Here is a 72,089-nt window from a genome sequence, read left to right on the forward strand (position 1 = left end):
CCTGTGCTCTTTTCTAGTATCTCAAAGTGGACATGGCATCACACGCCTATAATCCACCCTCCTGTAGGGAAGTGAAGGCAAAATAAGAAGAAATTTAAAAAATCTGGAAGTTGTCATCTTCAGAGACAAAAAAAATTTGGGGTTAGCCTGAGCTAGAGGATTCCAAAAGAAACCAAAAAAAAAGGGGGGGAGGAAAAAAAAGAGAGACACTGATAAGGCATCTACAAGATGGCAGTGCTGTAGAAATGTAGCTGGCAGAGAATATATATATACATATATATATACATATATATATATATATATATATATATATATATATATATATATATATATACAAGTCAAACAAGGGAAAGTCGACAGAATTATATACGTGCTCATTACCCTAAAATTGTAAAACTGGATGTGAAGGATTAATCTTCCCAGCCTTTTTCTAATACCCAATGTAGTAAGTACAACTGTGTCTCTCACCCCTCCACAGAATTCCTCTGTGTTTCAATCTCCAGAAACTATGGTTGAAACTTTATTTGAAAGAAAGGTTCTTTAAACACATAATTAAATTTAAAAACTTGAGGTAAGATCATTATAGATTCTCTGGATGGGTCTCAAATCCATTGACAACTGTCCTTGTAAGAAATGGGCAGGACAGGGACAGTAAAATGGTTCATTAGATCAAGATGCTTTCTGCCTTGAGATACAAGCCCTGAGTTCTATCCCTGGAGAACACACACACACACACACACACACACACACACACACACACACAGAAAAAAGAGAACAGGGGAGAATTCATACGAAGAGCAAGGTGGAGGTTAAAAATAGCTTAACCACAAGCCTAAAGCTACCAGAAACCAGGAAAGGCAAGACAAGCTTCTTTCTCCTTAAAGGCTTTAGGGTCATCTGGGTCTGCTAACACTTTAAATGTTCATGTCTAAGTTCTACAGCTTTAAGAAGATAAACCTCTGTTGTTTGAGGCCACCAAACATGTGAAGATTTTTTTTTTTGGTAGCCACTATAGAAAATTTGTTCCTCCATATGCTGGAAGAGAACCCATGTGATTGTGTAACAGGATGTGATCAGACAGAGTACATACAAATACTTCAGACGGGGGCTGGTTGCAATCCAGTACACCCACATGACCAGTGTGATAGAATAGAACATAGTTGCAACATCAAAGAGAGAATTTCCCATGTACTGATTTAAATGAATCTCCCGGACATATTAAACATAAAGGCAATAAATGGAATACAGAATATGTATTTATTCATTCCCCCCCTTTTTTTTTCAAAGGAAGCATTGGAAGGATGTCAAACAGAATCTGTGATGTAGGTACCTAGGGTAGAAGGTTAGGTGGGAGGAGATAAAGCCGGCTCCCTGACACGAACATCTGCCATGTTGTTTCATTTTGAACAATCAAATGCTTTACTTGTTTAAAATCTTAAAAAATGAAAGTGGAAAACCCCAACTGAAGCTCTGAGTCTTCGGAACGTCCATCCTGACATTGAGATGTATAGTATGCGGGCTAGAGTTTGTACGCATGGTTTCTTTTAATCTCCCTGTGTGATATCTTTATTTATAAGCTCATTGTAATCAATGATTTTTATTTCAAGGAAAAAGTTTAAAATGAAATTAAAAATCAGAAAAATAAAATATCAGTAAATCTCTATGGTTAACACTATTGAAGCTTACCAGGTCTTATCTCCTTCCATGTAAACCCTAGAATTAGTGTTTGCTTCTAAAGTGGGGAGGGAGGATCTCCATTTCCATGTTCCTCTAATCCCTGAAAGCATTTAGAAGCAATGACTCAGTGGTAGTGAGCACCCCTAGCACCCAGATCGTGTGACTTCCAAGGTCACCTTCACCTTGGGAAAAATGGCAGGTTCTAGATCAGGTGCAAGGAAACTATGTGACAAATTTAAGATGGTGGGCAAAAACCAATGAGAACATTAAAGCCAGGAGCCAGCTTGAAGGGGTGCTAAGGACCAATGTGATCATATAACTGGCTTTCCCCACTGAAAGACTCTCTAATAAATGAAAACTTAGAAAACAAAATAGAATAACTTTTAGTTTATCATCAAAAAGGATAATGGTGGGGCTGGAGAGATGGCTCAGTGGTTAAGAGCACTGACTGCTCTTCTAGAGAACCTGAGTTCAATTCCCAGCACCCACATGGCAACTCGAAGCTGTCTGTAACTCCAAGGGTAGGGATCTGGTACTCTTACATAGACATAAACAAACAAAACATCAATTCACATAAAAATAAATCTTTTTTAAAAGAATGATGGATTATAGCATCATATTCATTTGCTTACTTATCTATTTACTATATACAATGCTTTGAAACAAGGTCTTCTATAGCTAAGACTGGCCTCAAACTCCGAGTTTCCTGTCTCTACTTTCCTAGTGCTGGTATATTATAGTCATGTACCAAAGTACCCAGTTTGACTAATTATAACATTTTAAATAAATAAAAATCCAAGAATCCATATTAATTTTCAAAATAACATAGTTTCCATGAACTAGATCAGTGTTTTTATTAGAGTACATTTATTTGATTATTTCTAACAAACACTGCATACACAGAGAGAGAGAAAGAGAGAGAGAGAGAGAGAGAGAGAGAGAGAGAGCACTTAAAGTGGCAAAAAAAACCTTTCTCAGTTAACAACTGGAAGAAGTTGTGTGAACAGGATGTGGCTTTCAAGATCTAAACCAAGGAAAATTGCCAGAAAAGCAATCTTGAAATTGATTTTCAGAAAGGCATTGAACATGGCAAAGTAGGCCCAAAGAATAAATAGAAACACTCATCAAATTCTGATGCTGTCTGGTGCTGTTTATTATTGTAATTTATTCATATAAATTCAAACCAAGAAAGGGCTACTGAACTGCTACTTTGGATAAATTATGATCATCATAATGTTGTACCTTCCAATCTTCTCTATTGAACCAGAAAATCGTTCTTCCAAGGACCTTGTGAACACTGAAACTTAAATAATCATAATCACCATGTTAAATGTTTCTCAAACAAGTCTACAGTTCAAAGTTGCCAGGTTTGTCCCCACCATTCATTCATCAGTATTCATCAAATGGATGACTCCCATCACTCATCATCCTCCTTAGCACAGTTTGGACTGTGTTCACTATGACATTCTCAACTTCTCTAAAATATTATCTACCTGTCTTAGTTACCCTTCTATCATTGTGATAAAACATCACATCACGAGCATCAAAACTTATAGAAGGAAGTATTTATTGGCGTTTACATTTTCAGAGAGATGGGAGTCTATGACGTTCATGGCAGGGTGCATAGCTGCAGGCAGGTTTGCACGTCACTGAAGGAGCAACTGAGAGCTCAAGTCCTGATCCACAAGCAGGAAGCAGAGAGAGAATACACCCCCTCCTGCAAGGCCACAATTCCTAATCATTGCCAGAGACACCAGCTAGGAACCAAGTATACAAATGCCTGAGACTTACAAGGACTTCTCGTTCAAACCACTACAGTAGGCCAGTTTATAAACATCCTACTCTTTGAAATGTAATTATTCATTCATTTTATATATGTGAATACACTGCCACTCTCCTCAGACACACCAGAAGAGGGTATTGGATCCCATGACAGATGGTTCGAGCCACCATGTGGGTGCTGGAAATTGAACCCAGGACCTCTGGAAGAACAGTCAGTGCTCTTAACCACTGAGCCATCTCTCCAGCCCTAGACATCCTATTTTTATCCTCTGAAACTCTTTCTAAAACAGACTTCCGGGTTCCTGGCTTCTAAAACAGACTACTCATCATTTATTAAAATCATCATTTATCCCGACCTTCACTTCAGGGTCTCTGTTTCTTCTTATATTGTTGTTACTACTAGCAACAAAGGAGAAATGCCTGGCAGATACTCTTTATCTTCCTTAGATGAACTCTTGCCCACACACTCAGTCCCTGCTATCAGAGACAACACGCTCATCTTTTGATCTTTGATAGTTGGGATTTTTCTAGGTGATTAGGTTGACCAACACTGTAGGTCCAAACAATTAAGCTATCCCGAAGTTTTAGTTACGCTCAAAGTTTAGTTGTGCTCAAGTTTTTCTTCCTCAGAGGGTCTTCCAGTGTGGCAGGATTTGCTTTTTCCAGGATGACTAAAATAGCAAGTATTTGCATGTTAATCGTAATTGTCATCAATAGCATGGTGATTATAGTGTGAGGAAAATTCAGGTTTTAGACACATTTTCCCCCCCTATCAATAAGTCCATGTTCAGGAATAGAATCTCTCAAGATGTCAGTTACACTGTGCATCCTTGTTTAAAGGTTATTGCCACACAAAGAAAAACAACAGAAGAAAAACTAAAGCCTAATAAATTTAAGATTTTTTTTCTTGTATCAACTTTTGCCCTGAAACTTTGACTTAGTTTCTGTTTATTGATCCATGTCACATTCTTCAGAATCTGTGCTGCCTTTGTTGGCTTTCTGTTGCTAAACACGGAGGGTGGGGGTGAGGGGGGAGATGGGGTGGGAACAATGGGGATACACCAGAAACAACCTGGGGAAAAGGGGCTATTTCATCTCAGCGTCATCAAAGGAAGCCAAGACAGGAATTCAAGGCAGGAGCTTGAAGTAGGAACCACGGAGGGATGCTGCTGTTTCACTGGCTTGTTCAGTTACCCTTCTTATTTAACCCAGGTCCACCTGCGGCAGGGATGGACCACCCACAGTGGGCTGAGCCTCCCACACCAATCAGCAATTTAGAAAATACCCCAGACATGCTCAGGGGCCAATCAGATGCAGACAATTAATTCCTCAACTGAGGTTCTCTCTTCCCAGGTACCTCTAGTTTGTGTAAAGTTGACAAAGACTAACTAACTATGACATCTACCTAAACCTCCTAAAAACATCAATATTTCATAAAGATGAAATACAAAACCCAGTGCTTAAAAGAGCAAGGACCACAGCTGGGCATAATGGTACACATATTTAATCCCAGTGCCTGGAAGATGAAGGCAAGAGGAACTTGAATTCTAAGCCAGCCTGTACAAAACAACCAAATGTTTCCTCCACTGCAAGAGAAAAGTTTTTTCCTTATGATATATAACTCAATGCATTGAAGATGTGTACCTTTTCTCCCAAAATATTGCCCATTAGTTTCTTTTTTTAATGAAAAATTCTTAGTTCTTTCCTCCCTTTCAAATATCTGTCAAAAAAGACATTTAATACTTAACTTTAAACTTGACTATAAATCATTTTATATGAGAATTTCACTCAAAGACAAACATGACATGTTTTTTTTGGGGGGGTTGAGATTTTGATTTTCTTTTTTGTAAGTACACTAGCCGTGTTGATGTGTCTGATGGGTTTCTGATAAGAAAGGAATATCCAAAGGGAAGAAACCATCATTTTTCTATATTTATTCAAGCAATTTTCCCAGTTATGCACTTTAACTGTGATGTCATCTATTTTGGATGTAGTCTCCTCTTATTAATCAAAACAGAATTAACACTCAGCATCGAATTGTGGATATACATCGCATCTACATCAGAGAAAAAGTAGTAGCCATCAGAAAACTTTCAAAGGTTAAAAAAAATCTGGATAATAGTGGGAAAATCAAGAACCATGGAAACTGAAAAAAGTAAGAAATACTTGATAGAGGTACTTGTGGTTTTCTTTGCTTGATTGGTAGGCCTTAGAGCCATCCCACAACCTTATTCTGCTGTTGAACAATACATCCCACTGCTAAAACACAAATAGCTGGAGTGAGGTGAAATTACCATGGGTGAGAAGTCTGGGAGTTTGCTTATTTTCTCCTGTCTGCCCCCCAAAAGACAGACTAAACCATGAACATTAACACAGGCTTACCCTTCAGTTAGAACTGGGTGTTTGAGTTTTTAAACAAATGTCATGGTTGGGGGTGAAGATTAGTGGTAGACCCATTAAGTTAAATATGCAAGCCTGAGTTCCAACCCTCAGCACAGGAAAAAGAAGGAAGAGGAGGAAGAAGAAGAGAAGGAGGAGGAAAAGGAAAAGGAGAAGGAAGAAGAGGGGGAGGAGGAGGAAAAGGAGGAAGAAGAGGAGGAGGAGGAAGAGGAAGAGGAGGAGGATGAAGAGAAGGAGGAGAAAGAGGAGGAAGAAGATGAGGAGGAAGATGAGGAGGAGGAAGAGGAGACCACTTAGAAAATATTATTGGCAAAAACTGTTCATTCAGAATGAAGATATTTTCCATATTATGAATTATTCCTTGATGACTCAGAATTTTCTAAAAAAAAAAAATTGCAAAGTGATTTTTAAGGGCTAATTCTTGCAAAACATAAAACAAGTTTTTTTCTTCTTCTTTTGTTTGTTTTGTTTTTTTGTTTGTTGAAGGTATTGCTTTGATATGCTTAAAATGTTTGCCTCCGTTCGAGGCCAGCCTGGTCTACAGAGTGAGTTCCAGGACAGCCAGGACTACACAGAGAAACCCTGTCTCGGAAAAAAAAAAAAAAAAAAAAAAAAATGTTTGCCTCCCAGAGACCTTTCTATAAGAGGTTGGAGTGGCTCCTTAGAGTTGGTACAGGACACACCCAGAGACCAAATTCTCACCACAAAGGAGATTTATTACCCCAGAGGGATAAGCATGGGGAGGGCTGCCTCTGGATAGGGCCATCTCAGACTTCATTGGAGTGGGCATTGGTGTTGTAGTCATCTGCGATGGCATCATCGTCATCATCATCATGAGCCCGCAGCAGCAGTGGGTTTTTAAATTATTATTAACTGATTATTTTATTTATTTACATCCTAAATGTTGCCCCCTGATCCCCCATGGCAGAGTTCTTCCCCCTTCCCCACTCTCCTTGCCTCTGAGAGGGCTCCCCACAGCATCCCCACTCCCTAGGGCATCAAGTTTCTACAGGATTAGTTGCATCCTTTCCCACTGAGGCCAGACTAGGCAGTCCTGTGCTACATTGTATGCTCTTTGGTTGGTGGCTTAGTCTCTGGGGGCTTCCAGCGATCCAGGTTAGCTGACACTGTTGGTCTTCCTAGAGTTGCCATCCCCTTCAGTTCCTTCAATCTTTCCCCTAGCTCTTCCTGAGCTCAGTCCAATGCTTGGCTGTGAGTATCAGTATCTGTCTCTGTCAGCTGCTGGTAGGGCCTCTCAGAGGACAGCCATGCCAGGCTCCTGTCTGGAAGCACAACATAGCATCAGTAATAGTGTCAGGGCTTGGTACCCACCCATAGAATGAATCTCAAGTTGGGCCAGTCACTAGATGGCCTTTCCTTCAGTCTTTGTTCTACTTTTGTCCCTGCATTTCCTTTAGACAAGAACAATTCTGGATCAAGAATTTCGAAGATGGGTGGGTGGCCCCATGCCTCCACTGAGGGCCCCGTCTGACTACTGGAGTGGTCTCTTCAGGTTCCATCTCCCTATTGTTGGGTATTTCAGCTAAGGTCATTCACATTGAGTCCTGGGAGCCTCTCTCATCCCAGGTCTCTGGGACTTTTTAGAGGTTCCCCCAGCCCTACACCTAGAAGCTGCATATTTCTATTCATCCTCCTGGCCCTCTGGGCTCTCTCCTGTCTTCGTCCATACCTGGTCTTGCCCCCTGTTTCCTCCTCTCCCTCCCCTCTCCCACCCAGGTCCCTCCTTTTCATGATTATTTTGTTCCTACTTCTAAGTGGGATTGAAGCATCCTCACTTGGACCTTCCTTCTTGTTTAACTTCTTATGGTCTGAGGGATGTATCATGGGTATTCTGTACTTTTTGGCTAATATCCACTTATCAGTGAGTATATACCATGCATGTCCTTTGGTTCTGGGTTATCTCACTCAGGATATTTGCTAGTTTCATCCATTTGCCTCCCTCATCATCATCATCATCATCATCATGAGCAGCAGCAGTGGTTGTTGTTTTGTTTTGTTTTTGAAGGCATGGAATTTTAAGGAGAAAAAGGGGGAGTCTGTGCTAGGATGGGTTGGTAAATCCTGATTGGACAAGTTAGCCAGTGTAGACAAATAATAAATGTTGATTGTTGGACTTTAGAATTTTGTCTCAGGAATGAGTCAGTGGCCAAAGAAGAGAATGGACCTTGGGAGCTTGCTTTTACTTAATGGTTTTTAGCAAGGGAGAGAGAATGAGAAAGAGCAAAACCTGTCAGCACCACGTTGGCCATGCTCAGGCCTGCTAGAGAGCCCTCCACTTTCTCTTCACTAGTCCATCTTTTCATCTTCTACCTCTCTTGCAGTCCTCCTCTGTGAACAGCGCTAGTGTTTATCGCATGTCATTGCCTTTCTCAGCAATATTTCTAAAATGGCCAATAGACTTATCTGATTCTTTCTCTCAGCCAGTTTTATACTCCAGAGAAGTCATTAACTGAAGAGAAAACAGACCAGCCCTGGTCTCAGACAACTCCATGTGTGATGTAGGAGACAGAGGCCTACTTACATGGTAATAATTAATAAGAACAATACATGCAGGGAAGGCGTTGAGGAAAAGAGGATCGGGCAGTGGAAATTAAGCAGGGTCGGTGATGGCATCTGAGTTAGGACGAGGAACAAAAGAAAAGCAAAGGCAAAAGATGCAATAATAGGCCATGTGAGGCTTGGCAGAAACTTGGTTTTGTAGGATATTACCTGGTAGTTGTAGGCTAGGGGCTACTGTAAGCACTCACCTGCAGCGGGCCTCTCTTTGTCGTCCACACAGCAGATGGCAGGTGCCCAACGGTGCCTGTCTAGGAAGTTTACTAAACACTGTTTGCTCTCAGAGCCTTCAATCAGCCCATCCCTCATGATAGATATACAATGGATATCCGATAACTAATGGGAACAGTCAATGCTTTCTCCTTCCTCTCGACACTCTGGAATCAGAAGCAACCTGGTTGCAAGAATGTACTATAGACTTTTCATTAACTCTGTGGTGCAAAACAACTCCCCAAAAACCTACAAGAAGAGAACCCTACTTTGCCTTCAGGATCTGAACTTTCCTTAGAACCCCACTATGCTGTCTTTCAACAGCATCAAGAATCTCCCTAATAAATCTCTTACCCCAAAAGAACTTCCTACCTTGTTTCTGTCTTGAGCTTCACAGGTTGACTCTTTTCTCTTTTCCCTTTTTATCAGTTTGACCACAAGACCTCATAATGGTATTGCAAACTTCTTAAAGACCTCATTTTATATGGTGGAATGCTGAGTGGTTAAATACTCCCACCATGATGTGTTACCTCAACACGGGTCCCAAAGTGCCAGGACCAGCCAGTCAAGAACCATAACCTCCACAACTTCAAGCCAAAGCGAACCAATCTCCCTGTAAGTTGGTTTTAAAGTAGGTATTTATAACATTAATGGGAAACTGACACACCCTAGTACTACCTGTTCAGTCTTAAGTGAGAGACAATAATTCTCCAATCTTCTGCTTCTCACACCTATGAAAGGAGATTAAATTGCATATTTGAAAAGAGATAAACTAGGATATTTATTTTTGGGCATAAAAAAGCATTAAATGAATCATGCACAATGCCTAGTTTGAAGAAACTTCATAAATATTATTTTGTTTTTTTTTTCTTCCAGACTTCCTTGAAAATATGAACAGGGCAGCTCCAACGTGCTACAACTGTGCATTCATGTATTCTTGTGTTTGTGACTGTGTCATCTGTTGTGTGCATTTGTGTGTCCCCGTGATTGTGACTGTGTCATTTGGTGTGGAGGAGGGGGTTCCCATTGCTGCACTTTCCATGATTTTACATAGCTTTCACTCAAAACATCGACATAATGAGCATAAGCAACCTCGCAGAGCCCTTCGTTCCCTATGACAGTTAATTATTGTCAACTTGACTCGATTTAGAGTATATGTAAACCATATCGATAATTTCAGCTATAATCATAATAAAAATAATGTTTAGAGGCTATAAGACTGGTATGAATAACCTATCCAAAATATATTGTACTGTTTAGTCTTTATCAACTTGATACAAACTAGGCACCTGGGAAAATGAAACCTCAATTAAAGAATTTGCTTCTATCACATTGGCCTACGGGCATGTCTATGGGTGGTTTTCTTGATTGATCATTGGCATGGGAGGGTCTAAGCTACTGGGAATTTTGTCAACCCTGGCAAGATGGGCCCAGGGTACATAAGAAAGGTCACTGAACAAGTCCTAGGAGCAAGCCAGTTAGCAGCACTCCTCCCTGGCCTCCGATTCAGCTCCTGTTTCTGTTTGAGACCCTGTCTTGGTTAACCTATAAGACAAACAAATCTTCTCTTTTTCTTTTCTTTTTTTTTTTCTTCCATGATGTTTTGGGTCAATGTTTTATCACAGCAACAGAGAAGCAAACTAGGGCAAATGTCAAGTGATGTTTTTCTCCCTCTCACTTGAACGTCTATGTTTATAACAGTTTAATGGGGAAGTATTTTATTTCCAGTGTTTTCAACAAAGAAAAGTAATGTCAATGGCTTTGCTAAGTCACAAAATACATATTTTTTTCTGACTTCAGAAAAAAAAAGCATTAAAGAAGGAGCTTTTTCACAGCATAAATGGCCCAGGTCATCGTTGGATACAGTATCAAAAATTCATTTGATACACTGTGCCATTAATGCTTATGAACTTAAACAAATTGGTCATCAAATGCTTCTAATCATAGTATCTGTTATAATATTTGAGAATGGGTAATGATACATTTTGAAGATAAGTGTCAACTGTGTCCATGGAGGGCAGAAATAGATTTGTTCTCATATAAGAATAAAAGGTTGCTGAAGCCCTGGAACATCCAGATATGACTGTTTACATCAGGACGTCTTGACATCTAGAAGACCAACAAGTTAAAGTAAAATGCTGGAACCAAAGAATAAAAAGACATAAAAAAGAAAATTCTTGCCGGGCAGTGGTGGCACATGCCTTTAGTCTCAGCACTTGGGAGGCAGAGGCAGGCAGATTTCTGAGTTCAAGGCCAGCCTGGTCTACAGAGTGAGTTCCAGAACAGCCAAGGCTATACAGAGAAACCCTGTCTCGAAAAACAAAACAAAACAAAAAAAAAACAAAACAAAAAACAAACAAACAAACAAAAAACCCAACAACAAAAACAAAAAAAAGAAAAAGAAAATTCTTCATCATTGAAGATGAGATTATCAGCCATATTTTACAGCATTACAAAGCAGTATGTCTTGTTATTTTAAGTGTGAAGAGGAAGAGAATTTGACCAGCCTGGTGGCACATGCCTTTAATTCTAGTGCTTGGGAGGCAGAGTCAGGCAGATCTCTGAGTTCAAGGCCAGGCTGGTCTACAAAATGAATTCCAAGACAGCCAGTGCTACCTTAAGTTTGCTTTTACCAGTTGAGTGTCACTAGTGGAAGGTCAGTCACATGCTGGTCATTTGGTGATAGGTTTAGGAAACTGCACAGACTCAGCAGCTTTGCACTTGGCAGTGATTTTAAACATCCTGGAGACTATCTGGGAAGGCCGAGTCCCTTTCCTTCCTGATTGTATGAGAAGGATGGGCACTTTGTCTCATTGTATATAAAGTAAGAGGTAAGAGTACCGTGAGAGAATCCTTCCTGACTGCTAGTTCCTTGCATAGCAATTCATTCTCACCTTGACTCCTGGAAGCATGTTCAGTAACCTAACATGAAAGATTTTTTCCACTAAAAATGTGGCACTTGATGCAATGTTTGTTTGTCTCTTGCTTGGAACCACGAGACTCCAAGAAATAGCAATTTGTGCTTAGTCAGCGTCAGTGCCAGAGGTGAAGTTGGAACGTCACTGGAACTGCCAATAGAAACAAAAATTTTCGTTGGCACTCTTGTCTCAAGAAGTAGGTGCTCTGTTCTGTCCCCTTTGTGCTCACATATATGCTTGGAGTGAACACCCGTGCCTCTCTGCCTGGAGAGGAGTTTCCCCATATCTATGTATGAGCAAGAAGAAACCAGAGAGTTGCTGCTCTCAGAAGCAATGCATAACTAACAAATGACAAGCATCTGGCAAATAAAACTCCCAGATCCTTCACCTTGCCAGCGAGATAACTGAGGAACGTTGCTTTATAGTTTTCTGTCCAGGGCTCTCTGTGGCCTCTAGCTGCCCATTGTGATTTCAGATACCCCCTCAGTATCTGTAGAGAATTGATTTTAGGATATCCCCCTAGATACAAAACTCCAAAGAGAGCCAAGACTCGTATATAGAACAGTGTGGTATTTGCATCTAACCCATATGCATCCTCCTGTGTATTTAAAATCATTTCTAGGTTTCTTTCAATACTTAATGGAAATGCATTGCAAATAGTTGTTACCCCCGATTGTTAATTGAATAAAAAGAAAAAAAAACCCTCTACATATCTGTGGCAATAGGAGAGATTAAATTTCTTAAAAATATCTTTGTCTGTAGATGGTTGAATCCACAAATACAGAATCCTCAGATACAGAAGCCTAACTCTACTTGTTTGAGACGGGGCCACATCCCTCTTTACACTTTCCTCTGTCTTTACACTTCCCTTTTCCTCTGACCACTTCCCCAAACAAGTACTTGCTTTTTATTGGTTTTGTTCCCAAACAGCACTCAGTAACACCACACACACACACACACACACACACACACACACACACACACACCACACAAACGCACACATATGCGCATGCACACAATGGTCGAAATAATAAGCCAAGGTTAATATCAAAATAACATTTAAGAATTTTCACAATTTTTTTTTTTGCCTTACACCGAATCAAGTGAAATAGAAATGAACCTTATAACTTAATAGAAGTGAATTAAGTTGATGAGACTTTTAAGGCAAATCCTAGGCTTCTGGAAGGATGACAGAGTGAGCAAGAGGTAGGCAAATAAACGGAGGACAAGATACCCCAGGAAAGAGTCTATCCAGGCCTTGACCTAGGGCCAGAGTCAGGCGAGCCTGGAACTGAGTAGAGACTGTTTCTAGTCTTCATCTCTTACATTAGCTCACTTTCCACTAAGAGACAAGGATGGAGAACCTGGGAGAAACGACTCACAATGAAGGAGGATTTATCTGGGCTTACGATTTCAGAGGTTTCAGTGCGTGGTCAGTTGGCCCTTTTGCTCTAGGTCTCTGTAACATAGTCTATTGTAACAAGAAGTGTGTGGTGAAGGAAATCTGTAAATCTGTTTGCTTAATGATGGCCAAAAAAAAAGTTTTATATATATACATACATACAGAGAGAGAGAGAGAGAGAGAGAGAGAGAGAGAGAGAGAGAGAGAGAAGAGAGGGAGGGCCTATGGACCAATGGCCTATCCCCTTCAAGATTATACTAGCCTGTTTTAGTTCTTTTCCATTGATGGATAAAACACCATGACCAATGTGACTTACAGAAGGAAGGGTTTATTTGAGCACACAGTTCCAGAGAGATAAAAGACCATTCTGGAAGGGAATCATAGCAGTAGGCCATAGACAAGGCAGTAGAAACAACTAAGAGCTCTCATCTCCAACCCCATGCAGGAAGCAGAGAGCAAAGTGGGAATCTGAAAACTGGCAAAGCTCACCCCCAATGACAAACTTCTCCTGTAAGTCACACTTCCTGCGCCTCCCCAAACTGCACCATCAACTGGGGGCACATCTCATTCAAGCCATCACATCTCCCAGTGACTCAACTTGTTCCCACTGAGCCTTGGCTTCTGAAGGTTCTACTCTCTCCTGGCAAAGCCACAGGTTGATGTCAAGCCTTTAGCACATGAACTTTTGAGGATGTGTTGGCCAATCTTGGCTGTCAACTGAAACCCAGGCTACTGGGTCCTCCTTCAAGGAATTTTCTTAAGCAGATTACTTCAAGCAGGAAAATCTACCCTAAAGCCGATCACAGCCCACATAAAATGGCATGGAGGAAGGAAACTTTGCTCTTTTCTTGCTTGTCTCACTCTTGCTGGCAAGCTCATTTATCCTGTTGCTGCAGCAGCTACTAAACCCAAACGTTTTAGAATTCCAACACAGACTAAGGACCAGCAAGGAAGCTCTGCAGGAATCCTCCAGCTCTTCAGCACCAGATAGGAACCACAGAGACATTCAGCCTCCTGGACTAAACAACAGGATTCTACTCCTTTCTGTCACAGGAAGGTCATTGGTGGGCTACCCAAGTCACATCCTATAAGCCAGCTAATACATCCCCCATAATATATGTATACATAAATACACATACATATGTATATGTGCATGTGTATGTGTATATGTATATGCATTCATTCTATAAGTTCTGTTCTGTTAGAAAGCCCTGCTTAATGTAGAGGGCAGATAAGATTCTAACCATGTCACCTAACTGTGAAACTACATAAAGCTTTTATGTAGTTTATATAATAGCCATTATGTAAGTGACAGTCTCGTTCTTCCTGGCTTTTCTCTCACCTTCCTTTTGCTGCTCACTATTATATTTCTGAGATTTAAACAAGAGCATGTCAGTTGCTCTGCTTCTAATTGTCTCACTGTACTCCATGTACTATGGTAGATACTCAGGCCATTCTGTGATATGTCTCTTACCCGTGCCTATGTGCATGGCTACTAGAACATGTCCATGGGAGTGGGGCTTACAGGGGGAAAAACACCATAGCAGGTCTTTGAAAGGTATGTGATTATTCAAAGGATGTTGAATTCACGATTCCTGTGCTTGTTTGTACAAAGTACCTTGTTCATAATCTAAAAAGGCACGAATCAATCTACTTTGGTTTTGAAATCAGTCTTGGCAGAACCATTTTCTGACTGTGTTATGTAACTAAAAAAATTTTTTTTCAAATATGCTGTAATGGTCGATGTATCCATAAAGCACATAGAACAGGAATGTAGAATTAGGGGCTGGAGCGGTGGCGGCGCAGGGGAGTAGAGTGTGTGGTACTTTTGCAGGGGCACAGAGTTCCATTCCCAAGACTCACTTGGATACCTCCCAACCACTCCAGAGGCTCTGACACCTCCAGCCTTTGATTCAGGTACCTGCCTACATGTGCAGGGCGTATTCTCACCCTCCAGTCCCCTACATGTACATAATTTAAAAAGAAATATGGAATCTGTCAGATTTGGAGAGGTGGCCCAGCAATTAGGAGTGAGGATTGCTCTTGTAGAAACCTGAGTTCAGTTCCCATCACTCACACTGGGTGGCTCACAACTTCCTATAACCCCAGCTACAGGGGATCTGAGGACCTTTTCTGACCTCTGAGGGTACCTGCGCATACACATGACACACACACACACACACAATCAAGGAAGAATCTGTTTTGTGGAAAGTTGGCAAATCTATCAATAGAAAAAAAAGAAAGAAAATGTTTAATTAGTGGCTAACAGAGGAATTTTCTCTGAGTTCAAGCTTTTTTTTTCTTTCCCCAACATCTAAAAGAAAATCTGTGTTCAGAATATTGACTTAAGCAACAATCCTCAAGGCTGGGGCAATTCCAGGATGTGAGTTGTCTGCTGGGCAGAAACTAAACAGTCCCATTCAGAAGGTCATCATCCTTTGTTATCTCGAATTAATAAAAATAGTTGATCAGGAAGGTGACTCAGAAACTGCCTTGCTCTGTCATTTTTATTAAAATAATAGTGGATTAACTTGGCCTTTCTGAATCCTTTTCATCCCTTGTTCTTATTGAGAATTAGATTAGCTGGCTCTTACTATTTCTTACCTCTGATCAGTAGACTCGGATATATTTATGTACCGCCCCCCCCCGACTTGATGTGATTACACACATCATTCTAAATAATATACTTCCTTGGCTCTCCCTCACTTCCTCACCGAAAATTTCATCTATGAAGGTTTATTTCAAAAATAGCAAATGAGCAGAGCGGCTCTGTGAGTTTCCATCAGGAGAGTCAGAGCCGTGAGTCAGCGCCTTGCAGCCTCTGATGACCTAATCAAGGCAGTAAAGGCTCTGCTGCTACTTAGAGGTGAAGCGGGGAATAATAGGCATTTTTCCTCCAGCTTAGAGATCACAAAGGGTTCTGAGATATTTGTGAGACTCATGCCAGCAAACGGCAAGCCATCAATGCTCTGTCCTCACAAGGAACAAAGGACACTTTCAAAATAAAAGTGGCTAACATTCAGAAAGCACAGAGCCTGTAGGAGGCATTATTTTTAAGTGTTTCTTGAAATAGCTAAGTCCATACAATATATTCTCTTTGTGTGTCTGTCTTATTTGTTTTTTGTTCTCTCTCTCTCTCTCTCTCTCTCTCTCTCTCTCTCTCTCTCTCTCTCTCTCTCTCTCCTGTTTGTTTTTGTTTTGTTTTTTAAGACAGGGTTTCTCTCTGTAGTCCTAGCTATCCGCAAACAAACTTACAGAGGTCAACCTGTCTCTGCTATGAGAATTATTGGGGCTTAATACAGATACCACGATATGGGCCACATAACAGCCTTTTGAGATGGAGAGGACTGTGATCCCATTGTAGAGATGGGAGGAAGGACTGGGACGCTGAGATCTAAGTTGTTCAGTAGTACTAGCGTCATAAGTGATGGGACTGGGCTTTAGACTCAGGCTTTCCTTTTATACTCTTTTCTTTCTGTCTTCTTGATTCTGCTCCACAGGGGCTCAGATACTAGATGATATGCAGATAGTTGCACAGCAGTTGAAGAGTAGAGTGCAGACTTTAACCCAGGTCATCTTGAGATGCCTTTGTTAATTATTACTTTCCTAGGAAAAAAATATGGGAGTTTTAATTCCTATTCAAGCCTCCTGTCCAGACTATTGGCAATTCTTACAAGAAAAATCACTTCTCCCAACAACCAGGCCACTTTTGAAGTATAAGTCAACAGTTTCAAACAATAACATGTATGTGTGTATATGTGTGTGTGTGTGTGTGTGTGTGTGTGTGTGTGTGTATACACACTCAGCCCCTGAAGTAGAGATAAATGCCATCCAAAGGTCAAATGATCGGAGAAGGATGCGATCGAAGTTTGCCCATAGAACTGAGATAAAAACCAAAGTTGTTAACTTTTCTCACATGGCTTCCAGTTTAAAACTGGCTGGATTTCCTCTGCTGCTGCTTTAGGAGAAAAAGACTAGCTAGGAGGAGCCTCTGTATTCCATGCTATGATGAAGGTCTTTTAAGAACTGTGATTCATTCAAAGGACACTTTTTCTCTGACAACAGTACTAGGCCTTTAAAACAGGTGTGTATTTTGTAGCAAAGGATCAAACTGTCAGATATGAAACCCCAGTGGGGAGCTATAGAAAGGAACCCCCCCCCAAAGATGCATATCCACGTGGGTGTGTTTAAAGAGACTGTCTAAGAAAGAGCACCATTCTCTGCTACAGGCAACCCTTTAAAGTGAGCAGAGAAAGCCGGGTGTGGCTAATGCTGGGTGTGGTGGTGCATGCCTGTAATTCCAGCACTCAAAGTCTGAGATAGGATAACCTCAAGTTTAAGGCCAGCCTGAGCTGCATAATGAGACCCTACCTCAAAAACAAGTAAACAAATCACCTATGTATCCAAGACTGACTTTGCTGACTTCCTGGTTTGTTCTGTTCAGTCCACACAATTCTTTCTCTTTCTTTAGAATCTTCCCTGCACATGGTTTTACTTACCACTTCCTCAGCTAGAAAAGGGTCCCAGCTCTGTGGCTGGCCCAGTTTTGATTGTCCCAATTTTCTTTTCTTTTTCTTTCTTTCTTGCTTGTTTTTGTTTTTGTTTTTTGAGACAGGGTTTCTCTGTGTAGCCCTGGCTGTCCTGGAACTTACTCTGTAGACCAGGCTGGCCTCGAACTCAGAAATCCGCCTGCCTCTGCCTCCCAAGTGCTGGGATTAAAGGCGTGCGCCACCACTGCCCTGCCCCAATTTTCATTTCAGCATTCCCACCAGTGTGGGAGTTTGCAGACCTCCAGTCTAAAGAAATCTTTGGTTTACGGCTAGGTTTCTTTCAACCATGCTTGTTGCCTGGGTCACTTTTCAAAATCTGAGGTGATTTTGTTTACAGAGGCATTTGACCTACAAAGGATGTTGCCTTGGACTGGGTACCCACTCTCTGTGGCTGAACTTTGACTTTCTTTTGCTGTCCAGAGATCCTGGTGCATAAGGGTAGTCGGTGTGTGTTGAACAACAGCTTCCATCTGCCTATGGTGATACTGGCCTGTGAGCTTGTGTGGCTACGATATTACCAGGCTGGACTTCTGAGTTTTGTGCAACATAGATATGAATAAAATCTCATCTCTAAAACTATAAAATATGCATTTACAAAGATGGCAAAAAAAAGTAGCTTTTCAGTGCATGGAAGTAAGAACTAACTCACAGCTAAGCAGTGGTGGCACATGCCTTTAATCCCAGCATTCAGGAGGCAGAGGCAGGCATATTTCTGTGAGTTCAAATCCAACCTGGTCTTAGAGTGAGTTCTGGGACAGCGAGGATTACACAGAGAAACCTTGTCTTGAAAAATAAAACAACAACAACAAAACCCCAAAACAACAAACAAATAAAAAACACACAGTAATGTAGATTAACTAAATTTAAAAAGAACTACTCCGAGTGAAAGACAGAAGCCAGAAACAAAAGAAAAGATTGCTTGAAAAGATACACATGGAAATGCTGATGCATTTTGAGAGCAGGCAAAGCTAGTCTCCAGACATGAAAATTATATACATACATATGTTCAGACAAAACACTTACATACATAAAATTAAAAAATATCTTTAAAAAAAATCATCAAATTGAATACAGCACTTGCCTAACATGCTCTATCTGCAATAATAGATTAGACAGACAGACAGACAGACAGACAATCCAAACAGATATTGCAGATAGTTGAGTGAGATGGCACAAGCCTTTACAACCAGCACTCATGAGGTAGAGGAAGTGTTAAACATGAAACTTGCAAGAGAAAGACCAGTTGCATAATTTCTAAGCCAAATTTGAAATAAGCTTTAATTGAATACTGGCCAGGTTGACAGACTCTGGCCAGAACCATTCCCAACTTCCCAGAAAATGGTGATGAGTCTCATTTTGCAGGGATTTTAAAGGCAACCCCATAGGGTTATTGATACATTCTCTGCCGTCTACCTTCTTCCTACATCCAATCAGAAGCACACTTCCTGACTACATGTGATGAAGAATATAGGTGCAGTTGGGTCAAACAAACTTGTTTAAGGGAATGAAAACAGGCAGTTTGTTGTCTCAGGAGAACAATAGCTTCTGGCATTCCAGGAATTTATCTACCCCTGGGCAAGTGGGTCTTACAAGTTAATTTTGGCCCTTAGGGAAGACTGATTTCTATGAGTTCAAGGGGGTCAGCCTGGGCTACAAGGTAAACCCTGCCTCAAATGAAACAAACAAACAAACAAACAAACAAACCCCAGATACAGAAGAATTGTGGGAGCATAGTGGCATTCACCTTTCATCCCAGCCCTTGGGAAGCAGATGAATCTGTGAGTTCAAGGTCAGCCTGGTCTGCATAGGGAGTTCCAGGACAGCCAGAGCAACATTGTGAGACCCTGACTTGAAAAGAAAAATCCCTTGTTGTAAGGAAGATTTAAAATTGCCAGAGTTGGGAGTCAGGGGAGAATCTGGGAGGAGTTAGGGGAAGGGAAAGAATATGATTAAAATATGTCCTATGAAATGTTCAAAAGATAAATAAAAACATCAAAATACTAAAAAATCCTATATTTATCAGTATTTTATTGTTGCAGTATCTCTTTTGTTCATAACTTTTAAATCTACATTTATAATATATCTGAATTGTCTAAAAAAAAAAGTGGCCAGAGTATATATTGAATAAGACAATATTACTTTAAGGCTTTTTCTGATACAAGCCTTAGGAAGCACAACACAAGAAGAGAAGGGAATTTATTATTTCACACAAGAGAAACCCACATATGCTGCTAGCTTTAGGTAGGGTTTGCAGGCTGAGGTCTGATGGGGTCTCCTTATGCCTCAGCTTCTTTCTGATGCCTCCCTCTACTGTTCCTTCACAGGCCCTGGCTGGGGCAAAATGGTCTTGACAGCACAAAGTCTGGATGGGGGGAGTGAAGGGGGTGGGAGGATGGGGGGTGGGGAGGTGGGGGAGTAAGAGGGATAGGGGGTGGGGGATGGGGGTGGGTTCAGACAAAACAAGAGTAACAACAAAAGACCCTAGACTGGCCCCCTCTGGACCCTGCCAATCACTGTGTCAGCTAAAAGGGGATTCATGGAAGGTTGCTCAAGAAGAAGAAAGTGACACAGAAAGTATAGAAAATGTCCAAGGAAGGGAGCTATGGCATTCAGAGGCCATTCCAATTTGTGACCACAAAGACAGGAGAAGGGCTGGCTCCTCGTGAACTGCTTCCACTCATGTTACTGCAAGCCAACGACACTAGTGTTCAGGTATCTAACTACCTCCAAGTTGGTGGGCTGGGTTTTGTGTGAACATTGTTTTTAATCATATTCTCTTGTTGAAACATCTAAAACTTGCCAGAAGTGAGAAGCAAACATTAGGTCATCCTGCCCCCCCTGGCCCCCATGCTTCCTCTTTTACAAAAATCTATTATCACTTCATTCCAGGAAGAGAACGATCTTGTGTATTTGATAAAGGGGCTTCCTCTAGCCACTAACCTCTTGGCAAAATAGTGTCTGGGTACCGCCCTGAGAGAAGGATGCTGAGGAAGTGGCCTTGGATGGCTGCCTGCCATAGGTCTTTAGGCAGTCACAGAAAATCCTCAGGAGCAAAATATTGTCATCTCTACATACTCCAAAGACAGGAAGGCCTTCCCACCCACGGAAGTTTTTCTGAAGCAATCTATGGTTATACATTTTCCAAAATCTGAACCAACAATTTCAAGGAAGCATAGGGAATCTGTTGATTTTTTTTTCAGGTTTTGAACAAAATTTGACCTCAATTACTAGTTTAAAAATGAAAGGCGAGTTGGAGTGGGGGCTGTGATTTAGAGCCTCTTGCAGAGGAACTGGATTTAGTTTCCAGAACTAAACAGGCAGTTCACAAGTACTTTTAATTCCAGTTCTGTGGGATTCTATGCCCCCAGCAGGTGTCCATGGATGCTGCAAGCATGTGGTAGTGGTGCACATACACTCACAGGTATACCCAATACAACATAAATAAAAACTATCAGTTAAAAACTAAAAATGAAAATTAAAGACATAGAGAGCTTTACCTAAAGAACTTAAAAAATGGCTGTTCAAATAATTTATTAAGAGAATAGAAGTTGACAATTAAACATAAATTCTGGAGCTCTTAAGAAGCTAAATGTAAAATTTGAAAAACTTTTTTTTTCTTTTCTTTTTTCTTTTTGAGACATTCTCACTGGCTAGCCTGGAATTCACTGTGTAGATCAGGCTGGCCTCAAAAAAAAACCTCACAGAGATCTTCCTGCCTCTGCCTTCTTAGTGTATCCTAGTGTTAAAAGTACAAGCAAATCATCTAAAAGCTAGAAATACACATGAGAAGCTTTTCTAAGAGTATAGTAAGTTAGCGCCTGTTGATAAACTAGAAAGATATTTTCAGTAAATGTGACAAGCCCCATGCTTCCACATCCAATGTATATTTACCTTTCATTCTTTAGTAAGAAAATTAAAATTCTGACAGAAAGTAGACAAGGATTTAGCGATCCATTATATTGTGCGCTTGCAAGCCATGGTGCACGTTTTCAAAATGCTTTACAAATTTTTGCAAATTTTTAGATTTTTAAAGGTTTTTTTTTTTTTTTTTTTTTTTTTTTTTTTTTTTTTTTTTTTTACATTTTTCTATTTGTGTATATTATCTGTATAGGTGTCAGCATGTTTGTCTGTGTGCCACACACCTGGTGCCTGCAAAGGCCAAAAGAGGGTGTCATATCCCCTGGGACTGGTTATAGGAAGTTGTGAGCCTCCTGGAAGAACAGCTAGTGCTCTTAATCACTGAACTACTACCTTCTCAACCTCTGTTTACTCTCTCTCTCTCTCTCTCTCTCTCTCTCTCTCTTTCTCTCTCTCTCTCTGTGTGTGTGTGTGTGTGTGTGCCTCTGTACATTTTCGTGCACCATGTATGTTCAGGAGCTTGCAGAATTCCTACTCAAGTACAGAATTTGCTCTCTGCCATTGAGCTATCTCTTTAACTCTGATTTTTTGCATTCTTATCACAAACAGAATGGTGCCGGAGATGTAATAATGTGTTAATTAGTAGTTGGATGACTCTTTCTACAACATATAAATATGGTATTATATTATCACATTCATCCCATAAATATGTGAAGTTATTGTTTGCCAATTAAAATGGAACAAATAATGAACAAAGAATATAAGCAAAACTACAGAAGAAATACAGAAAGAAGACCAGACATGTGGTATTCTCTTGAGATCTCAGCACCTGGGAGAGTAAGCCAGGAGACTCACCAGTTTAATGCCAGCCTGAGCTGCACAGAGAAACTCTGTCTAACAGGAAGGAAGAGGAGATGAGAAGAAAAAGGAGATGAGAAGAAACAACAACAACAAAATAATACAAAGGCAAATATCCATCTCATTACCAAATTAAAACATAAATTAAACAAAATTAGCATGCTATTTCTCTCCACCAAGTGGTTTTTAAATGAACAGTTAAATGAGAAAGTTACATGACTAAGCTAAGCATAAATTGAGACAGCCTTTCTTTTTTGTTAATAGTATTTTCATTTATTATTTGAAAATTTTATATATGTATGTGTGTCTTGATCATATCCACCTGACTTAGTTAAGGTTTAACTGCTATGAAGAGATACCATGACCAAATCAACTCTTATGAAGGAAAGCATTTAATTGGGTCTGGCTTACAGTTTCAGAGATTTAGCTCATTATCATCATGGTAGGAAACATGGCTGGATGTGTGTAGATATGGTGCAAGAGAAGGAGCTAAGAGTTCTACATCTTGATCCACAGGCAGCAGGAGACTGCCATACCAGGCCTAGTTTGAACATCTGAGACCTCAAAGGTCAACACCACAGTGACACACTTTCTCCAACAAGGCCATACCTACTCCAACAAGGACCCACCTTCTAGTAGTGCCACTCTCTACAAGTCAAGCATTCAAACACATGAATCTATGGGGGCCATTCCTACTCAAGCCAGCACACCACCCATCCATTCCCTGCTCCAGTTTCCCCTAGGTTCCCCCAACACATCTCCCTTCAAACTTCACATTTTTTCTCTCCTTTTTCTTCTTTTAATTTACAACTCACTGAGTCTAATTAGTGCTTCCCATATAAGCACAGATGTGATGCCATTCACTGGGGCATAGGCAACCTACCAGTGGCCGTACCCCACAAAATGAACTCTCCCATCCAGCAACAATTAGCTGTCAATGGCTTCTCAGCTAGGGGGTGGGGCCTTGTGAGTCTTTCTCTCATCCATATGGGAAGTTTCAATTGGCTTGTTCTTGTATAGGTCTTATGCAGGTAGCCATAGCTTCTTTGACTTCACACGTGCCACAGGTGTGTCAGGTGTAGTAGAGAGCATTTCGCAGCCCTGCTCTCCATTCTCTGGTACTTGTATTCTTTTTGTTTCTTCTTTTGCAATGTCCCCTGAGCCTTGCAGGAGATAGAAATATCCCATATAGAGTTGAACACTCACAATCTCTTGTTCCAAGCACTTCATACAGCCATGGGTCTCTGCATTAACCACTACCCACCATAAAAAGAAGCTTCTCACACCAAGGATGAGACCAGCCCAAATCTATAGCTATAAACAAATATTTAGAAAGAAATTTCATGACCGGACTATTTAGAAAAATTAATAATAGCCACCCCCATCTCAGGCCATTGCACAGTACTAGTTATCAATCCCTCTTATGAAGCAAGCCTTAAATCCAATCAACAAGTGGATGGTTGTTCCCATAACAGTTGTGCCATTGTTGCACCAGCTGGCACATTGTACTTGTCAGATCAGTACTACAGCATGCTGGGCCAAAGGTGTGTAAAACCTTCTCTTTTTTAACAGCCTGCATAGCACCTGCTAACACCACAACATGTAGCCAACAGGGAAAGTTCCTGGTCAGTTCAAGGTTGATTTCTCTTAATCTGGCAACCCAGAGTCTTATCATCTAGTTATGGTGAGAAGCCAAGAGCAATGGCAGCAGCCTTGGTTGTTTTGGATGCCTCTGGGGGCCACCCTGACCAATAACTCATGGAAGTAACTTATGCCTGTCACTGAGATTTCCAAATGATAACTCATTGTCCTACCACGTAGGATATCTTTGGTCAAACATCATCTTTTTTTTTTTTTAATCACATTTTTAATTAGCTTACAAACTAGTGAATTTTCATAAGGTTTCTTCATATATCCTTAGGCTTGGTTAATTTATTGTTAACTTACCAGCAGTCCTCAACTTGTGGGTAGTGACCTCTTTGGGATCATATATCATATATCCTGCATGTCAGAGATATTTACATTAGAATTCATAACACTAGCAAAATTACAGTTATGAAGTAGCAACAAAATAATTTTATGGTTGGGATCATCACAACATGAAGAACTGTATTAAAGGAACACTTACCCACGAGGACTAACGAAAGTTGAGAAAAGTTGAGAACCACTGACTTACCCCTAGATCTAGTATCCCTCCATCCCTCTGAATTCTATACTCTACACAGAAAGATAAACTTTTCTAATAATCACTATAGAAAGGATCTTTCTGATAAGATAAAGGATCTTTCTGATATAGAGGTGACCTTTCTGATAAGAAAGTTGGTCTCTAATACATTTGTACTCCATGTAGTAACCATCCAAAGTAGATAAAAAATTTAAAATAGAAAAATTAAAGGCACACCAGTCTTCATACGTGTACATCTACAATGTTCTATAACGAAGCAGAGAGGAAACAGGCCCCAAAATATTTACCTGGACTTTATGCACTGGGTTTTATTTCCTGGTCTGTGCTTTTTTTTTAGATTCATTGCAGATCCTCCCATTACACTTGATAATAAAGCATTATTTAAAATAAAATAAGTAGGAACTTGAATGGCGTTCTCTTAAAATAAACAAAGTGATGCTAATGGCTGGGGCAGCCCTGTCCTGTCTAAAACATCCAGCTTCTTTGTTAAATACCTTCCCTTTCAAGCCCATGCAGGTCTACAGAGCAAACTCAACATTTTTAACCAAGTTAATAGAGAAATTAGGTGACCACTGAGAGATTTGCCTTAATCCCCTGCTGACAGAGAGTGTTATGACTAACTTCCAGAGGGGTAATTAGTGGCTCTTCCTCGTGGGTAAGTGTTCCTGTGTTTTAGGTTAGTCTGATAATGTGTGGATTTTCTGGTTTATTCCCCCCTCGGAAAGGGTTAAGAAGTGGAACATTTCTAAAGTTGTCCTGGGTGGCTCATTAAGTTCCCCTCAACTGTATTTCTATTGTTTTAAAGCAATGACCCACTATGTAATCTTGCATGGCCTGGAGCTCTTATTGTAAACCAGGTTGGCCTCACAAAGACCCATCTCTGGACTGTAAAGGTGTGCACCACTACATTGACCTTCAGCTGGGTTTAGTAAGATAAATATCTACTTAGCTTTTGAGCTGTGGTTGCCTATGACAGTTTAGGCAGGACCAAGTCATGGACAGAATCCAATCACTGGTTTCTCACAATTAGGGAGTGATGAAAGTAGGCAAGATCAAGTGCCAGGGACTGTCCCCAGAGGGCTATGACGTTTGAGCTTGAGAGAAATGAAATTACAAATAGTTCATTCCATCAAAGACAAGGCGCTGAAGGCTGTGCAATTTATGCCACTGTCCTTAGACTCTTTCCAGTGTCTTAGCTTTGGCTTCCCCTAAAGGCAGATTGGAGACAAGACTTGGATACAGACCTCATATTTGGATAGGGATTACAGGAAGCACTGGGAAAGAATGGGAAAGTAAGCAGGGTGGGAAGGATAGAAGCCTTACACAAGATACACTGCTAACTGTCCCTCCCCACACTGATAAGGTCCCTCCCTAGCTCCCCAAGGAACTGTGAATTTAATACAACACATAATTATTATACTACTGAGGAATATGGGGACTGACATATTTATCCACCAGCTCTGGTGCCTTGGCCATTAACTCCAACTCTGTTTAGAGAAGCTGCCCTGTGCTGATTAGTGGCCATGAAGGCCAAAATGCCTAGGGTACAAAGAATTAAGAAGCTATGGGGGGAGTCATAAATGATTCTCTATGAATATCCCTTGAAGTTATTCCTTGACTGATATATCAGGCCACTTCAGAGTGTTCTGACTAGGAGCTGCCTACACTAAACGTTCTACCTCCACCTTCTATTCTATAGTACTGGATTCTTTGGCTTTGTCCACCCCACCCACCCACCCCACCCACCCAATCCATCCACCCCACCCACCCACACCTCCCACCCACCCCACCCACCCACCTAGTCCATCTACCCCACCCACCCACCCACCCACACCTCCCACCCAATCCATCCACTCAGACAACTGTTTTGAATAGGCAAGAGTATGAGGAAATAAGAAAAAATAATACCTCAAAAATTAGAGCAATAGAATAAAGTTTTTAGAAATTACTATGTGAATACTTTGAAGTTTGCTTCCATTCAGCAAAATGAAACAAAGAGGTTAACCACTGGAGAGAGTGAAAAGCGATCTCCTAGAAAATGCAGTAGAAATATTTTAAGTTGGGCAAATGCACTAGACCCCAGTCATGTACAGGGCTGTCAGTATTGAGAGAGGACAGTAACAGGGCAGGATATCACATTCATCCACGTCACGTTTTCCATAGTGTAGAATGGGATATGAGAGTGTACCTCATATACAATATTATTATGCTTTGAATGTGTCCTCCAATGTGGCAGGCATTGCCAGCTTGGTCACCAGTGTAGGGTTGTTGAGAGGTAGTGAGACTTTTAGGAGGTGAGTCTGAGTGGGGGAGTTAGATCACTGGACTCCAGAGGCTCTCTGCCTTCCTGTCTTATCCTGTGATCCATCTCACTATCATGCGTCTTCCATGGTGTTACCTGTCATGAGGTGAGATAGTTGTGGAGTCTTTATCAAATCTAGCACTATATTATTTAGACTGCAAACCTCCCAAACTGTGAGCTAAGTAAACTCCTTTCTTTATTGGTTATCTAACCTCAGGTACTTCATCATAGTAATGGAAAACAAACTGGTACAAGCATCAGGCCAGGAGGACAGCAGTTCATTGCAGCATGTTCGGCTCTGTAAGACTACATTAAAATCAACTCTGGCAGTTGCAGAGTTGAGATTACTTCCTTAGAACGAAAACTGGCCCGAGAGATTGTAGGCTCCTATTTGTCACAGGGAAAGTGATGGATTTGGACAAATCCAGTTTTGCTCATCTGATTCCAAAGTTGGAGGAAGTAACTGAACCACACAGACCATATCAAGGACAGCCTAAGTCAGGAAGCCTGGCTCCAAATCTCCAGCTGACTTGGGGGAAATTACCGGAACATTCTGACCCCAGCTGCCCCATCTTTTGCTGAGTATTTTAGGTTAAGAGTGAAAACAATGACCACTATGTCTTGCTGGTTTTTCTCTGATTTCTTTTCAAGGATCCAATTTTCTGCTCTAATCTATGCCCAAGAACATGAACTCTCTGATTGGTTAATGTTCCCCAGAGATCTCTGCCTGCTATTTGGGTGTGGCCAATAGGAGCTGCCTGAAGCAGGAGAGAGACCTAGGCATCCTTACTTTTTTCCTGGCCCTACTGTCTTATATGTCCTGAAAACTTCCCATTGTTGCTCTCACCATCCCACGTGGGGCCCAGGATTCTGCCCTCACCTCTGTGAATGTTCCCTTAATGAACAACTCCCTTCTGGCCCTCTGGATGCAGCCTGGCATCTGTAGCAGAGAGAGTCTGGGAGATTAAATGTTCCTCTGAGATGTTTGGCCTGTGAGCCAGGACCTCAGAACCTCATTGCTGTTCATTACTTATGGCATGTTATTGTTATTACTTCTCCCATGGCCATGGGCCACACTGGTTTGTGACAAATGCAATGCTGCTTCAGAGGGTGGACGACACGAACGGGGACAGAGCACTGAGTCTCAAGAGCTCAGTTCTGCGGACTAAAATCAGCATTGTAGGGGGATCTACTCTGGTACTGTGTCACTGTGTCACGAGCGATTAGCACAAATACAGCTTGCGTGGACCAAGCAGGCTTAAAGGTGGCAGAGCATATTATATAATCTGATTTATGGGAAAAAAATCCCAACTGATCAGATTACAATTCACTTTTAACTAATACCTTGGAGTCATTTTGTCTGCATTCTTATCCTGAAACAGCAGAAAATGCACTAAGTGCTCCCATTTCTAAAATACACTAGCGTTTTTGACACTTTTTGGTAAACCAATGAGTCTCCCAGCATCGATTTTAGGAGGTGGCCTTCTGGCTGTGCTGACGGTGGCACATGGATAGACATGTGAAATGGGCTCCCCTTGAGAAACATTTGTCTGTAGGAGCTCACCTCCAGCCCCCGGGCTGACGCCTTTGTTTTTCTGTCCTCAGGTTGCGATGAGCGCACATTTGTAGTATGAGAACCACATGAACTAAGGCTGACATGCTCCAGTCCCAATCCCAATCACAGTGCCAGGTCATCTGGACTAAAGTCTAGTTGGAATTCACTATTTAAAAACTGCTGTGTGGAAACAGTTTAGTATTCGATAGCCTTGCCTTTCATAGGGAAAGCATACTCAAGTGACCATCTCTGTAGACCTATGGGGGTGGAGGAGTCGGTGTGGAGGGGTAGCGAAGTGGACTGGAGGAGTGGGGTGAAGGAACAGGGATGGAGAAGTGTTGATAGCAGCCCTCCCACTCTGTCGTAGTTTCTCAGTGGTAATTTGGGAACTGGACAGGCATCTGAGTGGAAAGGTAAGGGGAGAGTCAGCAGCTCAGAGATCTCACAAAACGGTCACCACACTTGCTTGCCAACTTGAGGAAAAAGTTGTGCACAAAGAGCCTACTGAATGGTGAATTACCAAATCCAAAGCAGGCGGGCATCAAACACCAAGGATTCTGAGCCAGTGCGGAATTTCAGAATATTCTATTTCTTTTGAACTAATTGTGAATTAATCATGAACGAAGCGACTGGTTGTGAATGACACAATAATCGGGCACATTTATAGGGTATAATGTGGCACTTCACTACACGTGTATGATGAGTGATGATGAACAGGTCAGGGGAGCTGGCATGCTTGGTGACTTCAAACACTGATCATTCTCTATGTTCGGAACATCTGAGATTTTTCCACCAGCTATTTTATAGTATATATTAGGTTTCTGTCAACCACAGTCATCCTACTGTGCTTTAGAGCCTTAGAATGGAGTCTAGTCCAGCTACAGCCTGGGATGAATCATTGACCACTCAGCCTGGGATGGACCATTGACAACTCTATCTCCATGCCCTCTCCTCCTTCCCTTCTGTCTGAATTTTTTCTTTTCTTTTTTTAAATATTTATTTGTATCTCATGTACATTGGTGTTTTTCCCATGTGCACGTCTGTGTGAGGGTGTCGGATCCCTTGGGACTGGAGTTACAGAGAGCTCTGATCTGCCAGGTAGGTGCTGGGGCTGGGTCCTCTGGAAAAAGCAATCATCTTCTTAACTGCTGAACCATCTCTCCAGCTCCAGAGATTTATTATTATTTTTTTTATTATTTTTTTAACATTATATGTCTATGTGTGTGCACACATGAGTTCAGGTGCCCACAGAGACAGTTAGGATTCCCCTAGACTTTGAGATATAGCCAGTTGTAAGCTGCCCAATGTGAACTTGAAAACTAAAATTGGATTCTTTGCAAGAACATTTTGTGTTTTTTTAAACTGCTGAACCATCTCTCTAGCACCCACCTCGTCCCATCCCCCACCCCCATTTTGAATTTTTATTTTATTTGCTATTGTTTCTTTGAGACAGAGTCCCAAGTAACGCAGGCTGGTCTCAAATCTACCTTGTAACCAAGGTTGACCTTAATTTCTGATCTTTATGCTACTACCTCCCAAGTGCTAGGATCACCTATCTGTGCTGCTATGGCACTAAATAGTTTTTTTTTCCGTTTCTTTTGGGGCTTGGGCCTTGGACATGCTAGGCTGACACTCTATCACTGAGCTGTCACCAGACTCATTTTTTTCAAATCATAACACCAAAGATTTTGAGAAAGAAAAAATTCAGGAGAAATCGAGATAGAACACGAGTCTGGGTTTTAATTTTGGCTTCCTGGCTGAGTCATTTAGCAGTTGCAGGATTAGGATTTGGGGCAAATTTCTTCTTTCAGACTGAGTTTCCTTGAAAGTAATGTGGACCCATTGATGATAAAGGGTTGTCTGCGCTCATGAAGGCCACCTACTGTGGGCTGGCCTGGGGACAGGGCTCCAAGCATAATCTCTACTCTTAGTGTTACTCTTGCTGCTGCTATGGTTACAGCCCCCCTCTCCCCCCCACCATTAAGCAGAGGCTGGCCTCTGGCCCTTCCATTTTGAGCTTATCCTATGAAAAGTCACTATGATGCCAATAAAGGAAATACCTGGCGCCCTATTCTTAGATATTGTTCAGGACTAGGAACCAGTAGGAACTATAAGTTTACCCAAGCGAGAGAGTTTAGACTGCTTCCTCTAACTGGCTCAGGGAAGGAGCTGGAGTTTTGTCAGTTAAGCCTTTGAGCCAGTAGCTGGCTGTGGATGAATACAGTCCTGCCAACACCAACTAGAAGGTACTGTATAAATTCTGTAAAGTGGCCTCCCACTTTCTCCACAATAGCATCTCCTCCCCTGCTCTCACCCTCAACAATCAGATCTGTGGGATTCAGCCAGAGGCTGAGTGTTGGGGCCAGAACACTACCCTCTTCCTCACTGGCAGCTTCTCAATGGCAATTGTGTGGGAGTCTTGCAAGCTGTACACATAGGGCTGAGGGGCTGGAGTGGCTCCCATCTGAGCCAAGGGAGGTCAGATCCTGTCTTAGCAGAGAACAGACAGAGCCACTCCAGGGGAATACAAAACAGACAGACAAGTGCTTGTTGCATACTGATCCCCTCCCGAAAGAGAACTGAAGCCTGCCCGAAAACTTGGCCCATTTTTAATAACATCCTGTTAATGGAGGGAGAGAATTCAGGAGTTGAGAGGTACTTTAAAAATAAATAAAGAGGCGCTCTCCAAAGTGTGATAGAATTGAAGAGGCCAATTCAGAGCCAGCATGTTAGAAAGACATTGTCAAGAGTTTCCCATTTCTGTTCATCATTGGGTGGCATGTTATTTCTCTGAAGTTCTTTAAATCCTCAAGGGAATGGCTCCTACCATTGATACCTAGAGTTCAACCACATACACAGAAGTTTCTGTCCCTCCCTCCTTTTGAGACAGGATTGCATGGTGTGTTCATCTTCAGACTAACAAATCCTGGGATTATTGGTTTTTACTACAATGTCTGCCTGGAATCACACATCTCAACACAGCAGAGAAGGGAAAGCCTCTTTTATCATTTGACCTTGGTCTTGAGGTCCCATCCACTTCTGACTAGCAGATAATAAATTTTCAATTCCAATCTAATCACTTACTGTCCTACAATGCAACACTCCGTCTTACAGATATTTCCCATCATCTGCGTTCTTCTCTGAGACCTTTGTAAGATTTGATGCACTAAAGAAGGGCCAAGTGAGTTATATGGTAGAAAAGATGTCAGGTTCTGGGGAGGGTGTCCTCCAGTTCTTCCTAGGGTAATGGGTCTGTGGTCCTGGTTCCTGGCTGCCTTGCTGGCTTGTGGGACATCAGTCGGTTGGAGAGCATCTCGCGTGCATAGTGATGAGTGTCTTTCTCCTCTGGCAGACCATCCTTCCGTTGGCTGTACCTGACTGGAGACTCTCAAACCCAGCCAAGTCCTGCAGCAGTCTGTTGCTCTGAGCATCCACCCCAGCATCTGCTAAAACAAACAGACCCATGAAAGACCTGAGAAGACTATGTATCTGTGTCTGCTGACCACAGCTACAGTGTAGCAGCTCTGACCTTAACCCAAGGATGAAAGCGCAAACGCCGCATTAGAAGGCGAAGCTGGGAAACTAATAGCAAGGGGTAAGGAAGTGAGGTTGAGAACGGAGAAGCCTTCAAGCGTGTAGCTGTGGCAACTGAAGCTTAATTGCCCAGGAGAACTCTAGGAAGCCATGTAGAACAGTTATGAGCATGTAGATAACTCTTGAAGTTAATCACAAAGATTAAATAAAATGTGTGTGCAGAGCAGTTAGTAAAACTCCACTATATAATAGACTAAGTTGGTGTAAACACATCTTTGCTCTCCCAGAAACCCATTTGCTTCCAAACATCATATGAGATCTTGCCATGATGTGGTAGTTTGAATGAGATGTCCCACATATGTGTTCGAATACTTGGTCCCTAATTGGTAGAACTGTTTAGGAAGGATTAAGAAGTATGTCACTGGGATCTCTCCACCCCCCTCTTCCTCCCTCCTCTCATCTTTCCTCCCTCCCTCTTTCTTCCCCTCTTCCCCTCTCCTTCTTTCCCTCTCTTTCCCTCCTCCCCCATCATGCTTGTGGACCAAGATAGAAGTTTCATCTATCCCTTCGTTCCACTACCATGGACTCTAGCTCTGTAACTGTATGCTGAATTAAATGTTTTCTTTTATAAGTTGGTTGGCCGTGGTGTTTGATGACAGCAATTGACAAGCAACTAAGACAACATAACTTTTTTGCCTCTGCTTTTCTTTCATGTCTTTGGTCAGTTCTTTGTGGTTCTCTTCAGCCTTTCTCACCCATAATATTGGGCTCTTTTCCTGATAAGTAAGTTCATTCCCATGCAGTCAACAGGCAAAACACTGGAACCTCTTCCAACACTATGGCACTGAGATCCATTTGAGTATGCATTCCATCCCATTTTCAAGCAGAGGCTAATGTAGCCCATGTTTGCTGGGTCTGGTGGCACAGACCTGTAATCCCAGCACAAGAGGTAGAACCAGTTTAAGGCTCCAGTTTTATGATACCCTTTCTCAAACAAAGCAAAACTTTGTTAGTAGTGCAAGTGAATAGAGTGGATTGCCTCTTGGTGAGTGGAAAGAGGAAGAACCCAGCAGAGCCCTCCACAAAGAAAGCATGGGGTTTCTATTCAGCAACCTGTACATATTCATTTAAGGGGGAAGACAATTCCTGAGAATGCCCAGCTAAGTACTGCATTCCGAGCATGCTCAGTTTAAGATCATAATTTAAGAAGGCAAAACAGAAATAACATTGTGGGTATATGTAACTCAAGGTACACATTTAAAAGTTAAAATGGTAGGCAGGTATGACTCTGGCTGTGCTTAACTTGCACTATAACATTTTAGCTAAAAATAAAGGAAAGTATAATCTTATGGTATGTTAGCCTCTAACAGCAGAATCAGATGAGTAAACATCTGTTGGTTTGACGATAGAAAGAGTTAGTATTTTAGAGAAAGGGCAAATGTGTTTGGCCACTGTGGAGGCCAGTCTGATAGCATATATGAAGCCCACAATTTGTACTTCACCTTCTAACACTGCTACTGTTGGAGATATCAGACCTTCAAGAAACCAAACATGCACTTGGAAAGTTGGAGAACTGTTGCTGGCAGGCCCAGTCAGCAGACCCGGGAAAGCTAGAATTCTGGGGAGAGAGACTGGGCCCAAATTCAATTCTTTTGTTTTGGGTTTCAACATTTATAGGCTAAACTGCATAGTTTTAACCTCTTACCGGTAGACTAAGGGTTTGAACTTTGTGTCACACAGCTAAGGTTCACGAGCAAGCATGTTTATAGAAGCAGAGACACTGAGGTCAAAACTGCTGGTTTGTAACTCTCTCTTTCTAAGTTAAGGGGGTGTTATCTGAGGTAGAAAGTAATTGAGATGGCAGAAGCAAAGCTCAGCATGTGTTATTCAGAGCTTCAAGTGCAGTAGGAAATAATAACTCATGTTAATTCTCCCATCACCATGTCTATATGCCCACCATGCAGTCACTGTCTCAGATGTGCACAATGCTATTTATTGTTTTGGTTTTTTTATTAGCAGAGATATGGAAACAAATCTGAAGAATCATGAGTGCCAGGATTAAATAAATGAAAAAAATGCAATATGTGTATAATGGAAGAATTGCATAGTAGTTAAAAAAAAAAGAATGAACTAGGATAACTACATAGTAGCAGAGATCAAGCTAAGTAAATGGTTGACAAAAAAAGAAAAAAGAAACAAAGAGCAACAGTTGGCCCTTGGCACCTTCCTTCCTTCCTTCCTTCATTCCTTCCTTCCTTCCTTCCTTCCTTCCCTCCCTCTTTCCTTCCTCCCTTTCTTTCTTTCTTTCTTTCTTTCTTTCTTTCTTTCTTTCTTTCTTTCTTTCTTTTTCTTCCTTTCTTTCAGAGTTTTTGAGATAGGTTTTCTCTGTGTAACCTTGGCCGTCCTGGAACTGACTTTGTAGACCAGGCTAGCTTCAAACTCAGAGATCCATCTGCCTCTGCCTTCAACTGTTGGGATTAAAGGCATGGGCCACCACTGCCTGATTGACATGTTTCTATTCTTACAGTTTCTTCTTTTGCAAAATATTATGAGTCAAATTGTATAATATATGATCTTTTAAGTCTGGCTCCTTTCATTTGGTTTAAGACATTTCCAGCCATCCATTCTGAAGGTATCAGTAGTTTCTGTTTACTGCTTTAAAATGCTAGCAGTTTTTAATTAGGTATATATGTGCATAATTATATATTTCATATATAAATGTATCCTTTAAAATATATGCATTTGAGCCTGGCCATAGTGCATGTCTTTAATCCCAGCATTCCGGAGGCAGAGACAGGCAGATCTCCAAGTTCAAGGCTAGGCTGGTCTATGGAGCAAGTTACAGGACAGCCAGGGATACACAGAGAAACCTTGTCTGACAAACAAACAAACAAACAAACAAACAAACTTGAAAAGACAGAAAACAAACACTACAATAATGTGCTTTGGAAGGATGGTGGGAGTCAGCACAGAGACAGAAAAATAGTCTGCTTTATCTTTAGTGTTACAATTTGGAAATCAAATTTTATGGTACATGTGTGATTCAAAAAATATATTTAGCAATGGAAAGAGGTAGGTCATAATTGCACTGATTATATAAGAGAATATTTCTTATTTCTCTCAGAGTGCGTGCACTGAAGCAGAAAGGAGGAAGCCTTCTACTTGATTAAAACCTCGAGGATGATGGAGACTTTTAGATGCGAGGCATTGATTGAGAGAGGCAAAAGCTAAATCCCATTACAAAGGAAAGAGACAAATGATAGCAGCATTTGTGTGCCAAGCTTTAAATAGAAAAGAGAGAGGAGGAGGAAGGGCCTCATTCCTCCAGAGACAGCCTGAGGATGAGGAAGGCTTTGTGATGTGGCAGGGAAGTAGCATGAGCCAGTGCAGTGCCGCTTTGCAGCTCAGGGTCTGGTGGATCTGGCTGTTTGCCTGAAGGATGATTGAGGTTCTCAACCTATTCTTCTACCTGTGACAGATGACTGGGATCCTTGGCTTCAAATTCATCTGAAGCAAAGCGATATGAACGATCCTCAGGGGAACCCTCAGACCTAGCAACCAGGACAGACAGTTTGTGTAGGATGATAGAGGTCTATTATGTGTCTGTCTTCATGCCTATCTTTCTGCTATCTCCAACAGTTGTCAAGGTTCAGATGAGTCATTGTTACTACATTCTGTCTCCTTTTCTCCTCAGTTAAAACAGCCACGAAAACCCAGCTCCTCTGCCTTCATTTGTCCTGAGTCATCACTCCTTATGCCAGTATCTGCCATCATAGGTGAGTAAGCTGTTTAGGAGGCTTCTTCCCTAAGTCTTTCCTGGTCCATGACTTTTTGCATACTGCTGTCAATCATCCCGACCCTTCCTCTAGACTCTACCACAGTCTAGCACTGGTGATCATAACAGTCTACTTTCTGGTGATCATTAGAATTCCCCATGTCCAAGAAATCACTGCCACTAGCCGTGGTAGCCTATCCCTTTATTTCCAGCACTCAGGGAACAGAAGCTAGTGGTCCTTTGTAAGTTCAAAGCCACACTGGTTTGCATAGTGAGTTCTGTGAGGCCTGGGATACATAGTGAGACTCTGTCTCAAAAGTAAACAAGTAACTGAATAATAGTGTCACTCTGAAGTCTTCAAGGCAATACATCCGTCATTTCCACTGTAGCTTCTCTCATGCTGGTGCTCATCACCTCCCCCCCCCCCCCCAGAGCCCAGTAACCACTGGCCTCTTGGGTTTTAGTTTCTCCACTCTGCCCTACATTCCATCTCTTTACTAATCTTGCTTAGATATCATTTCTCCAAGCCACACCTCATATCAAGAATGTGCAGTGGCTTACCACTACATATCACATCAAATCTGAACTTTGCCTGGCTGTCAGCACCTAGCCCCACACATGAATTTTCTCACGCACCCTACCTTTCTTCAAAATCTTTCTTCTTTCTTCCTCTGTTCTGCAAACATCATGAGCTTAAGTCCCTGGCTAAGTCAGTATTTGTTTAATTTCTTAAGCCCTTGTATGGCTATTCTTCCATTCTATGTTCTATCAGTGTTAGAGGCAGGGTGTTAAGAGAAGCAAGTCAAATTCTACACAGGCAAGCTAGAGCTAGATGTTCCTGAAGACTTAGAGGGAGCTGAGCATCAGTGTCCTGAATAGAGATGGAAGAGAACTTGTTACACAAAAAAGATGCCCTATGGTCCAGGAGAGCAGGAGATGAGGTTCGAGCTTGGAAAACAAGTCCATAGCAGAAGGCTGTTAATTCCATAAGAGATGCAGGCATCACAGGTTTGACTGTACTTAGAAGTTGTAGGTTTAGATTACAAGGAAACTCAGCTTGGAAGAAGGCAAAGGCAGGAGGCTGGTAGCTGAGCTGCCAGCAATGAGCATAGCAGGGTTGTCACCATGAAAGGTTTTGAATTAGTTCTCTGTGTTTTGAGATTATGCACGAGCTCTATGTAGCAGTCTCCAATGATTTCCTTCTGTAATGCTCACCATCATAAAAAAATTTGCTTCCCCACACTTTATACATAACCCTCTGCTATGGAAAGATGCTGTTCATTTCTTCTCTAATATCTGGACTGTTTTTGCAGGAATGTCGATGACCTGAGACTTTTGACATGTTAAAGGGCTGTGCAGCTTTTGCTTCCTTCTTCCTAGAGCACAGGTACCTGTGTGAGGAGTTCAGCTCATATGGAGAATGGGAACACCTAATCTATGACACCACGTTAGCTCTCAGCTAACAATCAAATGCCATCCATGTGGGTTCTTCACAGTAGACAGCCAACTCAGTCAAGTGTCCATAGAGATGGCAAGAGTTCCAATCAGCATCATGGGGAACAGATCACACAGGTGATCCAAGCCAGGTTATATAATTGAAAAAAATAGTATCACAGTTGCTGGTTGTAAGCTACTGGATTCTGAGATGCTTGGGGTTTTTTTGTTTGTTTGTTTGTTTTTGTTTGTTTGGTTGGTTTTTCGAGACAGGATTTCTCTGTGTAGTCCTGGCTGTCCTGGAACTCATTCTGTAGATCAGGCTAGCCTCAAACTCAGAAATCTGCCTGCCTCTGCCTCCCAAGTGCTGGGATTAAAGGCGTGCACCACCACTGCCCTGGGGGAGATGCTTGTTTTTTTATTGCAATCTAGAACTGAAACAAACAACTAATTTCTTGGCTTAGGGTATAAACTTTCTTTGTTGTCATTTATGACACTTGATACATTGATAACCCAAAAGACAACATCTTGCATGCCTTTGTAGGGTACTAATTTTTCAATGACTTGGGTTTACATTGGCAATTTCTTTCTGATAGAAATAGAATGAATTGTCTCATCTATTAATTAGTTATATTCCATTTAGTGCTTTAAGATATCTTTAATATATTTTGGGAGCCAAACTCATGTACTCTTCAATCAAGCCCGTATTTACATCTTGTTTCTCCTCATGGCTTAACACAATGTAAACTTGAACTATATACTGATAGGTTGAAAGTTCAGTTCCAAGTACTCATTCATGTATATGAAGTTGTCTTAATTATCGCTCAAGGAGTTAAGAGACACTATTTCCTATAATTTCTGTAATAGCTTCATTTGGTAATAAAACAAAATGTCACAAGCATACTCAAATTGCTAAAGATGGGCTAAGTCTCCTTCATCAGCATCTATCTGTGTAAATGAATAGTTATAAAAGATCATATTGAGTGAAGTAACCCAGACCTGGAAAGATAAACATTGTATGTTCTCCCTTATCAGTGGTTCCTAACTCCAGTACTTCAGATGTGGGTATATAACCTGGAGTAACTGAAGAAACCAGGAACATAGAAGGAGATCATAGAGGGGGGGATGGGGACTAAAAAGGAGAATAATAGGGAACAAATGACCTGAGGGGGGAAGTGAGAAAAATTGGGATACAGCTTTAATTAGTGAAGAGGAGGGAGATGAATACAGAAGGAGGAAGGAGGGTAGAATAACATGTAACTAAGGATGTCTAAAAACAGTCATAAGAATATGAAATGTTCCCACCTATGCTGACAATGCTGACAAGAGCCATGGGCAATCTAACAAAAACCATACCATCAGGCAAGAGAAGGCCTCTTTGGAATTGTTTGTCTAAGTTGTCCAAGAGACTTCCAAAACATTATCAGTTATTGCTGTTCCCCTTGATTACCTCCTAGAGGGGAAAGGTAGGTTTCCATTGCTGCATATCCCATGCACTTTGGAAATAGGACCCAGAGGAACCGACCTAGATCTGATCTGAAAGTCTCTTCCCTGAGGACTAGCTAACATGGTACCAGAAGATCCCATTCAGGCTTCTAAGAAATGTGAACAACCAAAAGCCCCACGACTGTCTATGAATACTCCAATGATCAGCGTAGCATATATATCTTAGTGGCAACCAACAGCTCTCTAATTGAACTTAAGGTCTTTTCAACAAGAGAGAAATCACGTCTGGTTCTAGAAACCTAGCCAGCTACTTAGGCATAGAGACATCACGAATCTTCAAAGAGAACCTACAACTGACACTTTACTAAGCAAGCATAGTTCCCAACTAAATTCTAAATAGTTGTCCTTATATCCACAGATAAGTGTAGTCCTCATCCCTCATCAAGAACACTTCTCTTTGCAATAGAAAGAAAGCATTACTGAAAACTACAACCAATCAAAATGCAGAAAACAAGAGAGATTCTATGATGTTCAGTCCCAGTGGATACATCTACAACACAACTCCTACATCTAAGGCTCAGGGATCATGGTGGCGGTTGGGGGAAGGGGTAAAAAGATTGTAAGAGCCAGAGAAACTGTTGTGAGATTGTGTTTCCTAGAAGTGTCAGAGAATCTATGCCGATTAAGCCTCATGATCATCTCTGCCTAGACAAGACCTGAACAATGACAACACCAGCAGATGCTCACATGGAAAGAGGGAAGCTCAGAGCCGTCAACCCTCATCAAAGAACTACAGTTCTTCTCATACAAAGAACTAAGGGATGCTGAGAGTGGGAGAAATTGTCTTTCTTAAGAAAGAGTCCCTGAGTTTTCTAAGGGGGGGGGATGGGGAAAGGGGATGGCATCTGAAGTGTAAATAAAATATCTAAAAAAAAAAAAAAAAAAAAAAAGAGTCCCTGATTGGTTAAGTACGAAGGGTTAAGTACCAAGCTCTGAAATCTTGCAATCATATATGTATATATACAGGTAAAATTATATGGACTGAGCAGGTTACACTTAAGTGTTTATATGTGTGTGTGTGTGTGTGTGTGTGTAAAACAACAATTAAAGAAAAAAGATCACAAATTTGAGAGAACATGGGGGGATACATGGGAAGGGCTGAGAAAAGGAAGGAGAAGGATGGGTAAATGATATAATTATATTATATTTTCAAAAAATAAAAATATTTAAAAATATGTTAGGTTTAAGAGAGGTTCACAGCCATTAAAATAGATAACGGAATGAGACATGAGCCAAAACCTGCCTCAGAAGGGAATCAAGACTTACTTCTGATGCCAGCACAAACATTCATAAATCCTTCAAAAACTGGATGTATTTTCCAATGTTCTACTTGTCTTCTTTTGTCTCATGACTAGGTTCATCAAATTGACAGTGGGGCCACCTGAAACAAAGAGGCTTATTGAGATTCCACAAATTTGTCCTCAAGCATCTAAGTGCCTTCACATACAGTCTTTTCTAGAATTCAAATATAGTTAGAGAATTTTCAGAGCATTGTAATTTTGGGCTTTTAGAGACATAGTACAGAATCTGAGCAGTATAGAAACTGAGCCACAGAGAACAAGGATCAGTGTAATCTAATACTGCTACTGTTTATGAGATAAGGAATGAACAGGTTTGACTACAGTAAAAGTAAATAGTCTCTCCAACTCATGAATTATAATCAGGGATGGTTGAACCTGTTTGGTCAAAGAATTTGCCAATCCTTTAAGCCAAAGCCTAATGCTTTGCTGATGATCTCAACTTACCATCAGGATCTAAGTATAACTCCTGGTAACTCTAATTTATTAGAATGCCAAAAGCATTATTTCCGATTCTTCTATACCTAAAGAATTTCAGTTTATAAAAAAGTGGGGTTTATATTGTATTAAGGTGGATTAAAATAGGTTCTATGGAGTAGTCTGTAAAAGTGGTGCAGGAACACGAAGACCCAGATTACTAGGGCTTGGCACTTGACAACTTCATTGTTGGAATTAGGATCATTTACAGCAGGGCAAGATGGAGCTCTTGAAGGTCATGTGTATGTATGTGTTGGATCAAAATTGGTTAAGGTACATGATTGACCGAAACCAGTGCTGTGATCCCGATAGGCAAGTCACCTATTCCACTGAGCCTGTTTTGTATTTATACAAAATAGAATAGGAAATGATGATATCTTTCCTGCAGTCATCACAGGATGTCATAATACTCCACTGAGCTAATATATAATAAGGCAAAATAGGAAAGTCTAAAAATGTGTAAGATTTCAATTCTGATACCAGCAGAGGTAGTCATAAAGATAAAAGAAAATATTGGGCCAGTATGTAAATCAAATGATGTAGGAAGAAACAAATGCATAATTGATATCATGTGAGTCATGGAAACTGATTTATGAGTCTAAATGAAAACTGATAAGCAAGATGCATTTTCTAAGTAGTTGGTAGGGCTTAATGAGGGATTGGGTTTTTAGAGGGTTTAAAGAAGGAGAGGAGACAAATACATAAAAGGGAGAAAGGAGGACACATCAGATCAAATGGAATTCAGGAGACGTTGCACAAACTAACATAGAAATAAGGAAGAGATGGCTGGATGAATGGAGGCAGGAGCACTAAGCAACAGAAGGCTCTGTCCGTAGTAACAGAGTTGCTGTTCAAACTTGATCTAATTTAAGCTTCATAAACAACTCTATGAAGTTAGGATGGTTTGCTGAGCAGGAAACTGAGGCTTGGAGAGCCTTATCTAGATCAAGGCTACACATTAGTGGATGAAACCTAGATTAAAAATTGATCTTTCTGAGGCCACCATTTCTTCTCTTTCTTCTATGTCACAGGACACATTTGATAGAGAACTGGGACTCCCCAGAACTTCTGATGCAGATGGGACAGAGCTGTGGAATAAAGACCTTCCCCTCTAAACCTCATGTTGGTACTTTTAGATACTGTTGGCTTTATTTGTTTGCTTGCTTGCTTACTTATGTGTATGAGTGAAGGAGGTTTATGTTCTGCACTGCATGTGTGGAGGTCAAAGGACCACTTATGAAAGTTGGGGCTTTTCTTCCACTGTGTATCTCTGAGATTGGATCAGGCTTGGATCAGACTTGATGGCAGGCACCTTTACCTGATGAACCATCTCATCAGTTGAGATGTTTATTTCTTAGTAAATACTAAGACAAGGCAAAACACACACACACACACACACACACACACACACACACACACACACACACACACACACATCCCAGGCTGGCCTTGGATTTGCTACGGAGCCAAAGATGATCTGGAACTTCTAATCCATCTGCTAATATCACTGCTATGTACCATCATGTCCTGGTCACGTTCTGCTGCAGATTGACCCCAGGAACTCAACCATGCTAGGCAAGCACTCTACTGACTGAGTTATATCCCTCGCCCCTCATTTTAATTTTTAATGGCCCAATTTACTTCATATTACTTTAGTATGTTTATTTCCTAAATCATTAAACTTCTCTCTAGCCAGGCAGTGGTGGCCCACGCCTTTAATCCCAGCACTTGGGAGGCAGAGGCAGGCAGATTTCTGAGTTCCAGGCCAGCCTGGTCTACAGAGTGAGTTCCAGGATAGCCAGGGCTACACAGAGAAACCCTGTCTCGAAAAACAAACAAACAAAAAAAAAAAACAAAAAACAAACAAGCAAACAACAACAACAACAAAACTCTCTAATCATCCAACAAAAAAGGAAATGAAGATAATTGCACCCAGGCTAACCTGTTTTTTAAAAACTGTATTACATTTTAAATTATGAGTCTGTGTATGGGTCTATTCATGGGAATGCAGGTGTCTGTGGAGAACAGAGATATTACATCCCCCTGGAGCTGACATGATATGTGGTTTGTGAGTCTTCTCCCATCATAGGAGCTGGCAAGCGACTAACTTGAATCCTCTGGAAGAATACACTTTTACCCACTGAACCATCTCTCCAGCCTCTAATTTGTTTTTTAACCACACCAGAAATAACCTCTTAGCTGTCCCCCTCTTTTCTCCACCCAAACTACCTCCTCTGTAAATAAACACATCACCAGTACCAGCCTTGCAGCATGACCAGAATTACGGGATAATCAACAATAGGAAATGATATTGCAAATACAGCTGAGAGCATAATACACACAAGGGCTTTGTCAAATTCTTCTTATGAAACTTCCTGTTACAAACATCCTCTCAAAACTGGGACGTGCTGCCTGCCATTTTCCAAAGCATACCATCAGGGAGAAGTAGAGAGCCCTGTTTCTCATTATAATTAATTGGCCATAATAGGAACTTTAAACAATTGAATCATGGTGTAATTATGACATGTACTTCCTTTGATGAAATCTTCCCTGTACTACAGGAAATAGGTCAATAAGGAAGTTTATGTGCACCAGACACGCAAGATGGACTGAAAAGACTGGTTGCAGATTCTCTACCAATGAGTTAGTTACTCCTGCTGTATCCCTGCCTGGTGAGACCTCAAAAAATTAAGAATTTGTTTCCAAGAAAAATAAGGTCATTTAGGATTTAAATCTCAAGCCTCAAAACACAGGAGACTATAGGGTTGGAGTGATGGTTTGGTAGTTAAGAGTACTGGTTGCTCTTCCAGAGATCCTGGGTTCAATTTCCAGCACTCACACGACAGCTCATAGTGAATATACAGTAGCCGTAAAGCCTTGACTGGGAGGATTTGCATTCATGCTTCCCCACCCCATTCCCAGAACTCAACTAGGAAGTTGTTTATGGTTCCAACTTTCTGCATTAAAAGCGATTTTGAAGTTACATGCAATCTACAATGTAAGTGTATACATTTTAATGCTGACATTAAGCTGACAGTTTCTAGATGTATTTGATAGAGTATAAAGAGCTAGAACTTGGATAAATTATTATAAGAGTCAAAGACTTTGGAGAAAAAGCATTAATAATCAAAAGCCCACTCACCCCATCCCCACCCCAGACTCCATCAAATTACGTTAATGATGCGGTGTTTATGAAGCCCAAGATGGAGATGATAGATTAGAGTTTGGGGTCATATGTTAGTTTGGATTCCCCTAAACAACCCTTAAGATTAAGTGAAAGTAGTTTCTTAAGGAAGCACTAAGAATAGGAAACACACAGGGACAGGGAGGAAGTCCCACATGTAAGATGCAGGAAAGTCCTGCAGAGGGTAGCTTTTATCTGACCCTGCAGGCACCTCTAGTATATGCTAGACCCCAGACTTGTTCCAAGTACAGGCAAGAATCTGGGAGTCCAGCATCCAACAACCACTGGCGGAGAGTAATTGCCAGCAATCCAAGGTTCCATTTGTGCAAAATGGTTCCAGTAATTAGAGAACACGTCTCAAACAAGAATGGCAGATCAGACTATTAGAGGGAAATATACCCTAAGGAAGGAAAGGGTTGCGGTGCCACGTAAACACAGAGAGACACATCCAAGAAAATGTGGGCAGCATGCCAACGGTGTCTGCTACGGGTTATTCACCCTCAGGCCTGCAAAGATGGGGACTTGCATAAGACCGATGGTGGAATTTGTCCAAAAGTAATCAAGAGGTTCTATGATCTCTGTGGACAGAATGAGCTATTTTGTTTTAGACACAAAAAATGCCACTGTATACTAGGGACTTTTTTTTGCTCCAGTTTGTTATACTTTTTTCAAAAATTATAACAAACATATAGAACAGAGAGTAAAAATAATGAGTATAGGGACTGAAAAGACTGCTCAGTTGTTAAGAGTACTGACTCCTCTTCCAGAGGATCTAGGTTCTATTCTCAGCAACCAGATGAGGGCTCACAACCATCTATAACTCTATTATAGAAATCCAATGCCTTCTTTTGACCTCTGAAGACACCAGGTAGAAAAGTGATGTGCAAATGTACATTCAGGTAAAACACTTATACATAGAAAATGGTAAGTTTTTAAACAGCAGGTATGAGACAATATCTTACTACATCTATTTAGGACAAATACGAAAGAATGTAGCGAATGATCACGAATGATTGCTTCAGTTTATAGCCCTGAAGGAAGAAAAGGTGAGAGGAGAGGGAGACTGAAGGGAGAGAGAGAAGACTGTAACCAAGAGCTATCACTCTTACATAGAGGACCCAATTGTCAACTCATTTGATAGATTAAAAATAACTTGGATTTACAATGTGCTCACTATGATCACAGTATCTTTAAAGATATTTTAGATTTATTTATTTTACTATGTTAGGTGCATGAGTGTTTTACCTGCATGTATGCCCCTTTTGCACCACGGGCATGACTGGATCCCAAAGAGGTCAGAAGAGAGTGTCAGATCCCAGATATCCTGGGACAATAGCTACAGACAGACAGTTGTGAACTGCCATGTAGGTATTAGGAATCAAGCCTAGTCCTCTGGAAAACCAGCAAATACTCGTAACAGTTGAGTCAACCTTCCAGCCCTCACCACAGTCTTTTAAAAAGCTATCCACCACATTTGCTGCCCAGATACACATACAGGCAAAGCATGTAATACATAAAATAAGAATAAAATAATTTTTTAAAACATTTCTTTTACTTTTCTTTGTGTATATGTATGTGTTCTGGTATCTGCACAGGAATGTGGGTGCCTGAAAAGGCCAGAGAGGATGTCGGATTCCTTAGAGTTGAAGCTACAAGATGGTTGTGAGTTGACTTATGGATGCTGGGAATCGAACTCCAGTCCTCTGGAAAAGCAGCCAGTGCTCTTAACTGTCTAACCATCACTCCAGCCCTTATCCAAGTCTTCTGAGGCAGAAACTTTTTATGGAATCTTTTAGGTGCACAAATAACATTACTGAGTGATTGCATAATTGTCTCACTAAAAATTATCCATTGTATTATCTGGAAGTAAAGACAGCCTTTGCATAAATAAAAACAGGTGGGATTAAGTATCTTCAACTTGTTATGCTGACTGTCACTTGTGACTCATTGCCAAGCATATTTTCACCCACATTTCTAGCTAAAACCTTGGTTTCCTCCCTTAACATTTGTCTTGCAAGGGTTGTTCATTCATTAAAATTTCAGGGAAATGTTTGAAGTCGCTGGGAGGGTACTAAAATCATTGATGGTATGACAAGAAAAGTGATTGTTGAAGTTCCTGTTTGACTAAATTCTGACAAGGAAGGAGGAAATGCAGTATCTCATTATCTCCTTAGACCAACTTGCTGATGCCCAGTGATTTACTACCAGGAAGTTGTTATACTGTTCTTTGGATCCTGGACGGACTGGACTCCCTTGTGAGCCTTTGAAATGACTCAGTGCCGAGTTTCCATGTGTCAGCGAAGAGAAAGTGGGACTGCAGACCTCACAGAGTGTCAGACTCCCCAAGACTTGATTTTCAGAAACTAGACTTCCTTTTGCAGCAAAGAACCAGAAAGCTAGAGTTTCTATACGGCTAATAAACAATGATAACAGTTGGGTAGGTTCATCTTCACACTGATATCATGTTCATGTTCATGGCAGGTATTCCATTTTATAACCCCCCCCCCAATATTCTTTCTTGTTTTAAATTTAGGTCAGAAGACAACTTATGAGAGTCTGTTCTCTCCTACCACTATGTGAGTAAAATTCAGGTTGTCAGGCTTGGTGGCAGGTGCCTCATATACCCCATAAGTAAATAAATATAATCCAAATTTAAAAAATAAGTAAAAGGTTGGATACAATTCCATCCAATGGCTTCCAGAGTTCACTGGATAGGTGCCCTGTGCAGGGCAGTTAAGGCAGATTTTCCTCTCTTCTGTCCCAGTGTCCACTAGAGAATCACACGACTGAATGTGGTTGTCCAAGAGGAACGAAGTTCACTGAAACACAATTTGAGAGACAGTTACTATTGGCAGCAGCCGACTCCACCCCCTCCTTGTGTGGGAGTTGGGGTTGGGGGGGGGGGGTCTGGACAGGGGTGGGAGGCCCAGTAGTTGCCAGAGCACTTATTCCTGCCCTGAAGGCCTTTGGTGATAGAGAACAAGGGAACAGGTGCCCAGCTCAGAGCAGCTCATCAAGGGCCACTGCCCACTTCAGACTACTTAATGAGAAGAGAACATTTTACACGCCCACCTTCTAAAGTTAGCCTCTCACTTTCTTTGGCTAAGATCACAGGCCAGAACCGCTGCCAAATGCCAATAGGCCATAGACTCTCAGAATCGCTGCTCTGGCTGGCTGTCAGCGTTCTTGTCCTTCCACTATTACCATTCCTGTGATGATCACTCTCAGGCATAAAGCAGGATAGAGATTAAGTTCCTGTTGTTATCCTGTCCTCACCTTTGTCCAGACCCTTACATCCTGTTTGCGACTCAGCTGCCCAAACAATTGTGCAGACAAGGAATTCAGACCACACCGCCAGTCCTTCAGTCTCTCCTTTACAGAGCACACCCGCCTCAGTCTGCGCTGTCAGAGCTAAGGTGCAGTTGGACCTAAAGCTGGTTCTCATTGTTCCTTTGAGGAAGACCCTTCCTGTGGTGTGGGTATGAATGGATCGAATGGATGTTTTCGGTTACCTCCCCAGAGTCAGCTCACTTCCTATCCTCACTGCCCACGTTGTGAAGTTGAATAAGTCCCCAACTTATTTTTGCCTTACTCTTCGTCTATTTTGTTTTTATCCATTGTAATTATCACCATTTGCAAAACAACACTAACTGCAGACACACAAAAAAATCTCCATAGACCAGGCTGGCCTCGAACTTAGAGATCCACTGCCTCTCAAGTGCTGAGATTAAAGTCGAGGACCACCAGTGCCCTGCTACAGTTTTTTTTTTTTTTTTTTTTTTTTTTTTTCCAGCTAAGTTTGAAGGTTCATGAATTAAGAACCTTCACTCACTGCTCTTCTCCAGAGAACTTGAATTAGTTTCCTGGCACCCACATCAGGTAGCTGGTAACCAGCTGTAACTGCAGTTTCAGGAGAGCTTGATACCCATTCACCTCTGTACCAATGTTACTGAGGTGGGCACACACACATAAAAAGAAATAAGTGATTTTAAAATGTTTTGAAACCTCCCCTCTTTTACTTTAGCTTGCTTAGGCAATCATGTCCACTTACAGTTCTCAAGCAATGAGTTTCTCAGACATTCGTAGAAACTTTATCTTTTCTCTGAGATGCTTGAGACGGAAGCCTGTTTCTGAGTACACAGAAAGCAACTTCTTGATTGTCTGTGCTGCTTCTCAAGAGGGGTTTAATGCTCCAGTGACAGAAGTGGTCCAGTCACCAAGGTCTGAGAGGCCGTAACAAAGCTTTGGAATTAAGTCCAAGCAGAGATGATGTAACCTACCTGGCAAGAATGAGAATATTTGCAAGAAAGACTTATGTCTCCCCCTTCCATCCTCAGAGTATTGAAACAAGGCATCCCTAAGGACCTTAATTTCCCAGGAGTCTCCTGTGCCGGGAAACTGAAAAGGAAGAAACTTGGTGTCAGCCATAGAAGGAATGTGTCAGGGGAGAGATTTCAGGCAGTGCTGAACAGCTGATCAGACCACGTTGACCAGGACCACTACCTATGCATCACTCTGCTTAAACCCAAGCCTCATGTCAGGACCCTGAAGATGGACTTGGTGGGGGCATGAGAGAGGAGAGTGTGGGGTCAATAGTCATCTTTCCCCTTCTTCCCAATATGGCCACACTGAATACCTCTTTTTCTGCTTTTAACGCTGTTCAATTGACTTAAGAATGGTGGTTGCACACGGCTTGTCTATCACGTAAGGCAGTCTGACAAATTGTGAGGACTGTGGAGGCAGGTGCCTCCTCGGGTTATATGTGGTTTCCCATCTGTTCTGGTTAGTTTTAACTGTCAACTTGAGACAATCTAGAATCAAGTGAGTAGAATGTTAACAGAGAGTGATCTAGATCAGGTTGGTCTCTGGCCATGGCTGCGGGGGAGTGCTTTGATTATTGAGGTGGGAAGACCCACCCTAAATGTGGGCAGCATATTTCCTGGGCCAGGCTCTGATGCAGAAGAGTAGAGAAAGCTAGCTGAGTAGCAAGCCAGCAAGGGAGCAAGCAAGGATGTGTTTATTCTCTGTCTGCCCTTGACTATCAAGTGATGTGACTGGCTGCTTCAAGCTCCTGCTACCGTGACTTCTCTGTTGTGATGGACTGTACATGGATTCTAAGCCAACGGACCCTTCCTTCTCTTGAGTTGCTTTTTGTCCAAGTGTTTGTCTCAGCAACAGAAATGAAACTAGGACACGATGCTCAAGTTCCGAATCCAACTCCCCTCTGTGCCGTTTCTCTTCATACTCTCATGCTCCTCTCTTAGCGGCCTCTCCTGCTGGCCGGCTGACCTTTAAATGCTCTGAAATGATGGTTCAGCTGGATGACTGCAAACTTTGTGTGAGGGTTGATCTTGATTATCTACTTCACAGGATCTAGAATTACCAGGCAGTGAACTCTGAATTACCTAGTTAGGTTAACTGATATGGATAGGAGGCCAAGAAAACCCCCAGAGCTTCTAGAACATTCTTTCCTTCAGGGCAGGCCTCCAGCCTGACCAGTGAGAATGGATTAGCAAGCATGTCATCAGACTAGCCCACTGATTTGGACAACCAAGAGATGTGCTCCCCGTCTCCCACAGATCCCCAGCAGACTGTTCGCCTTGCCTTGGTGAGGGATTGCCTGGTCTTTAAGGGCTTTTGTTGGGCCTTATTTCTTCACCCCACACCCTACCTCTTGCCTCCTTGGGAAATTTTCCCAAAGGTATCTCAAAAATAAACCTTTGCACTCTTGTCCTTATCTTAAGAGTATTTTCGAATTTGAAATGCTAGGTCATGTGGCATCTCTATTTTTAACTTTTGGAGAAACTTCAAAACTGCTTTCCGAAGTGGTTGCATCACTTTGTTTGGGTTCCTTTTCTACATCCTCATCAGTGCTCATTAGCACTGGTCTTCTAAGCCCAGTCCTCTTGGGGGAACACAAAGTGCTATCTCAAGGTGGTTTTGATTTGTCTAAGAACTAAAGATGATTAGCATCTTTTCACGTGTTTATTGGAGATTTATTTTTTTTGGAGAAATATCTATTTGAATTCTTTGGCCATTTATTTTTTTTTTATTTTGTCTCATGTTTTTAGATTTTAAGATTTTATTTTATGCACAGGAGTGTTTTGCTGGCATGTAGGTATGAACACCACATGCATGTTCCAAGGAGGTCAAACGAGGACATCAGATGCCCTGGAAGAGGACTTACTGAGAGTTGTAAGCCAGCATGAGATAGAAAGTTTGCCTAGCATATGCAAGGTCCTGAGTTAGATCCTCCCAACCACAAATAAAATGCAATAAAACACTATTTCTAGTAATAATAATACTAATTTAAATACCAGCCCCACATCATTATTTTTAGTGGCTGTGCAGTAGACCATGATATTGGCATTATACTATTTCCGTGTTGACAGACCATGTTGGGTTTTTTTTCCTGCTATCATAAACAATAGTCTAAATAATACAACTGCATAAAACTCATAAACTTAGGTATTCTTATATTATTAGTTTCAAAGGAGAAACACAGTCAATGGGCATTTAAAATGTAAGCAGATATTTTCAGGTTATTGCCTTAGATTGCTGTCCCAATTTCCATTTCTGAAACAAGATCATGATATTGTTTATACAATACAATTGAGTCTTAAGCCCAATTACATTCTGAGATCTTTGGATAGTAAGTATACGATTGATTATCTAGGGTTTAAACACTTTTCTATATACTTATATACTAGACAAACAAAATGTGAATAATGTTCAGAAAATATTTATGAAGACTTTTCTTTTCCAATGTCTCAATATCTTTTTTCTCAAAGACTTTAAAACACACAACGGAATGGCTATAACGGAGAAGCTGGTAAAAAAAAAAATCAATGCTGCAAGCATGAAGTCTTCAGTAAGAACTCATACAAATGGTAGAATTGAACAACGATCTAGCGATATTAGGAAATTGCCTGATAGGATTTCCTGAAACAAAGCATCTGAGCAGCCTATTCAACATTTAAACATACTCAACAGAATTCTTGATGTGTCATCATCTATCCAAATATACTAATTTGTTTATGGCAGTAGTATTTATGTTAGTGCAATCTGGGCTGCACAGTGCCCAAATGTATGGTTTGTTGACATGCTGAATCCTTCAAGCCAAAGGAGATCGACATGACTCAGAAGCAAGATTCCTTTGACTGTCCTCCTGTCTCAGGAAGTCTGGATAGCAGAAGAAAAGACAGGGACTAGGAGATGGCAGGGAGCACTCGGAGTCCTGGAAACACTATCTCCTTTGGGATGTTGGGAGCTAGGTTATGGGGCAGTGATGTGAGAGGTAATGGAATCAGGAAGAGGTGGGGTCGAGTGGAAGGTTGGTGGCTGAATACTGTCCTAGGAGAAAGTTGATGCCGATTTCATGGCAGTTTTCCCTAGAATGAGTTGTCAGAAAAGAGCAAGGCTTATTTCTGAATCTCACTTCCTGTTACGTCATGTGATTATTCTCTTCTGCTCAGCTCCCACCTTGTGAGACCAACCTTCCTGCCACTCTCACCAAAAGTCAAACTCATGGGCCCACTCAATCAACCCTGGGCTTCCAGCCTTCAACACTAAGATAAACAAACTTGCTTAAAAAAAAATCACACTTTTCCCAGACTAGGTATTTTGTTACTGTAACTGCAAAAAGATTAATAAAAACAATTGGACATGTGAGTTTTTTTTAACATGAGAGCTAATTTTTTTAATAATTGGTACATATTTCTACATATATGCTATACCATAATACAAGGTTATCAGGAAGGAAAACAGTACATAGTTCTGCCTCTGGTTTCAGACATCCTTAAAAAATGTTGGCTGTATCTTTAAACTCCATTGCTTTGAATTAACAGGAAAATAGTGGTCCCATCTACTCTCTATTTTAGCACGCACTAAACCCACAAGAGTGATGCAAGAGCTGGGACTTGTTCTGAACATGTCCCTACCAGTTGCTCCCAAGATTCCTTCCAGGTGATCTTGCCATGACATTACCTCATTAAATACCCGTCCAGATGATATCAAAGTCTGCATGCCAAAGTAGAAACTGAGCTTACGGTTGGGAGGGAGAAGGAAGGCCTGGACCAGGGGATGTTTCCTTACCCTGCCTGAAGCTGAGGCGTGGGATCCCTGTTACAGCAATCAGCTGTTGCAGTCAGATGCTTCCTCTGTGGCTGCTGGGTGCCTCCATTCCACACTGCTTTCTCACCCTGGGTGGCAGAGTCAGTGTAGGTGTTCGCCCACACAGCCAGTCCTCGCCTTCCAACTCCATAGTTTCCATACTCCAAAGCAGGGAAACCAGTCACTCATTCAATTCACACCGCACTGGAGCAGGATTCTGAGCTATCTCTAAAGTGTGGCTGAAGTCTTCCAATCACTGTCATATCCCAAGGGTGTTGAAAATCTGAATATGAGCCTCTTCAAATGTTTTTTTTTTTTTTTTTTTTTTTTTTTTTTTAATACTAGGGCTGACGAGATGTCCCATTAGTTGAGAGCACTCACTGCTCTTCCAAAGGACCCAGGGTCAGTTCTCAGCACCCGCATGGGTAGCTCACAACCCTGAGCAGCCCAGTTCTGAAAGATCTGGTTCCTATATTGACTTGCAGTAGGCATCGCATGCACGTGTTCATCAGGCAAAACATTCATATACATAATTTGTTTGGTTTTGTCTCACTATGAAGCCTTGAGGTCCTGGAGTCCTGGATAGCCTGGAATTTGCTACATAGACCAGGCTGACCTGACCTCACAGAGATCTGCCTGCCTCTGCCTTCTGAGTGCTGGGATTATAGGAGTGTACCACTGTGTTCAGTTCATATACACAAAGAAATTAAAAGTAATAAACTACAAGGTAATTTTATAGATTTAATTTAATATAATAAGTAGCACACATGGTCTAAAGAGTGCAATTTAATAAGTTGGTAAGAGATAAATATGTCTGAGCTCCAAAACTCATGGCTTGGATGAACTACAAACCATTTCTTTCACTCTCTGTCTTCCCAAACTCCCAGCAGTGCCCCCTGCTCATCCCCCCATCTTATGGTTAGGGTAAACTGGCTTTTACTTTCTGGAACAAACTGACATTTGAGTAAGGGAATCTGGTGATAGCCTAGATCTAAGCATGTTTCACATGCACAAGCAAACATACACACAGACATGCCCAGATATACACATGTGCACCCACACAGGCTTCAGTCCCAGAGGGCTCCTTCCTACAGCTATACACGGAGGCAAGCAGGCTTAGGTAGCTTTGGAGAATGTCTCACGACTCTCAGTCGTAAAGTCAGAACAAGGAAGGAAACCCGAACAGCATCTGAAAACAGAGTCCTTCTTCATGCTCTGCCCAAACAGGCAGAGTCATGGGGTCTGCACACAGCAGCACACAGGCAATGGTGGTCTCAAGTCATACAGGGCAAAGTGACAGATAGTGAGAACAGTGGGAACGAAAGCAGTTACATGTCGCCATGTGAACTTGCTGAGTCACTATAACATCACCTCAGCTCAAGTGACTTAAGTGACAGAAATGTGTTTCTCTTGGTTCTGGACACTAGATGTCCAAAATCAAAGTACTGGCCTTTCTGTTTCTTGGAGGCCTCTCTCCTTGGCTTGCAGGTGACTGTCATCAACCTGTGTCACACTTCCCATGTGTGACTCTGAACCAATTTCCTTTACTTGTAAGAACACTAGTCATGTTAGATTAAAGTCTATTCGTAAGACCTCATTTTGTCTTAGTTATCTGTCTGTAGCGACTTTGTCTCCTATTGTTTGGACAGGATTTTTTTTTTTTAATTCCTGGGGCTTGTGTGAGAGAAGCTTGATTGCCTCTGTTTTGGCAACCTCAGAAGATGTCTTGGAGATTGGAGTTGATTGGATACTTTGAACTGCTGATCTTGGAAGGGTTGATGGAATTTCTTCTCCCGGGATCCCTAGGTAGATCTTGTGAATGAATAGATATAAAAAAGCAATACTGGCCCCTCCTGGCTCTCTGGATTCCTGCTCACCATTCAATCAATACTCATTCCTGTGCTGTTGTTGTGATGTGATGAAGCCAAGGGACTCTCGAAGAACCCCTTTCCCCAACTATGAGCTAAGTAAACTTCTCTTTTTTATAAGTTACTCAGTCTTGGGTATTTTGTTATATCAACAGAAAGTAGACTGATACATCTCCTAATACAATTGCATTATGAAGTTCCAGGGGTTAGAAAATCAGTATTTGCATAAGGATGATATAAATCACTCCATAACACCCATAAAGGTAAGGGGCTGGTGATTTCCTGTGACCTGGGGAGTCACATGCCTCCTTGATGGAACAGAGAATAAGGGATAAGAAGCTCCCTTTGGTTCTAGACACCAACACTGAAATTCCAGCTCCTGTGAAGTTATACTCAGCTCAGTGTTGGGGAACCTAGAAGATGGCTTGCCCTTGTTCCTCATCTTGCCTCAGGGTTAGTAAATCTTGTTTTGTTTTGTTTTGTTTTTTGGTTTTTTTAAGACAGGGTTTCTCTGTATAGCCCTGGCTGTCCTGGAACTCACTTGTAGACCAGGCTGGCCTCGAACTCAGAAATCCGCCTGCCTCTGCCTCCCAAGTGCTGGGATTAAAGATGTGCGCCACCACTGCCCAGCATAAATCTTTACTTGAGTATAAACCAACTGTGTAGCTTTTCCTGGAAGCTGAAAACATCATATATGTTGAATTAGAATGAACGTTGCCTACTTACAAATAGGAGATGTAGGGAGGAAATGTTAAGAAAGAAACTCAGGGACTTGGGCAATAGGTCAGTGGCAGAGCACTTGCCCAGCATGTGCTAGGTCCTGACTTCTAGCCCCAGAAAAAAAGAGCTCTTGTCTTAAATGCTCTTGGCAGTAGTCACAAAATTCCTTCTTTTTCATGTTCTAGCGATTATGGTACCAATAAAATCAGCCAACTGAATTATTACAAGGAGTTACTATAAAGCCCTTTTATATTGGGGCTTATAAACTCTTGGGCATATGAACCACTAGTGCCCAATTGTGTATCTTTTCATATAAAGTCTTCCCAAGGGCAGGCAGAAATAGCAGAACACAGGACACAGACTCCGGCTCCTGTGGGTCATGTGTTTCAGCAGCTGATAGGGGCGTTTGTCTGGTCCACACTTTTCTAAATATAACATCTGCCAAGTTTCCTCAAAAGGGTAGTCTTGCCCCAAGGGAATGAGATGTAAGCAAGCTCTTAAAGGAAGGGTCTTGATGAAGTATGGGATCAGCAGTTAGATAGGAAAGTGCCTCTCTTCACCTTTTCCAGGAAGCAAAGACTCACATGCCAGGAAGCACTTTCTATTTCTGCCTGGTAAATTCATCCTAACACAAAAGGAAGAGCTGTGAAAATGCCATTGGCAAAGAACAACACTTTTATGAGGAAAGAATGGTCAAGGGTTAGTTTGTTTCCCTTAATTTCTGCAGAGACTGCAGCTTGGTGGTGTGAGGGCCAAGTTCACAAAGAGAGACACTGTGAGCTTGTTCTACATTCTGTTAAAGTATTTGTGTGTGTGTGTACATATATATTTGAGTACGTTTCCAAAATATAAAAGTGATTTTGTACAAGGTTTTGCACTTCTAGTCCCCCTTCAGGGAATGGAAGGTGGGTGTCCCTGGGTCCTGGGGGTACTGATTGTTGAGAACTAGGATGACTAATAGGTTTGTTTACTCTAAGCAAGATAAAAACAGGGGCAAGGTATTTTTCTCAGTTTACCTGTTTCAATCCAAGTTACCCCTTCTCTGTGTCTAGGCCAAATATAAAGTGTTTGTTTTTTCTTGTAAGCAACACTTTATTGTGGATTTAAAAGTCACTAGTGGTATTGCTATTTTTAAGTTTGCTTACAAAGTAGCAAGTTTTCCTTTTTCATAGGTACTTCATTTTGGTTGGTCTTTCCTCCCACCACCCCTCCCTCTCCATTGCTCCCCACCCCTACTCACCCCTTTCATGTCCCTCAAAATTCCTCCTTCTCCCTTCAAATCACCTGTGTTCCATTTCTCTTCTCTCCTCTCTTTTAAGGTTTTTTTTTCCACCTCTCATGAGCCCCTTTTTCTTTTCCTGACCTCTGATGGGTTTGGTTTTTATGACAGGGTCTCAGGCCTCCTAGATGTTTTTTAGCTAGCTGAGGATGACCTTGTACTCCTGATCCTCCTGCCTCCACCTCCCAATTGCTTAGGTGACAGGTGTGGGTTACCAGACAGGGCTTCCTGATACAAGCTGTTAATTGTTAACTTACTTATTCATCCACTTCCAGAAAATAGAGAAATAAAGTATCTCCCTTTGACACTTGGCATGGGCTTTTAAACAGCACTCAACAGAAATGTTTCTATGTAACTGGATTACAAGTAAGAATTAATTTGCTATTTAAAAAGTCCTCAGTTGATACCATCTGTCCTAGTTAGGGTTACTATCGCTATGATAAAACACCATGACCAAAGCAACTTGGGGAGGAAGTTTCAGCTTACACTTCCATACCACCATTTATCATAGAAGGAAATCAGGACAGGAACTCAAACAGGGCAGGAACCTGGAGGCAGGAGCTCATGCTGAGGCTATAGAGGGGTGCTGCTTTCAGGCTTGTTCCTCATGGCTTGCTCAGCCTTATTTCTTATTAAAAAAAAAAAAAAAAAAAAAAAAAAAAAAAAAAACAAGGACCACCAGCCCAGAATAGCACCACTCATAATGAGTTGAGCCCTCCCACATAAATCACTAAGAAAATGCCCTACAAAATAGTCTTGCCTACAGCCCAGTCTTTTTTTTAAATTTTCTTTTTTATTAGTAACTTTTAAAAATGTTAATAAAAGGTTTTATAAGTTTGGTAATGCTCAATAACAAGATGCCCATACAATCAGAAGTGTAACCCAATACCCAACCTAGATATATCAACTAACTTTGACTGGCGGAAACCCTCAAACATCCGCCTCCATGTTTCTCTCTCTCTCTCTCTCTCTCTCTCTCTCTCTCTCTCTCTCTCTCCACTTAGCTCCTCCTCTCCTCCTCTCCTCCTCTTCCTCTTCTTACTCCTCCCACCTTAGCTCCTCTTACATACCACCCTTCCTGTTAAAATAGAATTTTTCTCTCTAAATACAATTAGAGCATAACTATACCAATTTGTACAAGATAGACCTAATACCCAGTCCATCATTTTGTTGACTAACCAGAACCTCTGTCATCTCTCCTAACTAAAAGACTTAGTTCTGAACCTGGCTTTTTTCTTGGCTTTAGAATGAATGTCAGCTGAAAACCATCCTCTCAAATCTTTTCTCTCAAAGTAAATAGCCAGGATTGGCTATGAGACTATAAGTCTTCAACCCTGTCAGAAATTCAGAATGACTGAATTAACTGAAATTATGGGAAGCACAAAGCATAGCTTCTAAAACTTAGCCAATTTATAGAGACCGCTGAACACCTGGACAGTTCCTATACTACAAAATGTTGGAGCATCTGATCTTCAGCCTTCTGGCCCAGGATCATCTGACAGATCTTAGTGATGCAGAATTATTAAGGGCTGATTACTCTGACTTGGCAGATAAAATCAGTCGACTATTCCGCAAGTGTGTCCCTATCTGGACAGTAATTTGTCTGTAGATGAAAAGAGGCAATTCTTGCCTAGTGGCTGTCTTACAACAACTGGAGTAACTCCAAAGATGCTCAATTTCTTCTTAAAATCCAAGACAGGAAGTAAAGCCCAGTCTTATGGAGACATTTTTAAATTGAGGCTCCCTCCTCTCAGATGACTACACTTGTGTCAAGTTGATTTAAAACTATCCAGCACACTGTCTGATGGAAAGAACATATAGGCAGAGAAAAATTACAAAAATTAAAAGCAGATTATAAGCACACTTTTAATCTCAGCACTTATAAAGGCAAAGGCAGGCATGTTTCTACGAGTTACAGGCCAGCTAGGGCTACAAAGTCAGGCTCAAATAACAATAAAGCAATTCAGAGGGAAGAAGAAATAGTAAGACAAGAGAATGAACTGTATTTGTAAATGTATAAAACAACTTCACCAAAGGAGGCAGTGGGAGCACGCATGAGCAGAGTTTGGGAGATCAAGTTGAAGATGAGATTCATATAATTCCTATAACATATAACAAACATATTTACAATTATTATGGTGCTTTGAAGAGAAATAGTGCCCAAAGGCACATATGTTTGAATGCTTGGTCTTTAGGGAGTGAAGCTACTTGACAGGAATTAAGAGGTGTGTCTTTATTGGAGCAGGTAGCCTTGTTGGAGGAAGTGTGTGTGTGTGTGTGTGTGTGTGTGTGTGTGTGTGTGTGTGTGGTGGGGGAGGCGTTGGGGTTTCAAGAACTCAAGCCAGGCCCAGTGGCTCTTTTTCTTCCTGCAGATCTAGATGCTCTTTCTCCAGCACCATGTCTGACTAGGTTCTGCCATGCTCTGCCATGCTGATGACCATGGACTAAATCTCTGAAACTATAAGGCAGTGCCAACTAAATGCTTTCCTTATAAGAGTTGTCATGGTCATGGTGTCTCTTCACAGTAAGCGAAACACCGAATAAAACAATTATGATATATAATAATATCAATATAAATCATACAATAATGCAAAATGAGGTTCATATACGCTTTGTACTCTCACTGATAATGCTATTTCTATAGGGATGTGAATTAAAAGATAGGATACTGCTGTACATGTTTGAAATCAAACAGTTACGTTAATAAATGGTGATGGTAGGAGCCAGGTATCTCATCATTGGAATTTAAATTTAGATCTAAAATTTCAGAGTAGACTATGATGATTTGTGTAATAATGGGTTCAAGTACAAGATCTCAATTAAAAACATGTTTACTCTGTATAGATACAGATGATCACATTTAACTCTGTTTTCAGGTAAGTGGATACATATAGATGCATCTTTGCTCTGTCAACCAAGAGACCTCAAAGCAATGATATTCCAGCACCAATGAGCAAAACTGGAACTCAGGGTTTGCTTATAAATACCATTGTTCAATTAATGGAATCACAAATCAGAATTTCTTGGATAATTCTTACTGTATGGCTAGAGCAAGAAAGTCCCAGTTGAATTTGGAATATCATATGTTACCAGGATAAGTGCACAGGCTCTCACCCCACCCTTTTCTCTCAACTTAAAGAACTCCCAAAGAATAACTGAAGATGGAATAAAGTGAGCAAGAAAATGATGTAATATTATGAAGCAGAGGCCAAAAAAACTTTAAATCTATAAATTTAATAAACATTTATTAGTGAGATTTATAAATATCAAAAAATATAAATCCTTACCAATAAAAACTGATAAATTAGTTAATGGCAGAAAAGAGAGAGACCACAGAAGCAGAATTCTAAGTGAATTGTGGAGTCAAAATTTCACTCTCCATTCGTTATGTGGGGGCAGCAGATAGTGATTATTTCCCAGAGTAACTTTACAGTGGGTAAAGACAGAAAGTACTGCCTAAGCCAAATAACAACATGCTCCTGCTACTGTGGACTGGCTGCTCTGTACTGTCTTTCCTGCTGATATGGACCGAAAACCCCTGAAACTATGAGCCAAATAGACCTTTCCAACCATAAGTTGGTTCTGTCCATATTTTGGTCACAGTGGCACAACATAATGACTCCAGAAAATAGGTCTGAAAACTACCATAATTGAGAATTGCACAGTTTGAATAAAGTCATATCTCTTGGGGAGGTAATGCTCCCCTAAGAAGCACAAGCTAACAATAATCCCAGTGACAGGGATGAGGATCCTCCTTTTGAGTTGATGGTCATGGGAGTTAATTAATTTGGGAGTTAGATTCCCAAAATAACATAGGATGGTTCTTTTTGCCCGTGGTTCCTTCTGAGAACTTGAAGGTAAGTCTCCATTGCTGAAGACACCACACACTTTAGACATTTTGGAAGAAATGGGCTAAATCTGACCTGAAAGATCCCTCCCTGAGGATTGACTCTCACAGTGTCTAAGGAGTTGTACAAGCAGCCAAGGGAGAAAAGCAATCAGTGGTCCTACCCAGCTATAAAGCCAATGAACCAAAAAGAATGACAAACATGGAGAGATATCCCCAGGAGCTCAATAGTGTCATGTATCTGGGGGGCACAGACAACAGCTGTCTAATTGGACTTAAATCAGGCTCAGTAGGAGGGAATTCATGCCTGATACTACTGTAAACATAGCCAGTTACCCATGGCTGGTGAAGTCATGGACCCCAGAGGAGACCTAAAACCACTTTCCTAAACCTTTACCATTTCAAATTACATTCTAAATACTTATCCTAATACTCACAGATAAGTATAACTCTCGCCCTTCATAAAAGGAACATCTTTATTCAGTTCAAGAAGCCACAACCAGTGGAAATGCAGAGAATAAGGAACTGTGGCATGCTCAACTGATATGCCTACAACACAGCCCATACACCTATGGCTCAGGGCATGTCATTGAAGAGGAGGCAGAAAGATCGTAAGCTCCAGAGGATCCGGATGTCTACTGTGAGATGGCGTCTTCTATATGTGACAGGAAAGGGATCACCAAAGCAACTGTACAAATAAGACCTACACAATGTCAAGAGCAGTGGATGTATGTCAACATGAATGAGAAAAACCTCACAGTTCCTACCCCTAGTTACAGGGGTACAGGCAGAGTTACAGGCAATTAATCACTTCTGAGAAAGGAAAAGGGACATGCCCCCTGGCAGGTTATCCAACCCCAAGGAGTCTGTTCTAAACCAATACACATAGCGACACTGAACGGATTTTATTCTCTCTCTCTCTCTCTCTCTCTCTCTCTCTCTCTCTCTCTCTCTCTCTCACACACACACACACACACACACACACATTAAAGAAGAGGACATGAATTTGACCTTCTTCCAAAGTGTCCAAAGTGTGTGGGTGTCTTCAGCAATAGGGACTTACCTTCAAGTTCTCGGGAGTAACCAAGGACAAAAGAAACAGCTTATGTTATCTTGGGAGTCTCTTCAACTCCCCTGACCATCAACTAAAAGGAAGATCTGCCGTGATTGTCACTGGGGTTTTTGTTAGTATCTGCTTCTTAGGGGAGCATTACCTCCCCAAGTGACATAGAAGGTGTTACAGAGGAAGGGGGGGGGGGTGGAAGTGATACAAATTTAGTATTCATATATCTCAAAAAAGTCAATTTAATTTTCTTTAAAAAGAAACATTTTTAAAAGATCTGCATAATGAAACATGGTTAATTATATATAATGTATTTTGGATGGGATCTAGACCAAAAATGCATGCGATTAAAACTAAAGACATTCAAGTAAACGATGTATGTAACTTAATTAGCCCGTCAGCATTAGCTCCCCAGCTGTAGTAAGAATACTGTATTATAATTTAGTGATAGTGGTATCTGTGTACAGTGGGTGTTGTACAGCAATTTTCTCCGAGTTGATACAGCCTGTCCTACAGCTTGTTAAGACTCTGGATGTTCTAAAGGGAGGCTCATTATGATTCTGGAACTAAACAATGTGTAAGTGTTAGAAGTTCCTCAGATTGGCCAGGCACACTAGGCTCCTCCATCCCCACACTTATATAATCAACAAGAATGGCTGAGAGACACTCTCAAACAAGACAAGCTCTCTGGAAATCAGACTAACCAAGTTGTCTGGAAGACAGACCAGCTGAACTCTCTGAAAGAGGCAGAGAAAGACCCATCCTGGAAAAGGCACGCTTTATCCTGTTAAGATGATGCAAGTACTTTAAACTCAGGGATTCCAGCTTTCATGAGTTGTCACCTATGTTTGGATGTACTTGGTAATACAGCTGTCTTTGTGTCATTTATTCTCAAGTAAGGAACCCCTCATACATATTTCCTTAAGTAATCCCAAGAAAACACATCAGTTCACCTGGTTGGATTTTGATGGCATCTTTATTTTGGTCTGTCATTGGTTCTCTATTTGAGGTGAGTGCCTGCTTGTTCATGTCTCTCTGGGAATAATGTTGCACAAAAACAGGTGTATGGAAAATCTGTACTATTTATTTAGTTCTTATGAAAATACAAAACTATTCTAAAAGCTAGAAAGCAAATGAGCAAGTAAAATAATAAGTAAAACAGGAAAATTGAGCTTTACCACTTCCTGGGACTTCAAGCATTTGATTTTGTAAAGAACAACTATTAAGCTAAACACAAGAACCCCAAACAAACTTCTGGAGAGATACCTTGAACCCATCTACCATCTCTTCAAAAACCTCAGACATAAGATCCCTGAGGTTTCTTTCTAGAAACTTCTCTCCAGAAGAAAAGAGAAATACTGAAAGAAAGGTAAATAACTCAATAAGCAACCCTCTGTATATGACTGTGGTAGATCATTCTGAGAATCACCTTTGACTTGCCTTCAGTGCAGGTTGAAGTCACCAATGAACTTTATTCTTTATGACCCAAGCAAAGGTTTTACAAAGTTTGGTATTATAACTATGGAAAATGCAGAGAATTTGTGTGGTAAAATAAATGGCTCTGTAACTCCTTGGACTCTCTACATGGTGCCATGTGGTACTTTTCTTTGGGAGACAGTGACAGAAGTATCTATTTACCTCAGATTGGGAACCAACAACAGAACAAATTAATACTACTGAAATCCAATTTGATTAATTAATTAGTTTGTTTGGGGTTACTTACAGGAATGTGGATGGGGGTTATTTTCAAGGTCAGGGACAACTCAAAGGAATCTGTGCCACTAAAGGCCCATCCCACCATGGGTGATGGCTTAGGAATGCTGGAACTCTAGATCTCACTACAGCTCACTGCCCAATTTTCAGGAAGTTGGAGAGTGTTGTTTTCAGGCAGATCAGTTGGTATAGATTTTTACATTAGTCCTTATTGTTTGTATGGTCTTTGAGAGAGAGTGGGGCCTACTGCATTTGATTGATTTCAGGAACTTCCTGAGGCCTCTGAGTTGGTTACTTCCTGAATCTTAAGAAGTCTCCCCTAAGAATTTCCAAAGTCTTTCAGATTTACTGAGTCTTAATGACTTTTTCCTCAGGATAGAATGTTTTACTCAATGGCAAATCATTACATAGCACATAGTATAATTGTGTTTTTATTTTAGAGGATGGGCTCTTGCCTCCCCTCCCCACCAAAATCTAGTTTGGTGAACCAATGAATTGTTTGGTGTTGCTTACAAGTTCTTCATGTAAATGTTATATTTGTATAGAACCTGAATACATCTTCCTCACACATATATATTATGTATAATGCCTAAAATAATGTAGATGTTATATAAAAGTTATATTGTATTATTTGGGGGCAAGGAAAAATTCAGTACAGACACTGTCTATAGGTTGCTTTTCTGGTTGTTTTGTGAGAAGGTACTTACATGTTAGAGTTGACTATTGAATAGTCTTACAAACATTTTTTGCTATTGTTTAAGTTTTTAAAATGTTTTTTTTTTTTTTTTTTTTTTTTTTTGGTTTTTTGAGACAGGGTTTCTCTGTATAGCCTTGGCTGTCCTGGAACTCACTCTGTAGACCAGGCTGACCTCGAACTCAGAAATCCACCTGCCTCTGCCTCCCAAGTGCTGGGATTAAAGGCGTGAGCCACCACCGCCCAGCTTTAAAATGTCTTTCTTAACACATTAATTATATGTGTGTTATATATTGGCCTCATTATAATATTTTCATATATGTAAACTTTAAAAAAACAATTAAGTTTTGTTTTTCATATTTCTTTCTTGCATTGATGCTATATTTGGGTCAACCTGTACTTAGAGCCTCTAGAACTGCACTGTCTTAGCTACTGTTCTCTTGCTGTGAAAAGACACCATAACCAAGGCAACTCTTATAAAAGAAAGCATTTCCTTGGAAGCTTGCTTGCAGTTTCAAAGGCTTAGTCCATTATCATGATGACAGGAAGCATGATGTTACACATGGCACTAGAGCAGTAGCTTGGAGTTATATCCTGAGGTGGTGGGGAGGGGGGGCAGGAGAGAGAGAGAGAGAGAGAGAGAGAGAGAGAGAGAGAGAGAGAGAGAACAGGATTCTCATGTATCATGACTAGATGGTGTGTTTTGGGGGGTTTTCTGTGTGTGTGTTTGCTTGTTTGTTTTTGTTGTTCTTTTCTTTTGAGTCAGTCTTGCCATGTAGCCAAGTTTGGGCTCAAAGAAACAATTTTCCTGCTTCAGATATCATATTCAAGCCAATTATACAACTAGGAATTAGATAATATAGTATTTTTATTCTCAAACAACCCTGTTTTTGAGATAAGGTCTCGATATATGGTCCTAGCTGTCTGGAACTCACTATGTAGACTAGGCTGGCCTTGGATCACAGAGTTTACTTCCCAAGTGCAGGTATTAAGGGTATATACCACCATGACTTGCTTCCTTTTCTTCCTTTGTCTCTTTATCCTCCCTTCTCCTCCTTCTCCTCCTCCTCGGCTTCCTTCTATAGGAGAGATTGTCAGATATATGATGTTATAGTTTGAACTGGAAATGCCCCTAAAGTTTTCAATGCTTATTCTCCAGCTTGGCACTGTTGGAAAGACATGAAGCATTTATGAGATGGAGCTTAAAGGAAAGAGGTTAGGTACCAGGGGCCATGCCCTTGAAGGGATAACGGGATCCTGCCTGCTTATCTTATCTTCTTCCTAGCCATACTGTGAGCAGCTTTCTCTACCACTGACCCACCACCATGTCAGCTGCCACTGGGCACTCATACAGCAGCATATTGTCTTACACAGACATCCCCGTTCCCCAGAATGAACACCAGCTCTTTTCCTCCCCTTCCCATAATCTGCCAGGCTCCAGGGACAAAGTGGCATTTGTGAAAGAGCATGCTGTACTGAGGAGGGAAGGCCTTGTCCACAAGCTCATAGCTCCTGGTGTTCAGACGTGGTGCAATAGACTATCTGATTATGGAAATTCTGTCCCTGAGAACACTTGCAAATATTTACTAATCAGAATTGAGTTGTGTTAAGAGAATTTTACAGACAGTGTGCCTGTGTGCAAATCCTGCCTTTATCCCTTATCTCTGGGTCTGAGTTTCCTTATCTGTTGAATTATATTAATAGCCCCTAAGACTGGCATAAAGCATAGATGACCTGGTGGAAAATCCAAATAAAGCACATTCAGAAATGCACTCGATAAATGTAATTGGTAAATCCCCAAATGAAAGAGAAGTGTGGGTATATTTGGGCAGGGCAGACTCGGGGTATCCTTGTGGAATAGGCATTATGGTGGCTATGGGATGTGGTTAGGGCAGGATTTTTTTCAACCTCTCCACTTTTGTACATTTGGGGTCAGCTCTTGGTTGATAACTGTTCTGTGCACCATAGATCCCTTGTCAAGTTCCTTTGTCTTTACGTACAGGTATCAGTTACAACTCCTTATCCCCAGATGTGAAACTTCCAGAGTCTCAAAGCATTGTTCAATCTCCCTAGGAGTATGGGTAAAGAAAGTCTCCCCCTCTTGAAAATAATTGGTCTAGAGGGAGCTGCTGAAGTCAATGTCACAGGTCAAATGAGAAAACCCCGAGTGCTGCCCTGAGCTAGTGACGTGCTCATTCCTGGGGAATAATGTAAGCAAGGTGGAGAGAACACTGTGGGAATGAACATGTTTGCTTCCATTCCCCCAGTAGTTCAAGACAAATATATTTATTTGGGTATGTTTCTCTGTTCTGCAAAACCAAATTTAAAAAGAGAAGGAACAAAAATAATTTCAAGAAAAAAAATTTTTAAACAGCAATCTGAATTCATGTCATGTGATTGGAATGAAGCTGTCACCTCTAGGCTTTCTGAGTTCTTGACCCTGGGGTGGCATTTAGTGAGGTCATGAGGGCTAATGTCACCTGTGGTTCTCTCTATACCCTCTGTCCCCATGCTAAGAACACACTAAATATGAGCTTTGCTCTCTCCAGACTGTGTCCCTTTCTTGCTTTCTAGTTCTCACTGGGATCGCTAAGGAATCAGTTTTTTAGTTTTTTGTTTTGTGTATATACATATATGTGTGTGTGTGTGTGTGTGTGTGTGTGTGTGTGGTGTGTGTTCTGCCTGCATGCATGTTTGTGCAACACATGCATGCCCAGTACATGCACAGGTCAGAAGAGTACATTTGATCCTCTGAAATTGAAGTTATGATTGGTTATGAGCCATTACATGGGTGCTGGGAACTGAACCCCTGTCCTCTGTAAGAGTAGCAAGTGCTCTTAACCATGGGGCCAGCTCTCCGATCCTAAGTTCAGGGAATTTTAGAATATTAGAAACTGCAGAAATAGCCTGAGACTTGACAGTCCTTCCACTTTCAAGCTGTCTATGATAGCCTGTTGACTATGTCTTTTGGACACTTAACAGACAGAGTTTTGTTGTTGTTTTGTTGGATTTATTTAGTTAGTTATTTCTGCAGGTATCAGGTTTTGTTATCTGGTGTTCTTGTTAAAACAAGATTTCCTTTGGTACAACAGGGGAGGAACTAAGATTCTGCATTTCTAATAAGTTCCAACGCCACTGGTCCATGGACTACTGGAAGTCATGGGCCAGTGGACCAAGAGCAGGTCTTCTTGATTAGTATCTAAAACGGAGGATTTACGTAACAATTTAGAAGCCAGAAAACAGCATTTTACTGCTGGAAAAACCATAGCCAGGGTGAGTGTTTCTCGTGTGTGTGTGTGTGTGTGTGTGTGTGTGTGTGTGTGTGTGTGTGTTGATACACCCATACATGAAGGGCCAAAGTTTTATGGAGATGTCTCAAATTATTAGTTTCTAAATTATTATTATTATTGTGTGTATATGATAGCAGAGCATGTAGAAACTACAACACACATGTGGAGGTCAGTGGATAACTTGGTGGGGTGAGCTTCTTCCTTCTACTTTTAATGATCCCAGGGTCAAATTTCAATCATCCGGCCTTCATGGCAAGTGATTTGCCCATCCTACCCCCAACTCCAAGCCATCTCTTGGGTCCACCCCTTTATCATTGAGTCAGAGTCTGTCATTGAATCTGGAGGTAGCTCACCAATTGACTAGACTGACTACCTAACAAACTCTACAGAATCCCCCATCTCTGCCTCGTTAACCTTGGGATTACAGCTGCACCCTGCTGTGCCTGGCTTTTTTTTTTTACATAGGTGTCAGATTGAACTATCTTCCTGGCCACAGAGTGACATTTTCTTGTCCACAACAGACAGACATCTCTTCTTGCTTTCCTCCAGGATATACTGAGGCAGGGTGCCATGCAGTCAATAATGTGGGGGTTTCATCTGGCCAATGGATTTATTTTCCCATGCTCTCCTGTATTTCAAAGTATGCAGTAGCAGAGACACCATTCAGGAGAGGTGAGAAGCAAAGGCAAACGGAGAAGTAGCCTTGAAGAAGTGGGGAGAGATAAGAGCATGCCTTCCCCCCTCAGCACTGTGTTGAACTCCTTAGTCCAGCCAGCAATCACTTTGTGTGTGATAGTTAGGACTGTCTGAAATGTCCTTGTGAATGGCAGACAGTGTAACAGAGATGAAGGACATAAGGCAGTCTATAAACTATGGTGCTTTTCCTAAGGATTTTGCAAATCCTCTCGAAAGTCATAAGGACAACCTGAACCCTGCAGGTTGAACCCTTTATGAATGTGGAGATTGTGCCTACGTGAGCAGTACAACGAGGCCATTGTATGCCTTGGGCATGGATATTGAAAATGAAATAGTAACTGTTGGTTTAGAATAAGGAATGCACTATGAGTCTATCTAAACAAATGTATGCCAGATGGATCCACCCATCCCTCTTACAGAGTGTGCTTCAGAGGAGCCAGGCTGTAGACAGAGATGAAGGTGAAAGGCTCAATGGTTGAAGTGACCCAAGGAGTTTAAAGAACTGGGATCTATGGCCTAGAGATACAATCACATGAGAAATACTTTTTTTTTCTGAAAACTTGGACTTGTTTTTAAGAGCACCCCCTAAAAACTCTGAACTCTGGGGGGACAGAGCTTGGCAGGAGACTACTGTTGGCTAGCTCAGGTTACATTCACATACCAGCTGCCCCATGAAGGCTCGGCCTCTATCTGCTATTGGCTCAACAGGATTCAACAGTCAAATTCTACTATGCTATCTGGGTCCATAGCTCTGGATCAGTTCCATGCAACCCTAGTAATGTTCTGTAAAGAGACAAAATGGAAGAAAATCACAGAAAGATAGACAAGAGGATATTTCATAGGATAATTGGCTTGTATGATTACAGAATCTCACAATAGACCATTTGTAAGTTAGAGTCTGGAGTGTCAAGTTGTCCAGCCTAGTCTAGGTCCAAAAAGCCATAGAATGGAAAAGAGAAAGATGGAACTTCCTGTTCAAGGTCCAAAGCCTAAGATTCCTGGGCTCATTGGTGTAGGGAGTCCTGGAGTCCAGACGTCGCAGAGCTTGACATTCTGGTATTCAAGTGCAAAAGAAGGATATATCCCAGCTCCAGTGATCTACACAGACTTACAGTATATTGCACAGTGCCTACTTGGTTGAGGGAAAGCTTTTCCTAAAGTGTCCACCAACTTCCCTGCCAGGCCCTCGCTGCCACACCCAGAAGCAAGGCTTTGCTTATTCTCCAGTTAGTATTTACTCTAGCTGAGTTGGCACCTGGAATCAATATTCCATGGTGTTTCTGATGTGGTTTGTCTAGTAAGAGGGCCTGGATTCCCTCTCATGAGCTGCTGGGCTTAGAGAGGTTGTAGATCCCTGGGACTGTTTGGATTTGTGTTCTGAGTAGCAGACCCTGAGGAAGTCAGTATCAGTTGGAAGGTAGAGAAAGAGATAAATGAGAGAGAAGCAGTCAATATGGGATGGTAGTAAAGAGGCTACCATTTGCACAAGGGGTACAAGATCTCCCTGGGAACAGTGCTTTAGGTTTTCCCATCCTAGGGGACTTTCTAGGTCTTGGGTAGGTGTCGTGTCTTTATCTCTTTGACCCATCTCTGAAGACTTCATTGCAAAGAATTGGCTAGTTCCTGTGTCTGGGTTTAGCTGAGCCCATGAGGTATCAATTAACCTCTTTTATGTCACCATAGTGGTGATGTTTGCCATATCCAGGAAGTCTATGACAATCTCAAGCTACAAAAGCAGTACCACAAGTTCCATTCACGATTTCTCTTGAGAAACAATCATGGGATCAGCCACTTCTGAGGAGCTGATGGAGGTTGGACTCTGCAGGCTTCCAGATCTGTTTGATTTTCTGCCTTTTGGATTTTCACCAGCTCATGGGCCTAGTGGGATCATTGTTTGGCTTGGATTGTCCCATCTCTTGTTCATAGCAACACTTTCATTCCATAGCGCAGATTTACACCAATCTGAGAAGCTCTTGCTTTTCAGGGTAGAGTCACTTCAGCAGTATTAACCTCTCTACCAAGGCTGAAAGACCCACCATTTGTTCAGGAAGCAACACTGAGGTGACTGTGTGGTCAAGCTACAGAACCTCAACACGAAGCCAACAGCCTCTTGCCCTGTTCCTGCATCAAATATCCTGTTTCTTTGGTCCCGCAGCACATTGAGCAAGACATTGCAAAATTTTATCTTGTATTACATTGTCCCGCTGGTGGTTTGAAAAAATAAGTCCTCTATATGCTCATGTAGAAACACTTTGTTCTTAGTTGGTACTGTTTAGAGGGGTTTAGGACATGTGGCCTTTCTGCAGGAAGAATGTCACTGGAGGTAGGCTTTGAAAATTTAAAGAGCTAGAACATTTTCAGTTTCTCTCTCTGCTTTGAGCTTGCCAGTTGAAGAGATGAGCTCTCAGCTTTCTGATCCACTCACCACAATTGCTACTTGCTATCATCTCTCCCCTCCTGACTTTCTTTTCTACAGGAAGTTATTGAATTTTTTCTTATTTATCTCTCCACTAAATAATAAGTAAAATATTAGAAGATCTGTAGCCCCTAGTATTTTTGGATAAACACTAACATGTTATATGTACCTCTTCCCACTTTGAACTATCCCAGAGATGACTCCATAAATGGTGGGATAAATATGATGACTCCATATAATGGTGGGTGATAGATATGGTTTATTGCAGTGGATTGTCTCATGCAGCTATGAAACCTGGTAAGTCCCAATTTCTTCAAGGAAAGCGGGCAAGCATGAGACTCAGGAAGCCAATGGTATATAGTTCCAGTTGGAAAGCTGATGTATCCATTTGAGTTAAGATGCAAAAGAAACCAATGATTCAATTCCTGGGAAATGTTGGGAAGGAAGAGTTCCACTTGGCTTTGGGAAAAGTCAAGCTCTGAGCTTTCTGTAAACCTCCAACCAACTAGATGAGGCCCGCTTACATTAGAGAAGATAGTTTGCTTTTCTCAGCTCACTGATTCCAACAATACTCTCACAGAAACAATTCAAACAATGTCATTATTTTGAACCAAAAATCAAGGTGCCCATAATCCAGCTAGACCAGAACCAGAGGCTACTTCCATGCTTTTTAGTCTTAAAAGCAAAACTTAATTTTTAAATTTCTACTTTAATTTGTCTCCCCTGTAAATTATGCAACATTTGCTTAGAATAGGGCTTCGGCCTTGTAAGTGTGCATTCAGGGTCAACGTATGGGCAGTCAAACAGACACAAAACCGCACAGTACCAACTGTTGTAATTTTATGTATCTATATATTGCGTCCTACTTTAGAACTCAGTGATGAAGCCATGGAACTGAAGAAACATCAAGTGAGCCTTGCAGTGATAAAGTTTGGACTAGACCCCCATATTCATCCATCCTAGATTCTGAGCTGAGGCAAGAGCCCATGGCTGTGCATGGTCCCCACTCCCAGTCAGGAGCAACCCTCCCTGAGACACCTCAACTGCTAGGCAGAGTACTTCCACCTAGTTCTGGACAAAGGAATTTACCACCATAAAGTTTTTAAAGGCTAGTTGATTCTACTTGTGTTTCCACAGATAAGTAAACCTGCCACTTGCCCAGATGTCTTCTGGGACCTGGTCCTCAGGGAAGTTCATATCTAACTTTGGAATGATCTAGAGAAAAGTATCTTTTAGCTTGGGATAGACTTAATTCTCTAAATAAACACTGATTCAAAATTTCCATACAGATAGAGCTTAGGGACAGCCATCCAGCTGGAAGAAGGATTAAGAGACTTCTACTGGAGCCTTCTCAGTTTGTCAAGCAGCCCATCGTCACTTGAGTTGTATGTTATTTTGAGGTGGCTTTGGAGAGGCACAAGTAGATATTACAAGGAAACTAAAGGATGCCACCCATTGGCACCATCCTTCCTCATGACCCAGACATCCTATAGATAAAAGAATCAGACAAGAATGAGGCTAGAACAAAGCCAGTGCAGGGAGCCTTGACTTCATCTGGCTTGTTTTTGTAGGCCAATCGGCAGTCTCCATTAGAAAGAATAGCAACTGCTGCTGGATGCAGAGGAAGAGCTGCTGTTTTTACTGTTGTCATTTCTATAAAATCCCCAAAGCAGGCCTTGCTATCCAGACCCAAGCCTGCATCCCCAGATGGTTGTGGCTATAGAAATGCCTCCATCTGTCTAGCTGTGAAACCGTGTTTATCACATCATTGGCCCATCTGCAGAGATTGTGGAATTTATGACTCTCAATAGTTCCCTGAATGGAAACAGATGTTTTATCAGAAATTCATTGTCAAAGAGAAACATTTAATGCTGGCAATTAGCAAAGGAAAAAGAGGTCAGAGTACCCAATTCAAATGGAGGTTCTTCTCCACAGGATGCGTGTGACATTAAGTCACACTGACATAAAGTGAACTGAAGCCTTCTCTGCTTTGCTTTTCTATGTGGATCCAGGAAAGCTCTGGCTATTATTTGGAGAGAGGAGAAGACCTCTGTAATAACATTAACACACACACACACACACACACACGCACCAGTGAAGAGATGAGCCAAACACCTGATCATCTACTTGGGCAACAGCTGTTGGTATTATGGTATATTACAGTCAATAACCATTAGATTTCTCTCCCAAGTATTGGGTTGCATCATTTGGATGGACTTGACTGCCAGAGAGAGTATGGCAGCAAGAAACCCAATATTATCTGGGAGGCAAACTTTTTTTTTGGATTTATTTAGTTTTATGTTATGTGTATGGGTGTTTAGCCTGCACATATGCCTGTGCACTATGTACACGCAGTGCCCTTAGAGGCTGAAAGAGGGTGTTTGATCTTCCAGAACTGGAGTTAACAGATGGTTGTGAGCTACCACATTCTGTGAATTTGACCCTGGTCCTCTGAAAGAACAGTTAGTGCTTTTAACCACTGAATTATCTCTCTAGCTCCTGGAAGGTAAATTTTGATGGAGCGACAAAATCAAGGGAAATGAGATTCTTCCTGCTTAGGTTAAGTTCATACAGTGCACTGTGGAAAAGATAAAACTGCCATGTGATTCCTGAAAAGAGGAAGTGTTTGTAAGACCACTGATCCCTTTGGTCCTCTGGAATTATGTGGCTATGTGACAATTTCCTTCCTCTGCAAGAAATGCAGAGTTTGGGATGGAGTGTTATCTTTAAAAAACACGACTATCCTGGGAATAACTGCCCTGTGCCTGCTCTGATGGCCCTCGTCAGTGTTCAGCGGCTGCTGTCTGGCAGTGGAACCCTGGTTTTTAAAGAAGAGAACAAGGAATTTTGTTTGTTTGGGGTTGAGGTGTTCTGCTCCCCTCCCCTAACCCCATTAGGTCTCACTGTGT

General features: G+C 41.3%; 1 long non-coding RNA gene across 3 annotated transcripts; it reads right to left on the reverse strand.

The window, feature by feature from the left end:
- Positions 1-29,712: 29,712 nt before the first annotated feature.
- Positions 29,713-55,579, reverse strand: LOC143441458 (uncharacterized). 3 transcript variants are annotated; one of them, XR_013108866.1, is made up of 5 exons: positions 55,467-55,579; positions 47,763-47,880; positions 46,162-46,301; positions 39,790-39,904; positions 29,713-31,717 (listed from the first exon to the last, which is right to left on the reverse strand). It is a non-coding gene; the product is annotated as an uncharacterized LOC143441458 (long non-coding RNA). The 3 variants fall into 3 exon arrangements; XR_013108865.1 differs by having other exon boundaries at positions 55,423-55,567; XR_013108867.1 differs by having other exon boundaries at positions 29,713-31,720; positions 55,423-55,567.
- Positions 55,580-72,089: the final 16,510 nt, after the last annotated feature.

This window comes from Arvicanthis niloticus, chromosome 2, assembly GCF_011762505.2.
Source record: "Arvicanthis niloticus isolate mArvNil1 chromosome 2, mArvNil1.pat.X, whole genome shotgun sequence".
Taxonomy (NCBI): domain Eukaryota; kingdom Metazoa; phylum Chordata; class Mammalia; order Rodentia; family Muridae; genus Arvicanthis; species Arvicanthis niloticus.